The sequence below is a fragment of the Sceloporus undulatus genome, chromosome 2 (genome assembly GCF_019175285.1).
Source record: "Sceloporus undulatus isolate JIND9_A2432 ecotype Alabama chromosome 2, SceUnd_v1.1, whole genome shotgun sequence".
Taxonomy (NCBI): domain Eukaryota; kingdom Metazoa; phylum Chordata; class Lepidosauria; order Squamata; family Phrynosomatidae; genus Sceloporus; species Sceloporus undulatus.
This window is the reverse complement of record NC_056523.1, coordinates 22185023-22256038: the sequence shown is the minus strand read 5'-3', so window position 1 is coordinate 22256038 and position 71016 is coordinate 22185023. Positions and strand designations below refer to the sequence as shown.

Here is a 71016-nt window from a genome sequence, read left to right as displayed (position 1 = left end):
TACAGTTCCCAGAATTCCCTAGCATTGAGCCAAGGCAGTTAAAGCTGTCTCAGACTGGATTATTTTTGCAGTGTGATTTGGACCCTTTAATGCCTTAACAGCTACCCTTTCCTCCTTGTCCTTGTCTAGCTGGAAGTGTTTTAGCAACAGCAACATTGTGAGGATGATAAATGAATTCTGAAGAAATACAGACTTTCAATGTTGAGTTGCAGCAACGTGTCTGTAATAAACAATGCAATAAAGCCTGTGCTGGGAAAGAATGGAATTCTACTCAAGCTCATCCTACTGTAGACATTTGTGCCTGCCTACAATAAGCAAGATAACAGCAGCTACCAAGGTAACAGCGGCTTCTAGACTGAAGCTACCTTCAGAATCCCATTGAGCAAAACAGAGAGAAAATGGGAGAGCAAATAAGTCTACTGCATCAGCAACCTAGGCATGTTTTTTACATTTGTAAAATTTGTAAATTTTGCTACCAAATCTTAAGAAAGGTGGAGACTGGTGAAAGGAAAAGACTACCGTGCGTGCATTTTGTAATAAGCCTTCAAGTGGCCTCCCAAAGGATCAAAATGTTCTGGTTGTTTCATCATATTGTTACTTTTGAATAAATTGTTTGCTTAAACATGTCAAATTCCTTTTTTGTGGTGTGGGATTAGGCATAGCTCCCTACCTTTATCTCTTTAGACTGAGAGATAGAGAGTCCTTTGCCATTTGCCAGATAAGCTGGATTCTGTTTGGGGCCCCATTATCATCTTAATGTCCAACTTGTGATGGTAGTGAAAACTAGACAGGGAGAGTTAACAACAACACTTCACTTAAGCATTCTTAAGTCTAGGAATTGCAGGATAGTTATACGGGAAACAAAGCAGGCTCTTTGGTAAATTGGGCCATTTATAAATATACACACACATACAGTCCCCTTAGGGAAAAACAAACAAACATGACAATGTGTGGGCACTTTGCTTTCATCACATTAGATTGCATTGCATGTAAGGCATCATATATCCATTATATTAGAGGATATAGTAAATAAGATGTTACATTCTCATACAGACTGAATCTCTATCTCTCTGCATCTCTTTTACAGGCTTTAACACATAGAGGAACATTACCAACTCCAACAATATAGCTTAGTCATTTACCCATTAAGAATACTATCTCATCTCATGCGTCTATGAACACACAGACATCCAAGGGTCATCTGCTTGAGTACTGTTAAATCTAGCAGTATCCATTACATATCAGCAAGCATCTTAACAGGCATCCATCACATCCTTAATGGGAATTATATCTATTTTATCATAGCCTAGAATAGCAACAACCCTAGATGGAAGGATGGACTTGGGTGGCTTCCCTCTTATTAACATCTTCAAAAACTGCTTATGTTTTATCAATTAGGTGAATGTCAGAAACAGTGTGGAAAATCTGGTGAATGCCTTGCTCCAAAAAGCCCACACTGATCTGGAGAAAGTCAGATCAATATGGATATGGATTTGCCATCATATAGGTAAGTAGTTGAGGTGCCACCTTTTTCCATGTTGAAAGAATGGAAGTTGCTTTGATGCCTGACAACTACAAAACAGTCAACTGGAGCCTTCTCTTTTCATCATACCTCTATAAGGTAGGAGCTTTATTGGAGTAATAGCTGTGTGTTGAAGGCAGGGGGGCCCTGCAGAAGAGGGAAAAGACCGAAAGTATTTGTGGGCAAAATGTGGCTTCAGACTCCATGTGTCCATGTGGCTGATTTTGAAGGCCCCATCCATCCTTCCATCCAATCATTTATATCCTGCCTATCTCTCAGGCTGGCACTCTTAGCAGGTTACAAAAAGGCAGAGAATTCAATAAAATACATATAATTAAGAATTTACAAAGTATCAAACAACAACAGAATTAAAACCAATTAAAATCCTATTTTAAAACAAATTAAAACCAGTACGATTTCTGAACTATGGGTGAATCAATCTTCAGTTTTTCTTGGTAAGATTTGTTCAGATGGGGGGTTGCCTTTGCCTTTCTCTGATGCTGAGAGAGTGTGACTTGCCTGAACAAACAATACAGAGATGGAATAATGTAGTAATACTTCAGCAACTGTCTCTATCTCTGTTACCTTGTAGTGGCACATAGCCACTTCTGCAAGTGTAATTTCCTCTTCATTTCTGTCAAAAAGCAGTTGGGGTTGTGGTGTTGTGGGTTTCTATGGCTGTGGTGGGATTTGACTCCTGCTCGCCAAAGTTCAAAGCTCAAATCACTACACAATGCTGAATAGTTTCTGTTTTAATGTTGAAATGTGTATGTCTTTAACTACATTGTATGTGTGTGCATGCACACACGTGTCTTCAAGTTACCTATCGACTTATGGCAACCCATGAATTTCATAGGATCTTCTTAGGCAAGGAATATTCGGAAATAGTTTTATCAGGTCTTTCCCCTGAAATATAACTTTCAGCACCCAATATTCATTGGCAGTCTCCAATCCAAGTAGTAACTAGGAATGACCCTGCTTAGTTTCCAGAATCAGACTAGATCTGATACTTGTTTTAAATTGTAAGCTGCCATGAGTCTCAATTTTGGGAAACAGTGGGGTATAATGTGCAGGAGGAAAAGAGGAGGAGGAGGAGGAGAAGGTACATATACTGTACTTCTATTTCTATTTACATTTTGTTTTAGCTACCTTGAGTAGACGTTTTGCAGAAAGCAAGGGCATCTATTTAATAAATGAATAAACAAAAGTCTCACCCCCAATATATTGCTAAAAGGCTATCTAAGCAAGACTATCATAGCCCCATTTTTTTTTCATTCTCCATGCTTTGAAGTAGTGACATCTCAGATGTGTCTTCATCTCTCCAGAGTATGACGTAGAAGGGTTCCATAATAAAACCAAGAGGTCTTGTGCACCAGCAGAGGTCCTTCAATCAAGAAAGAGTGTTTGTGCTGGATATGCTGCGCTCTTTGAACAAATGTGCAGGTAATTTGCAAAGTCACTAATATAGCAGTCTTAGAAATGCCCATTAACATTCCAGATCATTTGCAATTAGGCTTGCCAAATTTCATCTGAAGCCTCCAGTGCTTCTTCCTGGGTCTTTGGACAAAGAGATACATTTCAGGGGCAGGAACTGTAGAGGAGAAAGATGTCTCATTTTTGGTTGTGTGATGACTTTAATGTCTGGACAGTCATTTTCACCCACTCCCAACTGGTGCCAGGGCTTTCTGGCTCAGTATGAATATAGGGGAGGGAACTGAGGAGGGGAATGGTGGGCCCATTGTACTATTTGGAGCAAGACATATAGAATGGAATATTCTGCCTTGCTCCATGACTTGTGGGCTTTCTTATTGTAAGAGCCCCAGAAGTAACAGTGCAGAGCCTGGGGAAAACTCCATCATTCTGCATTCCAGGAGCAGGAACTGAACCAGACAATCCCAGAATGCTGTGACAATCATGAATTAATGGGAATATGCAAATTAGCTGGTTTTAAAATGATATGTGGAAAATATGAAACAAAAGAGTAAAAGCCTTGAAAGGCCTTGATAGCACTTTGCTAGTCTACCATGGGAAGTTAGTTCTGTAATTACATTTTAAGATGAAAAACTATCCCTTATCCAGAATACAAAAATCCGAAATTCTCAAAAATCCAAACTTGTCCACATTAGTGGCTGAGATAGTGACAGTGACTCTATTTCTGTGACACTTTTGGTTTCTGAAGGTTCAGTCCACAAACATTGTTTCATGTACAAAATTATGTATAAAATTACCTTTAGGTGATGTGTATAAATGTGTATATGAAATATAAATGAATTTCATGTTTAGAATAGGGTCCCATCTCCAAGATACCTCATTACTTATATGCAAATATTTCAAAATCTGAAAAAAAACAACCCATAATCCAAAACACTTCTGGTCCCAAGCATTTCAGATAAGGGAGACTCGACCTGTACAAAGTCAATTGTGTGAGGGGAAAAAGTTGACAGGACATCAAGAAAATGTAGATAGGTAAGATTTCTTTCTCCTCCATTATATTTTTGCTCTTCCATAAAAATAATAAGTGAAGGATATCGACTCCAAGCTAAATAGGGTGAAAACAACCACAATGTTCTTCTCTACTATAGTGGTCCTGAACATCTTTCTTTTCCTTTCAGTATTGCAGGGATACAATGCAAAAACTTGTCAGGCTTCTCCAAAGGGTATGGGTACAGACCAGGAAAAGTACTTAAAGGGGAAAGTAATCATGCCTGGAATTCTGTTTACCTTGATGGAAGATGGCATCTTCTGGATAGCACCTGGGGAAGTGGCAGTGTGGATGACTCTTGTACCAAGTTCACTTTCAGGTATGTTACTTTCAAGCAGTAAAAAAAGGCCAGTTGCAGACACAATGAAGGCTTTTATCCCTATTTCTATTTGCAGTAAGTGCTGGTGGCTCCCTTACCAATGGGGAAGTATATCTGCTCCAGAATTTAGTATGAATTTTAAAGCCCAAGGTGCTTAATCTATTTGGGAAACAGGGATCAGGTTGGGTAAATAGTTTAAAATTTAGACTAAAACCTAGAGCAGAATTACTACCTTACTGGCTTAGAAGCCATTACAATTTACTTAGAATCATAGGCCATTATCAGACGAGTGTGGAACTGGGGGTCTTCCGCACTGGGCGGTTCGAATTCACGTTATTTCGCACAATACCATCATACCAGCATTCGAATGGCCCAATCCGCACTCACGTTAAAGCGCGAGCTGCCGAACTGAATGCGTACTGGCTCCTCTTTTTGGAGCGTGTTGGCCAGTGCGCTGATAAGGGGATTGGCGATATCCTGGATTGGGGCTCTGTTCGATCTCAGTGCGAATGGGTCTGGTGTGACTACCCAATCCTGAATTCCATCGCAAGACCCCCAGATTCCAGTTTTTACTTCCGGTGGGTCTTTCCTCTTGCCGGTTCCAGGGAAGAGGCGCGGGGGCCGCTGGAATCGCGGTTCCAGCAGCCTCCTCCTCCTCCTCCCGGCTTGAGAGGCATGCCTGGCTGCATCCCAGGCAGGGAAGAGGCGCGGGGGCCGCTGGAACTGCGATTCCTGTTGCCCCCCGCGCCTCTTCCCTGCCTGGAAGGGCAAGGCATTTCCTCCCCTCATCGGAGGGGAGGGGGAGGAGGAAAGAGCCCTGGGCAGAAGGGAGCAAGGGAAGGCATTCTTTAGGAGCCTCTTTTCCCTGCATCCCCTGCCCAAAGCCCTCTGTCGCTGGGCATTCCTTCCCTTGCAGGAGGAAAAAATCAGGTCATGAACGGAGCTCATGTCAGGCAACCCCCCCCCCCTTTCAATTTTTTTTGAGCGCAGATGCGCATGTTTAATATTCCTGAATGTATGTTTTATTTTTAACCATTTTTTTGAGCGCAGCTGCGCACGGTTTATATTCCAGAGGCAGATGGAGCCAGGCTTGCACTTGTGCAGCCGCTGAAACCCCTGTGCCTGGCTCTTTAAAAAGGGAGGACACTTCCCCCGATGCCCTGCAAACGTCACCATGACGATAGCTTGATTGGCAGCGGCCAATCTACAGAATGCATTCGATTTCTGTCAAAATGCATTCGATTTCAATTTGTAGTGGGCACTTGCTAACGGAGCGATTGACAGCCGCTGGAACTGCTCCCCCCCCCCCCCCCCAGAATACATACTCACACACTCACACACACACACACACACACACGTAGAACCGGGCATTGCTAATTTGTTGCAAGGGAAGGTCATGGTAACATTAAAACCAAGCAGGAATGTAGAGAGGAAACAGTAATGGGCGCGTTGTATCGCGATTGTTAATGTGCATGAGCTGGCTCTCCAGCTGTTTACCGGGCTGTCATGACGGGACCTCCCCTTTCACCCCGGAAGCGTTTAAGGTCGCAACCCATGCAGGGCACCACTGAGCATGTGCGAGGTGGCCGATACGAATCGGCCAATCCTCATGTTGAGCACCGGTGTGACCAAACATTCTGCACTGAATGCACTTCGCGCGAATGCGTATTGGCCAATTTGAATCCTGCCAATTCGGAGGGGCTCCAAGGTATGATGGTATTGTGCGAAATAACGTGAATTCGAACCGCCCAGTGCAGAAGACCCCCAGTTCCAGACTCATCTGATAAGGGCTATAGAGCTGGGAGAGACTCCAAGGGCCATCCAGTCCAACCCCCTGCTATGCAAGAAGACACAATTAAAGCACCCCCTGGAGTTTATCAGATAAGGGGAATTGGAAGTATAATCCGATGGCAATCTGAACGCAATCATGGGGTTTAACATTATTGCATAATAACCTACTACACACAAATTCGGGCGATGGGAAGTCAGTCCGAACGCAATCATGTGGTTTCATGTTATTGCATGATAGACTGCCACATGCAAATTCAGGCAATGGCATGCTATTTTCAGGCAATGGGGAGCCAGTTCCAATGCAATGCGTATTCACGTAATTGCGTGAAACTAGCAACTTTAAGTGAATGCATTTTGGCCCCACTTTCTTTTCATTCAAATTTAAGAGAAATTCCTCCTGTTTGATAAACTCCCCTATTGCCATCTAGCCTGTTGAAAAAGCCCCAAAGAAGACTCTACCACTCTCTGAGGCAGCCACTATCGAACAGCTTTTACTGTCAGGAAGTTCTTCCTAATGTTGAGCTGGAATCCCTTTTTCTGTAGTTTGAGTCCCTTGCTTCATGTCCCAGTTTCTGGAGCAGCAGAAAACAAGCTTGTTCCTTTGTCAGTATGACATCCCTTTAAATACTTAAAGTTATTTCATTTTTTGCTACCATTTATGCCAGAATTTGTGATCTGATGGCTGCAAAATTGGCCATTATAGGCACAGGCTGTAGAGATGAAGTCATCAGCATGGTGAGCAGGGCCACAAAAAATAAGTAAATCCCAATCATTCTCTATTTATTGTCTTTGATAAATCTTTTTAGTGGCATGTTGCCCTTAGGCCAATAGAAAGGGCTGGACCTTCCATGTGCACAGGGTTATTTATTTATTTAGCAAATGTTTATAAGGTGCTGAGATCTGAATGGGTTAACCATACTGGCAGCAAAAAGACCTTTCTCCATCCAAAATCAAGTTGCTGAAATAAAGAGGCAAATCCCTAGGCTGAGCAATTGCTCACAGGCACCTTGTTCTGATGTCCTGAACTGCTATTTTTGCATATGTGCCTGATCAGTGGACCAGCGAAGCATAGTGGTTTAACTGTTGGACTATGACTCTGGAGACCAGGGTTCAGTTCCCAGCTCAGCTATGAAAGCCACTGGGTGACCTTGAACAAGTCACATGCTCTCAGCCTCAGGGGAAGCCAATGACAAGCCTCATCTGAACATACAGTTGGACCTCCTTATCCATGGATCCTTTATTCATGGATTTGAGCATCCATGGCTTGAAAATATTCCAAAAAAAGTATAAATTCCAAATAGTAAACTTTGATTTTCCATTTTATATAAGGGACACCATTTTGCTATGCGATTGTATTTAATGGGACTTGAGCATCCATGGATTTTGTTATCCATGGGAAGTCCTGGAACCAAACCCCAGTGGATAACAAGGACTCACTGTATTTTGCCAAGAAAACCCCACGATAGGTTTGCCTTAGGATCGCCATAAGTCAGAAGTGACTTGAAGGCACACAACGCATACATTCAGAAGACTTGAAGGTTCTTATGAAAAAGGAAGTCTATTTCATAAGCCCAAAGTCATCCAAGGCCTGAACTAGACTGCACCCTGTGTATTATGAGACTGCTTTGTCACATCTACATTTGCCCTCAGAGTATTCTAGCCCTGAATTCTCCCTAAATTCTCTTGCCTTACCTGCGGAGGCTTTTTGGTGATTTAAGAGCAGCTGCCTTCCCACATGGTCCCTGTGAGCCAGCTGCCACTGCCACTGCAGGAACACATTGCTTTAAGGTCAGAACAAGGCACCCAGAGTGAATTATGCCCACAGAGCAACTTGGCAGGGATACATGGTTCTAATGGTTCTGGGTGTTCTGGAAAATCTGAAGCAGAAGGTAGGTCTTTTTAAAGTGGAGCAAGGAATAGGGACCCCAAATCAGATCCAGGCATTGTGAAAACAGCTCAGACCCAATTTGGGAGTTCGGGCGTGTGTAATGTAACCAGCACACAGTGAGGCTGGGGAGAATTCAAGGTTTATAAATAATGTAGACAGATCCTTTGTCCCTAAGACTTGTTTTGGTGAAACTCTGCAATATTTTGTTTCCTCCTTTTGCAGTTACAATGAATTTTACTTCCTTACCCATCCTGCTCTATTTATTAATGATCACTTCCCGGAAGACCATGAGTGGCAGCTTCTGAAACAGCCCCTGGCATTGCAGCAGTTTGAACATAATGCATGCTACAGCCCTAAATTTTATTCCATAGGGCTGGTTGAAACCTCTTCAAAAACAGCAATAATTGAAACAGGTAAAAGCAACAAAAAACATCCATTCTCTTCCTTTTTATTTCAGTTGATTGATGTTATTTCCCCCAAAGAACCATACTGAGGTTGCTCGTTGGTTTAGCAACTCAATACTAATGTTTCACTGCTGTGTAATGTTCAGTTACTTTTTAAACAAAATTAAAAAAACAAATCCCCCACCGTTAGTGTTTCTGAAATAAAGATCCAGCTTACTTAGTACAGAAATGTATTGGTCTCCCTCATCATATTGCCCCCACTTGTGGGACACAGAGGAGGGCATCTCTAGCAGATCTTAATCCTCAGGCAGACATATGTAGGGAGAGATGTTCCTTCAAGTATTGAGATCAAAAGCTGTTTTGGGCTTTGAATGTCATCATCAACGCCTTGAACTCACACTAGAGGATAGAGTAGATTCCTTTGGCAAATTTTATCTAAAATATGACAGGCTGAGTCTCCCTTATCTGGAATTTTGAAATCCAAAATCTTCCAAAAAACCAAAACTTTTTTCATGAGTTGCTGAGATACTGACACCTTTGCTTTCTGATGGTTCAGTGTACACAAACATTTGTTTCATACACAAAATTATTTACAGTATTGTATAAAATTACCTTCATACTACATGTATATCATGTATAGGAAACATAAATGAATTTTATATTTCAACTTGGGTCCCATCTCCAAGACATTTCATTATGTATGTATATGCAAATAGAGGTATTCCGAAATCCAAAAAAGTTCAAAATTCCAAATGCTTCTGCTTCCAAGCATTTAAGATAAGGGAGAGTCAGCCTATATATACAGAGCAGTAAGAATATCCTTTGGTTGCCTTAACCTAGCCTGTTCCTCTCTCTGATGGCAAGGGGACAGAAACATGATTTTTAAAAGCTTGTTTGTGGAAAATGTTTATAATAGCTATTAACTGCATGGAAACTTTTATTGTTGTTTCACAGAAAATGGCAAAGCAGCAGTTTTCATCGAGAGCCGTGTTCCAGCTCTCTTCCTGGTTACACTTAATGGGGATAAGGAGCACTCTTTGATGACCTTGCAAAAGAATGGGGTTTTACTGGAAGTGTATCCTCAGCAGATGGGGACTCATAGTTTGGAAATCTTTGCCAAACCTTTCAAAGATAAGGAGAAAGACTACAGCAATGTGTTAAAATACTCTTTGAAGTGTTCCTCTGTAGACAAAAGCATTTCTTTGCCCAAAGCTCTTATCCAGCCAGTGGGACCCAGCTGGCATTCAGAGGAGAAAGGCATCTTGGAGGCCTTGCCCATTAGCCCAATTATCCACAGTGATGATGGCCGCTGTGTTGTCACTTTCACCCGGAGGAAAGATCTGGATGTCTTTGCTACTCTGGATTCAGATTCCAGCACGGTGTCAGAAGATACAAGGAGGCGTCACATTTGGAAAACCTGCCAAGGAAGCCAGGTGGAGTTAAAGATTCATCTTCCCCACGCAGGGGACTTTGCTCTACACATCTGGGCAAAGAAGACATCTGATCCAGGGAGCCATCATTGTGCCCTCAGCTACCTCCTGTCTTGTCCAAACAAGAGTGTGAAGTGGCCGGTTTTTCCAAAGGCATATCAGAACTGGGAAGAAGGCTATGAGCTGGTGTCACCTCTGGCTGGTATATTGCCAGCCAACCGCCAGGTTCAGTTTAAGCTCAAGCTGCCCGGTATAGATGAGGCATCTGTTGAGTCTGGGAAGACTCACCCACTGACTCACAGGGGGGATGATTTTTGGGAAGGAGACTGTCACATTTCAGGCGGCTCCAAGGTTACAGTCATGGTATCCCTAAATGCTAATGATAACACCTTTTGGTCTCTGTTGGAGTACAAAGTGGAAAGTCACTAATGTAGATGAAAACAACCAGTGCAACCCGATCCTGGAATGGGAGCTGTTACTCAGCTCCCATGCAGTGTGCATGTTTTGATTTATTTGGTGCTCTAAATAAATACAAACAAAATAAAACAAAGCTCTCTTTTCCTCTTTTTCTAAGCTTCCAATGAGGGTATCTCTAGAAGCAAGAGTGCAATTGCTATGGCTCATTCACAGAATTTTAAAGGATTTCCAGATACTACCATCATCCAATTGTTAATCATCCTGTGCTTTTCAACTGCTTTTTCCATTTTTTTCTTGCTACAGAAAATCTGTTAAGGCAGGAGAGAGTATAATAGCAGCATTCTTTATTTGTTCATTAATTTAAATATGTATGTTCTTTCCTTTATCAAAACAAACAAACAAAAAACCTCAGTGAGGCACACAGTATAATAACATGGCTAATTTAAAACATTTTAAAATAGGAAAATATAAGTTATATAGATTAGAAACATATTAAACAATTTAGTTCATTAAAACAAGATCATTTGAAAGCCAAAACCTGTTAAATCAGTTTTAACAAAACTTAAACAATCTTATGTGTGGATTTGAATAAAATCAGTTTTAGGTAGGCGTCAGGAGGAAAATGAGTGATAGTGTGTGAAGAGTTGTTCCTAGAGAAGTGGGATGAAGTGCCAAGAAATTTCTTTCTTTCACTTTTATTTGAACTGAATTTTCATGTCCCACTTGCTGAGTCATTCCACTTAAAGTCTTTTTCTGTAAAACACACTTAGGATGCTTCTGGAAGTGGACTTCCATTGTACTCTAGACTGCTCCACTCACTGATCTCTGCCATGAATTTACATGTATTTGTCTTCAGTTTGTAGCTCTCCTGTGTTCTCTCTTTAGCTTTTTTCCCTTTCCAGAGAAAATATGTGAGAAGAAAAAGATGGAGTAACTGCCTTTTAATTGAAAGCAATAGTGAAGCCCTACTTGAATAGTGAAATGTGATGTTGGAAGAGAGTCCTGCCAAAATGACCAATATGGGTCCTACAGACCTAAATATCCAAAAGGCTCCAGATCTCAGAAGCTAAGTATGGTCAGCTTTGGTTAGTACTTGGATGGCAGACTGCCAACAAATACCAGGTGTGGTAGGCTACATTTCAGAGGAAGGAAATTGAAAAACTGAGTAGTCCTTGTTTAAGAAAGTGCTATGAAATTCATGGAGTCATAAGCTGCTGGGTGACTTGAAAGCACATACAGAGAGAAAGAGCAAGCCAAGCTTGAACCACAATGATCAAACAGGCTATGATAATTTGGCCATATCATAGAATCGTAAAATCAAAGAAGCATACTGTTAGAAGAGACCACAAGGGCCATCCAGTCCAAATCCCTGCTGTGCAGGAACTCAAAATCAAAGCAAAACGCACTGGAAAAAACTAATGGTAGGAAAGGTGGAGGGAAGCAGAAAGAGAGGACCGCTGCATGCTAGAAAATGGATGAACTCTATTAAGGAGGTCATGGATATGAATTTGCAGGACCTGAGCAGAGCAGTGGAGCATAAGGAGTCTTGGCGATGTCTCATCTACAGGGTCTCCATGGGCCGGGATTGACTCAAGGATGGATAACAACAACAACAACAAAAGTTATGCTAGCTAGGGCTGCTGGGAGTTGCACTCCTGAAATATCTGGAGGGCTGCACAATTCCCACACTTTGGCTAGAAACACTCCAAAAGCCTCTTCATCGGTCCCTGGCTTTCAGGAGTCATACCGATGGGCTTGCAGCCTGACTTTGACTCTCATTGGTCCCTGACTCTCTGGGATCAAACCGATTGGCTTGCAGCCTGACTTCAATCCTTGTCAATCCCTGACTTTCCGGAGTCATATCATTTAACTTGCAGCCTGATTTTGATCTTCATCAGTGCCTGATTCTCTGAGGTCATACCGTTTGGTTTGCAGCCCAACTCGATCCTTGTTGGTCCCTGACTCCCCATGATCAAACCGAGTGACTTGCAGCCCAACGTCAATCCTCGTTGTTCCCTGAACCTCTGGGGTCAAACCGATTGACTCACAGCCTACCTATGTCCTGACTCTCTGGGGTCGAACCTATTGCCTCACATCCCTCCTTCGATGCTCGTTGGCCCCTGACTCTCTGGGGTGTTCTAGATTGGCCCGCGGGTGGTCTTACATGGCACCTTCCCCAAGTATCGAGTGGTAGCCAGGTTGCCATCACAGTATGGCTGTATTCCGTCTTGACACTCCTTTGGGAGAACAAGTATTAAGGTTCCAACAGTACCGTTTTAAGCTGCATGAGAGGATTTGAATGCTGCTGACTTTTCAGTTTCTGAGAGCCGTTATTAGTGCCATCACACACTCCTCACCGCCACCTGGTTAATTTCATAGCTGTGACTGACTGTTCTCAAGAGCCATATGTGGCTGATGCTGGTTTGGATTTAAGGCCATAGTTGCTCCCTCTATACCGAGATCAACTACCAGTGAGCACTCTGTCAATTTGGAGCCATGATTTTCCCTTCTATATATCGAGGTGCACCATTGGCTCACGCCTCCCTGATTTGGGACCATAGTTTTCTCTGTACCAAGGGCCACTACCTGCGAGCGCTCTGCCAAATCCAGGGCCATGCTTGTCCCCTCCTTTTCAAGGCCTATTATGGCTCCTACAATTCGTCCCTTGAACCAGTACCAGTGATCACATGTTTGGCTCCAAGCCATGATCACCTGGCACATGCTCATTCTGATTCAAGGCTATGGTTATTATTTCTATGCCAAAGTCTACCATTGTACGTTTCATAACTGCCTCCCATTTCATTCGAAACCGAGACATATTTCAGGTTGCTCTCTCAATATCAAGGGATGCCATAGTCATTGGACAGATAGACAGTGTGAATATTCCCTCCATACCAAGACCCAACAACACAGCTATCCTTATATAGCTGATTCAGGGGATGTGGTGCTCCCTCCATACTGAGGAAGGACATCACCATTCACAAGTTACAATTTTATGAGGACATCCTTCCTCTCAGGCCACATGGTATTATGTACAGATATCCTTGACAGTTTAAATTGTCCTCCGTATCCGGGGACGGTAAAACATCACTTAATCCGATCATTCAATTCTGATATTCAATTCCAAGTTGTCCCCCATAATCTTGGGGGCACAACCTGGTGGCACAGTGGTTAAATGCCTGTACTGCAGCCACTTGCTCACAAACTATAAGGTTGCGAGTTCAATACCAGCAAAAGGGCTCAAAAGCGACTCAGGCTTGCAACCTTCTGAGGTCGCTAAAATGAGTATCCAGATTGTTGGGGGCAATAAGCTTACACTTTGTAAACCGCTTAGGGAGTGCTTAAGTGCACTGATAAATGGTATAGAAATGCACTTGCTATTGCTATTGCACTCTTGGTATAGATAATCCTTCACCATATGAACAGGACTGTACAATCAAACTCATCAATTGGTTTGCTACCTCTATACCTGGGGACACTACCATTATGCACTCGGTACCAGCATGATTGTGATTGTCTTATTCCCCTCACAGGGGGCTTTGATACCATTGCTCAGACACCATCATTCACGGGGGAAAGTTTTGCCACTTCTCGGTATGAGTGTCACTTAAGGCAGTTGGTGTCTCTTTACCAAGGACCACTATATATGGTGAGGAATACATGCCTTCTTCCCATGCCCATTCCCCTTCTAAGGGGTTCTTGTCAATTTTATATTCTGTTAAAGAGGACATGTAGTCCTAGACTACTTAGCATTCTAAGCTGTGTCTCTCAATGTCATACTCTTCAAATCTTGGCTTCAGGAGACTTTATCAGGTCCCTGCCCTTTTCCTACTTTCAAAATTGCTTGAATGAATGCCTACACATTTTGAGGGCTTTGTAAGCTCCTCTTTCCTGGGTACCAATGTCCTGACCTGTGCAGCCTCACATTGTTGCAAGCCTATTGCCCTTCATGTTGGCTTCCATTCACCTTTTCAGATCAGACAATGTCTGTATACCAGACCTTCTTGTTTGGTATTTTCCTATAACTGCTTAGAGTAGTGAGCTTCCTTCGGTTTCACGCCTCCTAGCTTTGGCATAATCTGCATTACCAACTACCTAGGTCAGGGTGTTCCTCTGACCTTAGTTTACACCCACCATTTATTATGGACCATCAAGGTTTAACTACAATCTTTGCAACATACGGTTAGCTGGCAAGCCTGTTTTTTCTGCCAATGGGCATGTTTCACCTGCATTGGTGACTGTTCCCACTACATCTCAGTAGAGTCGGCCCCTCTTATACACAGATTTTTATACATGGATTCAAGCATCCACGGTTTGAAAATGTTCAAAAAAAGTATAAATTTCAAATATCAAACCTTGATTTTCCATTTTTTTATAAGGGACACCATTTTGCTATGTCATTCTATTTAATGGGACTTGAGCATCCACGGATTTTGTTATCCATGGAGGATCTTGGAACCAAACGCCAGCGTATAACAAGGGTCCACTGTATTGAATTTTCTGTTCAATTCTATAGAGTTGTCATATCAGCAGGACTGTTTGTCCCAATGTTTGCATGCCCTTGGGCTTGGTTTCACAAATGATGTTTCTATTTGGGAGCAATGTGCCTTTCTTGCGTGGTATGGCACTCCCTCCTCCACTGACTGAAGATTGTCAGTCTAACCCATTTGTGTGATTCGCAGAGACCACAAAGAAGAAGGACAGGTTGCTTACCTGTAACCGTTTTTCTTTTTATTATTTATTTATTTTATGGTATTTTAACCCCGCCCTTCAGCCCTAAAAGCTATCAGAGCGGCTTGCAATTATTATTTTTAATTAGACTGTTCCCTGCCCTCAGGCTTACAATCTAAAAGACACGACACAAAAGGAGAAGGGAATGGTGGTGGGAAAGAGGATGAGGTCCAGTGGTTATTCTCTCCCTCTGAGGCCTGGACCAAGGCAGATGGACTGGAGCGAGGGCTCTCTATCTTCAGTCTAGCCCTGGTGGAACTGGGCCTGCCTGTTCACTCCCTCACAGGCCAAAGGATGACAGTTATCAAGGAGGGAGAGCTCTCTATCTTCAGGCTAGCCCTAATGGAACTGGGCCTGCCTGTTCATTCCCTCGCAGGCCGAAGGATGACAGTTCTTCGAGTGGTCATCTGTGAATTCACACAAATCCCACCCAACTGCCCCTCACAGTCATGCCCTGCCTCTCCTTCAATCCTGGGCTGCTGCTTTGGAGTCCATAGAACAGAGGGTTTAGGGGGGAAGCTGGCCAATAACGCAGTTGGGGATTGGGTGGGGCTACTGCCAAAACGCTTCTAATAGCACTAAGAAGGTTCCGATCAGCTCTGCGCATGGGCAGAGTAACCCATTTGTGTGAATTCACAGATGACCACTCAAAGAAATACAGTTACAGGTAAGCAGCCTGTCCTTCCTCAGATGCATGAACAAGGTTCAAGTCTACAAAAGTTAGTGCTACCAACTTCTCTTGAGGCCTCAACAGACCGACATAAAGAGTGGGCGTGGGGGCAGAGTAAGGGCGTGACATCACCCAAGCAACCACACGGCAGGCAGCATCACACCACATCTTTGGCACAGTGTTTATATGCACTGCGCTGAAGAAGTGGAGAAAAGCTGCCACAATGGCAGCTAGGGCACCCTTTCTACGGTGCGAAAAGGAGCTGCTGTTTGTGGCTTCTTTTTGCACCAAGGAAAGGTGGGATCAGGGCTGTGGCATGCGGTTGCTGCCGCCCAGGTTTGACAAGGAAAGGGGCACCCGCCCCACCGCCCCTTACGGGCCATATGTTAGTCTCAAAGGTGCTACAAGATCTTTGCAGACACATTTGTTGTTGTTAACTGCCTTCAAATCAACTCCAATTCATGGTGACCCTGTGGATGAGCCATCTCCAAGAGCCCCTCAACCTCTCTGCTCAGGTCCTGCAGACTCAGGCCCTTCTCCTCCCTGATTGAGTCTAACCATTTGCCGTGTGATCTTCCCTCTCTTTCTACTGCCTTCTACCTTTCCAACCATCATTGCCTTTTCTAGTGAGTCATGCCTTTTTATGATGTGGGCAATGTATGACAACCTCAGTTTAGTAATCTTGGCTTCCAGGGAGTATTCTGACCTGTTCAGTTCTAGGACCCATTTGTTTGTCTTTTTGGCTGTCCATGGTATCCTCAGCACTCTTCTCCATCTAAACTGGAGAGCTCCACATCTCAAATGAGTTTATCTTCTTTCTCTCAGCTTTCTTCACTGTCCAGCTCTCACATCCATACATGGGGATGGGGAATACAATGGCTTGCGCTATCCTCACTTTAGTGCTCAGAGTTATGTCTTTGCACTTGGCAATCTTGTCCAGTTCTTTCATAGCTGTCCTTCCCAATCCTAGTCCTCTGATTTCTTGATGGCAATCTCCTTTTTGGTCAATATTTGATCCAAGGTACACGTTCTCAGTCTCAGGGGAAAGCAATGGCAAACCACCTCTGAACAAATCTTGCTGAGAAAACCCCATGATAGGTTCGCTTTAGGGTACCATAAGTTGGAAATGACTTGAAGGCACACCACCACCACCACAACAGGAACTCTTTGACTACTGCAATTTCCCCTTATCTAGGATAAATGCTTATTAATCCACCTGTGTTGTGTGTGGGGTGACCAGATGTCCTAACCACAGAGGAGGACAAGGCACTGCAAAATGCAGGCCATTAAAAAAAAAAAGGGGGGGGGGGGAGGATATGATTAAATAAAAGCTCAAAACACTAATCCAAATGTAAATGCATCCTGGCCTCCTCCCTGCTTGCCTTTCGTCCGCAAACTAAGGCATTTTAATATATAACCATGCTAGGATAGCTTTTGTGGTGTGTGTGTTGGTTGTGCCTTTTAGGTTTTGTATATTTTTATGTGGTTTTATACGGTTTTTAGATGATTTTAAATGTTTTATGTTTTTATTGTAATGTTTCTTGAAATGCTTTTTTACCAGTGAGCTGCCTTTGGTCCCTTCTGGGGAAAAGGCGGCATAGAAACAAAATAAATCAGTCATGCTCAAAATGGAGGACATCTTGACATTCCTCCTGGACACAGAAGGTTGAAATGGAGGGCATGTCCTGGAAAAGGTGGACCTTTGGCTACAGTCTGGTAGCTTGCAGGGTTTGGGAACCCTTGGACAACTGGGATGTTTTGGACTGCAACTCCCACTGAGTATGTTGTATGGTGGGAGTTGTAGCTCTTGTAAGGAGATCTTGTACCACCTTTGAGACTCATGGAAAGAAAGAAGTTGGCAGCATGAGCTTTCCTAGACTTCAGTCTACTTCCTCAGATGCATCTGATGGAGTGGAAAGCCAGAGACAGGCAGAGGCACAACATCTGGTGGACCATCCATCCATCCATAGCTGGATCCCCAGCCTGGGATGTTCATTCCTGCAAGGAAGCAAGAGTGGAAATCCATCACCTCTGGGGATTGGGCTGAGAGAGTGAGCTTGCTTCCTTTTCTCCTGCCACAAGAGGTCTCTGCAATCCGGATCCCAGGGAAGGAAGGAGAGAGGAAGAAAGGGAAGGAGGGGCTGATGGCTGGCTGGCCTTGTCTTTTTCTTCTTCTTCTTCTTCTTCTTCTTGGGCGCAGAGGCTGGATTGGGGGCTGAGCCTTTTTTTCCCCAGTGCCGATGCTGGGGGCTCCATTGTGAGCTGGGAGGCAGCTCCTCCTCTTCCAAGTGGAGGATCATTAATTTTATATACATACACACACACATATATATATAGATCACTATTATTATTGTTGTTATTATTATCATTATTATTATTTTAAAACAGGACTAGAAGGAGGAGGAGGAGCAAGGTCTGCTTTCTTCTTTTGTCTCTCTGGCCCTGGCTGCAATGGGGAGCTGGACTGCTGCTGCTGCTGCAGAAGTGACCCAGGGAAGGAGAGGAGGAGGAAGGTCTCTTCTGGTTAGAACCAGACTCCTCTGCAGCCATTGAGGGGAGCCTGGACCCAGAGAGCCCAGGTAAAAAGGAAGAGGAGGGAGGGATTGCTTTTTGTGTGTGGGGGGGAGATCTGGGAGTGAAGCCCCCACAGCAACAAAGGAGGGGGGGAAGGTGGAGGAAGAAGGATATTTTCAATATATCAAGGGTTTTTGTTTTGTTTTTTTGTAAAGAAAGAGGCATTTTCAATATGTAAAGGGGTTTTGCAAAGGGAGAGGGGCATTTTCAATATTTTGCAAAGGGGGGCTTGCAAAGGGGAGGGAGAATTTCAATATAAAAAGGGGGGTTGAAAAGGGAGGGTCTTACAAAGAGAAGGACATTTTCAATATAAAAGGCCTTTGCTAAGGGGGGGATTTCTTGCAAAGGGGGAGGAATAGTTTCAGTATAAAAAGGGATTATTATTATTTTGCAAAGGAGGGTCTTGCAAAGAGAGAGAGGGACAACTGCAATATAAAAAGGGTGTTTATCAAAGGGGGGGGGGTCTTGCCAAACGGGAGGGACATTTTCAGTATAAAGGGCAGGGAGAGTTTCAGCCTGATAAAAAGGTGTTTGTTTCAAATTGGAGGTGGGAGGTCTTGCAAAAGGGACAGTTTCAATATAAGAAGGGAATTTGCAAAGGGAAGGGGTCTTACAAAGGGGACAGTTGCAATATGAAAAGGGATCTTGAAAAGGGAGGGGGCAGTTTCTATATTAAAAGGCGTCTTGAGAAGAGAGGGACATTTTCAGTATAAAAGGGAGAATTGCAAGGGGGATCTCGCAAAGGAGGAGAGACATTTTGAGTATAAAAAGGGGTCTTGCAAAGAAAGAGGAACAGTTTCTCCATAAAAAGGGGCCTTTCAAAGGGAGGGGGACATTTTCAATATAAAAAGGGGCCTTGCAAAGGGGGGCAGTTTTTATATTAAAACGATCAAAGACAGTTTCAATATAAAAAGGCCTTGTTAAGGGAGGGGGGCAGTTTTTATATTAAAAAGGTCTTGCAAAGAGAGGGACAGCTTTATAGAAGGGTTTTGCAAAGGTGGGGGTCTTGCAAAGAGAGAGGGATATTTTCAATATATAAAGGGATCTTGCAAAGAAGGACATTTTAATATAAAAAGGGGGGTTCTTGCAAAGGGGGAGAGAGAGTTGTCAATATAAAAAGAGGCCTTGCAAAGGAGGAAGGACAGTTTATATATAAAAAGGGGCCTTGCAAAGAGAGAGGGACATTTTCAAGATAAAAAGGGGCCTTGCAAAGAGGGAGGTGGGGACAGTCCAGCTGCAAATCCTCCTCTTGGGTCATCATTCTCTCCAGGACATGCAGCTTCTTTGCAATTAGCCATTCATTTCTTTTTAAAATGAGAAATAATGAGGGTTTACGCCCAAGGATTAGTCTGAAGAAGCAATCCAAGGGGAAAACAAATAATTCCTCCTCCCCCTCCCAGTCTTGAGCAGTCTCAGTCTTGGATGTTTCCTTTATGTGCTAGAAATGGAAAGGCTTTTGTCTTTTTTGAAATGACTTTGTTACTTTGATTGCATAGCCTCAATCTGTTTAGAGGTAGGCCTTAGACTCTCATTTGGAAAGCCTGCTGCGCCTCCCCCAAAAGCCAGATCTGTAGGGAGGAGCAATGGCTGCTCAGGGATGGGAGGGGGGGGAGAAAAATATTTTTGCACATGCTCAGAGGAAGTCTTGGAAGGTTCTACACTGAGTCCTGATAAAAATTTTAAAGCTTCATCTGGGATATAGAAGGAAGTGTGGAGGGCAATTGATCCATGGTGTCCCTGATGGTTAAATGTGTGTTGTTTACTCTGTGTTGTTTACTGATCATTTCCCATGTTTACCTTGTTATCCACTGGGGTTTGGTTCCAGGATCCCCCATGGATAACAAAATCCGTAGATGCTCAAGTCCCCTTAAATATAATGGCAGAGCAAAATGGTGTCCCTTATATAAAATGGAAAATTAAGGTTTAGACAGCAGGATGGAAAGGCAGAAAATTTAGACAGCAGGATGGAAAGGCAGTAAATATTGACATATTTTCCAAAGCTGTGGTACCAATAACTATTACAGTATCCATGGGGGTTGGTTCCAGGACCCCTTTTGGATACCAGAATCTGTGAATGCTCAAGTCTCATTAAATACAATGGCATAGTGAAATGGTATCCCTTATATAAATTGGCAAGATAAGGCTTTGCTTTTAGAAATTATGTACAGTCAGCCCTCCATACCATTGATTTTTTTATCCTCACATTCAACCGTCCACTGTTTTAAAAATATTTTTAAGATATAAATTCCAGTATGCAAACCTTGACTTGGCTATTTTATATAAGGGAAACCATTTTACTATGCCATTGTATTTAATGGGACTTGAGCATCCACGGATTTTGGTATCCACAGGGGGTTCTGGAACCAAGTCCAGTGGATACCAAGGGGCCACTGTATTTTTTGACTATTTTCAAGCTGTAGAATCTGTGGGGAAAAATCGGTGGATGCAGAAATAAATAAATAAATAAATAAAATTAAAAATTGCAAAGTAGTGGGGCAAGCTTTCAAGTTCTCCAGACTCATCATCAGGGTGGAAGTTAAGCAAAAGTGAGAGCAGTGCAAGAGGAAAAGTCAATTCACTGAAGTTGCAACCTCTGCATCGAGTCACAGAGTGTCAGGACAGAGATAATAGGATTAAGTGCTAGATTTCAGGTTGAACCTATGAGTGCTGAGACAAAGAAAGGGAAAAATTGAAAATTTTATTGAAATCATGAAACCCAAGGTCCTAAGAACTGAAGACATATGTATAGCACACTGGCATAACATCTAGTAGAGAAGAGCTGCATTCATTAATTCATGGGATTTCCTTCCCCCATTGGAAATAAGAGAAAACATTTATTCTCCACCCCCTTTTCCCTTCACAACATATCTGCAAAATAAACTGGGTTAAAGCAGTGATTCCCAAACTTTGGTTCTTCAGGTGTTTTGGACTTCAACTTCTCGAAGCCCCAGCCAACTTGGCCAACAGTCAGGAATTCTGAGAGCTGAAGTCCAAAATATCTGGAGCACCAAAGTTTGAGAACCACTGGGTTAAAGGATAGTGACTGATCCAGGGAGCTTCATGGCTGACTGGCAGGATTTGAACTTGGGTTTCCTGACTTTTTGTTGGATGCTTTAACCCAGGAGTGGGCAAAGCCTGACCTTGAGGCTCCTGGCTGCATCCAATTCACTGCTTAATGTCAAAAAACTAACATTTTTTTTAAAATCAATACAGTCGGCCCTCCATATTTGCAGCTGGTACTTTTGTGGATTTGATTATTCATGGATTTGATTAATATGATCTCCCTAGGAATCTCTAGGTCCTCCAATGAGACTCTGCCAGATTTTGACCGTAAAGTCATGCTGGGGGACTTGCATATTCCTAGAGGATCTGGGCATGATGCAGGATCCTCTAGGCATTTATAGGTCTCCTAGCATGATTTTATGGTCAACCTCTGCTGGATGTTGACCACTGAATTGTGCTGAAAAACCTAGAGATTCCTAGAGAGGTGTTTTCTCAGGTAAAAAAATACCATTTTTTATTTGCAGTTTTCTCACTTTTACAGGGGTCCTGCATCCCTATGTGAATGTGGAGGGCCCACTGTACTTTTCAGCTACTTACAGTTTTGTCCTTATCTTGTTGTTTGACATTTTGAGACATCTATGTGTTCCCTCTAGGATATCGGAGTAGAAAACACCAGTTCTTCTCTAATTCCTACATCAAAGTGGATCCCCAGTCCAGAGTGCAGACTTATACACTTAACTTCGAGTAAGTTCATCTGAACACAACAGGACCTACTTTGAATACACATACAATGGAACTTTACTGTCTTTTCTACCACACCATCCTAAAAATACAACCAAAATACAGACTGGACTACAAACCATGGTTTTTCTATCTCCCATCCTCTCCTTCTGTGGCCTGGTTAGCTTAGCATCCAGCTTAACAAAGAATTCTGGAGAACCTGAAAACTTGCTTGTAATTTTGTGACATTCCAGTTAGTTACAAAGCTTATCTCAGGGTTTGGGATTTTTTCTCCTACAGATCATCACAGCTTGCATTAGTTTTTTATTTATACATCTGTAGGATCTATTTTAGAAGAGCATGAAGATTAACGTGATAAAAACTAGGGGTTCATGGAAGAGTTGGATTTGGAAAAAGGAAATGGAGCAGGGAATGAGATGTAAAACAAGGGACATAAAATAATCCAGGGATTGTATCCACACTGAACAACAAAAAACTTGGACAGTACTTCTAACTGTCATATCTTCATCCTAAATAATCCAAGGATTTATAGCTTGCGGTGGTACTTGGAAATCTGTACTAGAGAGCTCTAGAGAACTCCCCTGAGGTACAACACTAGAGTTCCTGGTCTGAGAAGTCCAAGTACAGGTTGAGTACTTCTTATCCAGAAATCCAAATTCTGAAATACTCCAAAATCCAAAATGTTCACATGGGTGGTTGAGATAGTGACACCTTTTGTTTCTGATGGTCCAGTGTACACAAAGTTTGTTTCATGCACAAGATTATTTAAAATATGATGTATGAAATTACCTTCAGGCTGTATGTATAAGGTATATACTAAACATAAATGAATGTCATGTTTAGACTTGTGTTCCATTTCCAAGATATCTCATTACATATATGCAAATATTCCAAAGTCTGTGAAAAACCAAAATCCAAAACACTTCTGGTACTAAGCATTTGGGATAAGGGAGATCCAACCTGTACCTCTCACCAAACTATAAAGCCTAGGGTTTCATAGGATGGAATAATCAGAAGTAGAGTGGGATGAAAGTGTTATAATTGTGTACGATTATAACAATCAGGGGTGTTGTTTGACTGCTACTGCCATTACCCCTCACCACTGGCCATACTGGCTAGGGGCTGCTGGGAGTTGCAATCCAACATCTGAAGGGTCACATGTTCTCCAAAGAGATGTGGGCCTTTCAGAGGAGAAAGATGATCTGACGATCTCTCTGAGAGAACTTCTTTGCCTCAGGAGATGCAATTGTAGTTCATTCCCCAGAGGAAAAGGTGGGATGGTGTAAAGTGGATCTCGGCTTCTATCTGGTGGGGCAGAGAACCAGTCTATATAGAGAAGAGGTAGAAGTTTAATCCCCAAAAGCTTTTTCTGAAATCTTTGCTCTGTTCCTTCTCAACCACCACTCTTGCATACAGAGACTTTCCATGTGAAGACACGCTGTTTCTGACAGAAAATGGCCAAAACAGTGTCAGCTCAGGTAAATAAGTATCATCCTTCTCCACACCCTGCCCTGTGGGGTTGTGTTGAAGGGCTAGGACGGTGGTGGGAGGGTTGGCATTCCTCTATACTACTTTTAGACCTGAGGCATTTGTCAGTGAACCGGGTGGGGTTTTTTTCTTCTTTCAGATAGAGCAGGATCTCCTGGCCTCTGATCAAGGAAGCCTCTACAGGGAAGTAATGCAAGAGAGCTACAACACCATCTTTATGGGTGAGATGGCTCCCACCCATTTTGTTCTTTTCTTCCAATTTTTTAAGAGTACCTTTTTCTTCAGCATTGCAAGCTTAAACAGGCTATGACATGGAGCTCTTGCACACTACGGAATTATAGTGCTATGATGCCACTTTAAATCCCACGGCTGCATCCCGTGGAATCATGAGGTTTGTTGTTTGCTGAAGCGCTAGAGCTCTCTGGCTGGGAATTCTAAACACCGCTCCCCTAAACTGCAAACCCCAGGATTATTCTGTAGGGTGAAACATCAAAGTTAAACATGGAATATCACAGAATTAATTGTGTAGTGTGGAATGGCTCCTGGTTTCATGAAAAGTTCTCTCCAATAATAATAATAATAATAATAATAATAATAATAATAAAAAAATTTATTTATGTTTCCCCGCCTCTCCCGGTGGATCGAAGCGGGGTTACAGACTAAAAAGGCCGTAGAGGTTGCTTTTGAGAGTGGCAGAGCTAAATTAAAGATTTGCTGGGTATACCAGGGGTGGGGATTTTGCAGCCTTCCCGATGTTGTGGAACTGCATCTCCCACCAATCTTAGCAAGCACAGCCAATGGTGAGGAATGTTGGCTGTTGCAGTTTGACAACATCTGGAGGGTCACACCATTCCACCCTGGATCTATGCCAGAGATCAGGGTAAACAACCTGCTGACCTCCAGATATTTTGGGGTTCATCTTCCTTCTGCTTAAGGTGTATTGTTATCCACAATGTCTGGAGGCCATCAGATTCCTTGTCCCCTGCAGTGCAGTCCTACGTACTTGACATAAACAACATTGTGTTCCATGAGCCATATTCCTAGGCATGTGTGTATAGCAGCCTTCCTCAGCCCAACACCCTCCAGCTGGATTACAACTTCTGTCATCCCCAGCTATCCTGCCAGATTTAGCCCAACACATAGGGAGAGTGCCAGGCTGGGTTAGGATGGGGAATTGTTCTTCTCTGGGAATTGTACTTTGGTAGAGGTGTGATCATTTTCAGCACCTCATTATGTTACTGTTCCCTAAAATACCAATAGATTTTAAAGAGGCACAAGGCAATAAAGGTTGAGTATCCCTTATCTGGAATCCAAAATATTCCAGAATTCAACATTGCCCACATGGGTGGCTGAGATAGCGTCATGTTTGCTATCTAATAGTACACAAACTTTGTTTCATGCACAACATTATTAAAAATAATATGTATAAAATTACCTTCCAGCTATGTTTATAAGGTGTATGTAAATCATAAATGAATGTTAAGCTTAGACTTGAGTCTCATCTCAAAGATAACTCATTGTGTGTATGCAAACATACCAAAACCAAAACACTTCTGGATAAGGGAAACCCAACCTGTATACACCTCTTCTCTCACAGATGGAAAGGAATGTTTGGTCACTATAAATGTAATGTATCATTAGTTTCAAAGACCAGGATCCTGTTGTGCACAGTGCCAGTATAAGCCTGTTATAATGTATACTAGTAGTTGTGATTTTTGCAAGCTGGTGCAAAGAGATATGCAGTACTCTCGTTATGGGGTCTCTTTTCAGCTAGAGAACAGTGGGCCAGCTTATAGGCTAGCCAGTGCCCAAACTCAGCTCTGCCCCCTCCTGTGAGTAACTGGTTGTGGGGTATATGGGATAGCAGTGGCCCAAACTGCCCGAGGCTATTTTGGGCTAGCTGATATCATCACTATATAAGTATAGTGGTTGAGCTTTATGTTCTGCCAGCATTAAAGAGGATCATAGTGAAACTATGTAAAAAAGTTGACATAAAAAAGAATCTGCTGGCAGATCAAAGAAAAAGGTGATCCTCCTAACCAAGACCAATTGAACCACATTAAGATGTGGTAAGGGATGTTTCCATGCTTCAGAAAAAAAGCAGAAATAAAGCACCATGACTGTCCTACAGTATCCTAGAATTTGTGGTTTAGTGAGGCACCATTGCTCTGACAGACCAGGCTGAATACCTTGCAAAATACAAATATCAAGATTCCATAGAATGGAATCATGACACTTTTAAAGTGGTGTCAAACTGTTTTATTTCTGCGGTGTGGAAGACCCAGAAGGTGAGTGGACCTTTCCTCCTTAGAGTGGGTTGGGCAGATTCCTGAGATTTGGGGGTGCATTTTGACCATACATGCATCTTCTGGGGCTCTACCACACCCCCCCCCCCCAATGAGACGGTAGTGTCATGAAGTGATATGACATGCAGCTTGGAAAATGTACTTCCAGGCTTAGGGCAGGGGGAGTTCTGCTGTGTGTTCTAGAGAGGAAACTGCTGCTCCCAAAGGCAGTTGGGAGCACTGGTTCTCATTTGGGACTCCCCTGCTATGGGGAAGATGGGGAATTTGAGAGGGGTCCAAATCTGCAAAACTAACCTTGGAGCCCATCGCTGTCTTAGAGCATAAAGACTGAGGGTGCATCTACACTGTAGAAATAATTGTTTGAGACCACTTTAACTGTCATGGCTCCATCCTACAGAATCCTGGGGTTTGTAGTTCTGTATGCCACCAGAACTCTTTGGCAGAGAAAGCTAAACACCTTGTAAAACAACAAATCCCATTATTTGATAGGATGAATCTATACGTACTGTACTTAAAGTGGTGTTAATCTGCATTGTTTCTACAATGTAGCTGGATGCTGGAACTAGAAAGCAATATTTTTTATTTTTCTCTTGATAAACGGGAATATTCAACAGCTCATCTCTTTTTTTCTTTCTTCCTCTCTCTCTCAGCCTCTCCTCTTCAAACCTCTGAACTGCTGGCTCATCTGGAACGAAGGCAAGAGTCCTGGGACCCAGATCTCCAGACCTCTGATAGTGCCGCTGCTGAAGCTGTTTCTGCTTCTGAAGGGCTCGATAAACAAGTTCTGACAAAATGGCCAGAGACTGGAAACTGGTGGAATTCCTACCGAAGTCCTGTGAGCGTGCCCAGTTCAGATTCATCTAGTTCAGGTAAGAGTTGTCTCAAAAATGTTTGGCCTCTTCATAAAAAGCATCACTTGATGATCCCTACACATTCTGTTTTTAGGCATGGCCTAGGACAGTGGTCCCCAAACTTAAGGGATTTTGGACTTCAACTCCCAGAATCCCAGACTATTGGCCAATATGGCTGAGGCTTCTAGGAGCTGAAGTCCAAAATCAAAGCACACAGTTTGGGGTGTGGATATGGAGGAGGAAGCAGCAAAATCTAACCTTAGTCATATACGTAGATCTTTTAAATCAATGGAAATTAAATTAATTGTAGCTAAGTAATCCAATTCATTGCAGTGGCTTTGCTCTGTTAGGACTAATGTTGGATTTAGTCTATTAATAATTAGTGCAGGTTCAGTCTCCCTTATCCGAAATGCTTGGGACCAGAAGTATTTCGGATATCAGATTTTTTTGGATTTTGGAATATTTGTATATGCACAATGAGATACCTTCAAGATGAAACCCAAGTCTAAACATGAAATTCATTTATGTTTCATATACTCCTTATACACATAGCCTGAAGATAATTTTATACATAATATTTTAAATAATGGTGTTCATGAAACAAAGTTTGTATACCTTGGACAATCAGGAAGCAAAAGTGTCACTATCTTAGCCACCCATGAAAAACATTTTGGTTTTTGGAATGGATTTTGGAATCCTGCATAAGGGAGAGTCAACCTATATCTCTTAGAGATATAGGTTTCTAGAAAACCCCACCAAAAAACTTTGACGTTTCTTACAACATTTTAAATATACAAAGATTTTAAAATACAAACAAGAAAAAGCACCATATAACACAGTTTCTCTACAGTGTGTCCCCCTGGGTAAAAAATTGTAGGGATAATTAATAGAACTAAAACTATTTAAAAATAACCAAGTAACATCTCATCAGATGCCTAGGAATAGAGAAAGAACTTAAACTAGCACTGAAAGGATTATAATGTTGGCATGCCTCACTGGGAGAGCATTCTGTAGGTGAAGTAACTCTCCCAAGTATTTCAAGTTTTTGGGGGGTGGGGTGGTGGTGTGCACTTACATGTTGGATTTGTTGGGAATGGCTTACAGTGGTAGGAATTGTGCTGCCCTCTCAGTGTGGTTGAATTGCATCTCCCAGTATTCCTTAACACTGGCTGTGCTGGGAAGATCTGTTGGAAGTTACAGTTCAATAGCATCTGGAGAGCCATATAGTCCCACCCTGGCATAGACTAACTGTTTAGAGAGAACACCAGGGCTGTATAGATAGATGTAAAGATACTGTGTCTGTCTTCTTTAGCAGACCTTTTAGATTGTGATTCTTATACTAGACTGGTCTTCAATCTGATCCACTAAGGTTTATCTTATTCTATGTTATGCTGGATACAACAGGGAGGTTCCATAGCAGCTTTTCCTATTTGCCTGCTAGACATTAGAAGGTCCAGGTTAGCCACAATGAATAATAGCTGTTCATAGACCTGTCCTCCTCCATTTCTTTTCTATGCCCTTTTTAATTTGCCATTGTATTGGCAAAGTCCATAGGTTAACTATGTGTTTTGTAAAGCAATAGATTTTTAATCCACAGACAAACAATACTGTTGGATCACCCTGAGTGCTAGTGTTAGGTGATAGTGAGAAAACTTATATGTGGTATATCCCACTTTACCTCATTGCAGGTCAAATGTTGTCAGAGAACTTGACCCCATGCACACACACACCAGTATCATTGGGACCCTGGCCAAAATGCTAGAGCTTCTCTGCTTGTCATATCAGCAGACAATGTGGTTTTGCCTCCCTACCTTCCACAGGAAAAGAAAAGTCATAAATGCCAGCTGAGAGTGGCTAGTATAGCATGCCCCTCACTCTCTTGATTGCGTGGGAGAGCAGCATGCAGAGTAATCTCTGTTTTCTCTGAATACAGTGGGAATTTCTCACAAGGTGACTGATTCAATAAACCTTGGTTATGTTCCCCTTTCTCACTTTTTTTCTAAACCAAAAGCCACAAACATGGGAAACTTTCCTTTTAGGGAAGATGCATCAAACCTATTGGCCTCTACCTAGCTAACTCACAGAAGTATTCCCTTCTCTGCTTATTCCAACAGATGATGACTCAGTAAGTGAAAAAGAAGAGGAAGGAAGTGTTCAGCAGGAGGGTCCCAGGGCTGCAAAGCCACGAGCACCTCTCTTAGGTAAATGTGATGCTAGCTGCCAGAAGGAAGAAGCTTATAAGAGTTGGCGTGGTCAGCTTGAGGGCAGCATCTATCGAACTGACAAAAACGACAGGGACCTTCTTAGGAAGAGAAATGGTCAGCGAGGAATAGATGCAGAAGAAGGCCAGAATGTATGCTCCGAATGTGGGAAACGCTTCAGTCGGAGATCATCCCTGAGCAGACATCTCAAAATCCACAGTGGAGAGAGACCCTATAAATGCTCCATTTGTGGCAAATGTTTCCTTGATAAATCAAGGCTGTCTTTACATATAAGAAAAGTGCATAAAAGAAAGACTCAGTCAGGAAGGGAACTCTATGAATGCCCTGAGTGTGGGGAGAGCTTTGTTACAAGAGCCATTCTTACTGAACATCAGAAAACACACACCAGTGAAGCAACCTATCCATGCCCTGCCTGTGAGAAAAGCTATACAGAAGAGAGATATCGTATTAGGCACTTGATGGTAGCCCACTCAGGAGCACATCTCTTTAAATGCTCTAATTGTGGGAAAGGTTTCATAAAACAGAAAGATCTCATTAGCCACCAAACGACAGTCCACATGGAGAACAATTGCTACATGTGTCCTGACAGCGGAACAAGCGACAGGGAAAAATTATCCCTAATCAAACATCAGAGGCTGCATATGGGAGAATTTTCTTGCAAAGATCCAAAATATACAGATAATTTTGAAGACAACAGAATATTTGCTGGTCATTGTAGGATGAATGAAAAAGAGCAGCCTCAACAACACTTGAATCACCAAATGCATTTTCTGGAAGGAAGTAATCCAGAAGGCTATGTTGGGACATGCCCTGAATGTGGAAAATGTTTCAGAAATGAGAGGTGTTTTTTTAATCATCAGAGAATGCACATGCAAGAGCAATCATATAAGCAAGCAGGTGAAGGGGACCCCCTCAAGGAAGAAGAGCCACTCCCTGCAATTCAGACAAACCAGGTAAATTTGAAACGTGAGATGTGCTTTGATTGTGGAAAACCGATCTGCACCAATTTGGTGCTGGCTGAACCAAAGACTGAAATGGAACAGGATCTCCATACATGCCCTGATTGTGGGAAAACATTCCGTAATGGCCGATGTTTTGCTAACCACCAGAGAATCCATGGGAAAGAACGGTATAAAAAAGAGTCCCAGCAGGAAGCCTCTGGGGAAGAAGTGTTGCCTACTGAGGGAAGAGGTTATCAGTGCCCTACCTGCAAGAGAGCATATTCAACACATTATAATCTCAGGAGGCACCAGCAAGTCCACACAGAGTGCAAATCCAACAAAAGTTCCAGCCAGGGAAAGGGATCTTCCTGTAAATGGTCATTCAGTGAGATTCAGAATGCCCCAGGCAAAGGAGAACTCCATCAGCACAAATGCTCTTACTGTGGGAAAGCCTTCAAAGCAAAAAGTGTTCTCTACAGACACCAGCAAATCCACATAAAAGGCAAGCCTTATAAATGCAATGTCTGTGGGAAAGCCTTTGCCTACAGATATACTCTTGCTCATCATCAAGAATCCCATATCGAAGAACAGATGTACCAACATAAATGCTCTTATTGTGGGAAAGCCTTCAGAACGCAGTCATCCCTCCGTAGGCACCAGCAACTGCATATGGGGAGCAAACCCTATTCCTGTAGTGTCTGTGGGAAAGCCTTTGCCTACCGATATGCCCTAACTCATCATCAGGAAATACACGTGGAAGGACCATCCCATAAATGCTCTTTCTGTTGGAAAGCCTTCCGAACCAATTATTCTCTCAGTAGACATAAGCGCATCCACATGGACACAAGGTCCTATCAGTGCTCGGTTTGTGGGAAAGTCTTTGGAACAAAATATTCCCTCTTTCGGCACCAGGACATGCATGAAAAAAGAAGCTCTGATAACATGCCCAGTAGTGGGAAGGATCCTAGTAACAGGTTGAACACAATTAAACATGAGGCTATCACCCCAGAAAAAAATTCTCACAACTGGTCAGACAGTCCAACCTTTGCTGGACATCAGGGTGTCCAAGTGGATGGGAAAATCCCTGAGCATTCTGAGGATATTGGTGGTTCCGCCTGCACTGAAAGCCAGAACACCCACTTGGAAGAAAAACCTGCTGTAGGGTTAGCAACTGAGAGACTATCCATAGACAACTCAGTGCTTCCTAAAAACCCAATTAGCCATGCCAATGACAATGTTAATAAATGGTTTGAATATTCAATCTCATCTAGATATCAGGGGATCTTCACGAAAGAAAATGCTCCTGAATCTTCCGGGAGTGTGAACAGCTCACAGCTCACTGAACACCAAAACACCCACATTGAACAAAGTTGTATGAAAGGATTGGAAGATGAAAAAAAAATTACAGATGGCTCAGTGCTCACTCAAGAACAAGATAGTCATGGAGAAGGAAATGTCAGTAGATGGACTGATAGTTCAATATATTCAGGATATCAGGATGCCCCTACAGAAGAAAATCATCCTGAGTGCTCTCAGAATGGAGGGACCTTCATGGCTAGCTTGACTCTTACTAAACATCAAGGGAACTTGGAAGAAGATTCCTTTAATAAGTTAGATGGTAAGAAGTCCTTTAAGGGCAGCACAAGTAATCAGAGAATCACTAAGGAAAAAAAGAGACATATATGTTCCGAGTGTGGGAAATCTTGCAGAGACAAATATTCTCTCACTAGACATCAGAGAATCCATACCTCAGAGAGACCATATCATTGCCAAACCTGTAGTAAAAGCTTTTGCCACTCCAAAGACCTTGCAAGGCATCAGACAACTCATTCAGATATTAGACCATACCTATGCACCGAATGTGGGAAACGCTTCAAGACAAAATCAGCCATTGTCAAACATCAGAATGCCCACAAAGGAGTGAAACCTTACTGTTGCTCCTACTGTGGCAAAAGAGTCACAACAAGCTCAATTCTTCGTTGTCACTTGAGAATCCATACAGGAGAGCGGCCATATAAGTGTACAGTGTGTGAGAAAGGTTATATGACTAGGTCATCCCTTAAAAAACATTTGGAGACACATTTAAAAAATGAACTCCTCAAAGGTTCCCTGTGATGGAAATCAGCCTGATCCAATTTTGTAATATGTTTTCCTGTGACTGTTTGGTGATAAAATGGAACAATCCTTGATGGTATAAGAGTGGTGTTGTAGAACTCTATTTAGTATCTGTGGGACTGAAATGCATCTTATATCTGCAGAAGGCCCAGATTCTTTGTGTAGGTGATAAAACTACCTCAAAAACAGAAACTTGAAGCCTCAAAATATTTGGATGTCTTAGCGCAAGAGACAGACATCCACAAGACCTGTGATATAGAGGTTTTTCTTTGAATTACTGAACCAGACTGGAGAGACATAGGTGATGGATGGTAGAGAAGGAAAACGATAATGGAAACCATTAAGTGACTGATTGACTTTGTTGAAGGGGGGTGGCGGTGCTAGGGCAATGGCTATCCATAATTCTTCTTAAACATCACCCCTCCCCTGGTTAAAAAAAATGAAATATTGTTAAAATCAGCAATTTGAAGTGTTCTGAATTCTAATTCAGAACTCTACTTTCATACTTTGGCCACCATCTTAAGTAACTTTCTGTTGTAAATTAGATCATTGGGAACATTTGCCCTCCAGATGGTATATTCTACAACTCCCGCGGTCCTTTAACATTGGCCATACTGAGTAAGAGTGATGAAATTTGTAGGCCAAAACATCTGCAGAGCCAGATGCTTCCCACACATACTGTATGTAAAAAGTATTTTTGTTGTTCTTGTTACTCTTTCCTCTAATCTCTCTGTGTGATTAACCATTCAGTAGTATGCCAGGTAGATTGGACCTACTTAGATGGGGTTCACAAAAATATCAAAGGCGTACTTTGTTATTTATTCAGTCAAAATAAGGTCATAGCCAGCCTTCCTTGATCGATGTGGCTATCATTGTGGCTATCCTATTTCCATCTGGGGCCTCCAAGAAATAAATAGAAAATGAGTGATTTTCTCATAACTGATAGAAACTTCTAGAACCCTCTCACCAAGCCCAGATGTCTTGTGTGTATTTTAGTACCTATTAACAGTTGCTGTGAAAAACAGAAGTTGAATAAGAAGTTATTTTTAAGCGCATAATCTTTTACCTACTTATAATGAACATCTTGAAATAAACACTTTGTGCAGAAAAAAAGTCATAACAAGTTTATGCAGGCTCTGTGAAAGCCAAACAAAACTAATTTACTAACACTTTGAGCTAGGTGAGGGGAGTATTAGTGCATTCATAGACCATTCACCCTTGGGTGAACTTAAGCCATCTACCATTTCTTCACTGTATATTTGAGAGTTTCATGAAACTGAGACTGTGTCTGCACTGTAGGAATAATACAGTTTCACTCCACTTTAAGTGCTGTAGCGCCATCCTATTGAATTCTGGGGTTTGTAGAATTAGAGCCTTCTCTGCCAAAGTGTACTGGTGCCTCACAAAACTACAAATCCTAGGATTCCGTAGGATGGAGCCATAGCAGTTAAAGGAGTGTCAAATTGCATTATTTCTACAGTGTAGATACTGTATACCCTAAGAACCTACCCCTTATATTGGTAGTGGCCAAGGGTTTCATTTGGCTCCTGCTAGACTTGAGATTTTTGTATCAGGCTGGTGTTGTGTAACACTTCATGTGTGCAATTCCATTTCCTGCCCTATTAGCTGTCAAGCCCTGGGATGGGGCTGCTGAAACTTCTTCTTACTGGTAGAGAAGGGAGAAATGGGGAGGCAGTTAGAAGATAAAGATTCAGCTGGCCTGGGCTCGGAGGAGAGAGAAAATCAAGAGTGTGCTTTCAGGTGGAGTGTACTGTCATTTTCCTTCCCCTCAGAACAAAGACCAGCCATTTCTTCACCCTCTGAATTGCTTCCCTGTCCTCCACACTGGGGTGCAAGAGCCTAGACACCTGTGCTTTATCCAAAAAGAGATGTAACACATGTAATGTAAACCACTAACATGAATTTTGTTTAGGATTTTCCTCCAGCCCCTCATCCACCTTGCTAATAAAGCAGTGCCATTACTGGCACTGCGCTTGACCATGCCTTCAACTTTAGGCTGTAAGAACACCTTACAGGAAGTCCAAGAAGGACACCAAGAACACCTTGGAGCCTTGGAGCAGTAGTTCAATGCTAGTACTGCAGCCACAATGTTTTGAGTTTGATCCTTAGGGGCTTCCATCCTTTCATAGGTTATAAAAATGAGTACCCAGCTTGTTGGGGGCAATTGGCTTACATATTGTAAACCCCACAGAGACTGCTTAGTTCAGTATGAAGCGGTATAGAAATGTAAATACTATTGCTAAATGCTATTACGATATTAGACTAAAACACTATCTTGTCCACCATTTTGTTTCCCATGATGGCCTACCAGATGTCTCACTAAAGGCATTAAGCATAAGTTTAGTGCATTCGCGCCACCTTGCTTCACTGGTTCTCAATAACTGGTATTAAGAAGCACACAACCTCCAGGTGCTAGTGGTGGTTGTGTGCCTTAAGATAATTTCCGACTTGTGGCCAACCTAAGGCAAACCTATCATGGGGCTTTCTTGGGAAGATTTGAACAGAGAAGGATTTGCTTTTGCCTTCCTCTGAAGCTGAGAAAATGTAACTGACCAGGGTACTATATATTTGATTTGTCCTCACATTGATAGCCACCTCATCCACCAGTGGTCCCCCAAGCTCTGTTTCCCTAAGTGTTTTGGACTTCAGTTCCCAGAAGCTTTGGCCAGTGGACTCTGGGAGCTGGAGTCCAAAACATCTAGAGGAACAGAGTTTGGGAACCACTGCATTAGGCTGTCTTAACTGTTTTTAAAGACGGTCAAGTTGATACTGTCACTGCAACTTGCTACAAATATCAGAGTTTAACTGTGTTGTATGAAGAAGTATTTTTAACAGTGGAATCTTCCCACCATTTGGCTTCAGTAGATAATCCCAAATTATATTTTTGGTGTAGTGGTTTGAGAGTTGGAAAGTGACATGCTGTCCAGGAAAGGCAGTGGTAAACCTCTGAACAAATCTTGCCGAGAAAACCCCATGAAAGGGTCACCATAAGTCGGAAATGAAAGCAGACCACCATCAGAACAAAGTATTATGAGATAGGATGTGAAAAGCTCTCAATCTCACTTCATGCCATACACAATTACATGTACTTCTGTAATGTCTCTTCTCACTTTGTGTCTAAAGAGTTCCAAACTTTGTAAGTTTTCTTTACATGGACGTTGTTCCAGTTGATTATTTTGGTTTTCCTCTTCTGCAGTGTTCAATTGTTGTGTGCCTTCAAGTTGTTTACGACTTATGGTGATCCACAGAGTTTTCTGAGGCTGAGAGAGTGTGGCTCATCCAAGTTCACCCTATGAGTTTCCATGGCTGAGTAGTGAATCAGACACTCATCTCTAGAGTCATAGTTGTATGCTCAAACCACTGCGCTGCACTAGCCTTACTGTTCTAGCTCTACAACATGCTTTCAGGGATGTGACATCCAAAACTAAACAATTCGAAGTGCATTCACGGATTTGGGAGAGATAGACTGATGCTTTGATTCAATGAAGTAGAGCCTATGTGACGGGTTGAGTGTTGGACTACAATTCTGGAGAACAGGGTTCGATTCCCAACTCTGCTATGAAACCCATCTTGGTCAAGTTACATGCTCTCAGTCTCAAAGGATGGCAATGACAAACTTACTCTGAACAAACCTTGCCAAGAAACCCCATGAAAGAGTCGCCTCAAGGTTGCCAAGTCGGAAATGACTTGAAGGCACACAACAAGTTCCTGCATTACACTGTGTTTGTTCATAGAATCAGAAAGGGCCCTCATGGAGATTCAAGTCCAATCTTCTGTCCAGTGCAGGATTAAAGCATCCCCAGCAGGTTGCTGTTCAGCCTCTTTTTGAAGATTGTTGGTACACATGTACAAATGCTTTAAGGTATCTCTGTACCTGTGTGGCCAATGTGGTGTAGTGATTTGGGTATTAGACTATGACTCTGAAGACCAAGGTTCAATTCCCAACTCAACCATGAAACACTGGGTGACCTTAGCAAGTCTCAGTCTCCGCAGTGGCAAACCTCTGAACAAAATCTTGCCAAGAAAACCCCATGATAGATTTGCCTTAGGGTCACTATAAGTTGGGAAGGATCTGAAAGCATACAACCACCACTTATTTTCATTCTTGATGTTTACAAATACAAGAATCTTCTAAAATCCAGACCACAGATCAAGGTTATAGCTGTATTTGGGCTGAATGAACTCATGTATCTTTGAATAGAAAGATTGTAAGGCAGGTTTGTTTGTGTTACTGTTAAAACAACAGGTGGAGAGATCAGATTAAAGTAATAAGCAAAATTATGTCATCTTTCATCATATCAATTTCCTGGGCTTTACTGAACACTAAATTTGCCATCTGAAGCACCACATCACCCTGTCCTAGAGTGTCACGCTTCTAGTAGAAAGAGTTCTGCAATATTGGATAATGTACCTTTGTACAATATGGAGAGGTAGTGCAATGCAATGTTAAGGGTGCTGGACTGGTGTGTGCCTTCCAAGTCATTTCTCAGTTATGGCAACCCTAAGGTGAACCTGTCACAGGATTTGCTTGGCAAGTTTCTTCAGAGGAGGTTTGCCTTTCCTTTGCCATCCTTTAAGGCTAAGAGAGAGCGATTTGTCCAAAGTCACTGAATGGGTTTCTGTGCCCAAGCTGGGATTCAAACCCTGGCCTCTATAGAGTTGTAGTCCAACACTCAAACCATTACACAACACTGGCTCACACTGGTTTAGGAACAGGGAGATTTGGCTTCCAACCAAACTAAAATCAACTGGGTAACTCACTGACCAGTCACCTCATCAGTCTTACCTAATTTGGTTGTTAGGGGGGATAAAATGGGGAAAAGAAGAACCTTGTACATTACTTTGAGTTGGTTAATAAAAATATATATATTAAAAAACCTTAGGGTTGCCATAACAAAAATGATTTGGAAGGCACACATTCTGTGAAATCAAAAGGGGAGGATAGAATCTCGGGCAAGGAAGTGTACTCTGCAAACATTACAAGCCAATAGTACACAAGCTAGATAGAATCAGTATTTGCTAATCCTGTATTTAAAAGGGGCACAAATCTTTTCTTGTTCCCTCTGTTCTCTTGCTGAATGGTTATCTCTTACTGAATGGTCTAGCTCTCACCAACAGGAATACCACTGATGGGTGCAATGTGCTTCTATTAATGCATGAAAAACAGAAAAAAGTATTTAACATCCTAAGGATTTATGCAGTGTATAACACACACACACACACACATTTTTTATCAATAGCAGTGGTAGATTAATTTCCTCAGCTCAGTCCTTTGTTTATAAGAAAAAATGCTTCAATTGTATGAAAAGTGATTTTGCAGCACCTTTGGGACTAACTGAAACATGCAAATTGGTAACATGAGCTTTCCTAGACTACTTCCTTAGATGCATGTAAGGAATTAGGCTCAAGTCTATGGAAGCTCATGCTAACAATTATCTTTCAAACAGCTAACCCTGCAAACTATCAGTTAGTCTCAAAGGTGCTGCAACATCCCTTTGCATATTAATTTTCCAAACTAACATGGCTATGTCCTTGAATTGTCTGCGTAGTAAGACAACATTAAGTTTATCCTAAAACTAGCTTTTAATTACTTTTGTATCAATAGTTGATTGTAAAAAATAGTTGTAACTACCTTTTGGCAGTCTTGCAATGCAAAAAATAGCTGTGTTAAGTTTGGAAAATCAGTGTGCAAGTAATTTTTACAGCTCTGATTAAGACAGAGAAGGTAAACATAGTGCTCCAGATGATCTTGGACTGCAATTTCCATTATCCTTAACTAATGATTAGGTCCAGGAACATGTGAAAGGACATGTCCCTACTCTTCTATTTCTGTTGACTGTTTTATTGCTGATTTCAATTTTATTCTGCCAGCGTTGATTTCATAGGCTGTGTTACTGCTATGATTGTCATTGGTTTGTTTTAAATACCTTTACCCTGCATAGGAACTTTAGAAGCCTCAGCTGAATGGCAGCTCTGAATTGTTAAACCAAAATAACTCACATGTTTAATCAGAGGTAAGGTCCACTCAGTACCATGGGATCCTTTTGCCCTGCACAATTATTGCACTATTTACCTTCAGTGGAATCCTGGATTTGTCATTTGGTGAGGTACTGCAGTACTCTGGCAGAGAATTTGAAATACTCCTCCCTAAACTGCAAATTTCTGGATTTCATAGGATGGAGCCTAGGCATTAAATAGAACAGGGTGACCAGCTATCATAACCACAAAGGAAGACAAGGCACCACCAAATGTAGAACATTCAGAGAAAATGTAGGACACAAAAAATAAAAGCTAAAAACACAACTTTAAATATAAATTCATGCTTCTTAATCATACTCAAAATGGGGGATATTTTGGAATTCCTCCTGGATAGAAGGTTGAAATATAGGACATGTCCTGGAAAAAGAGGATAGCAATAGCAAGGACATTTCTATACCGCTTATCAGTGCACCTAAGCGGTTTACAAAGTGTAAGCTAATTGCCCCCAACAAGCACTTGTGTGTGTGCTTTTATCTTGACTGTACCAGCACCCTAAAAGCAGCTATAAAGGCATTGGGTTTTCATACCATGATCTGCTGCAGGTTTAACCATGATGGAAAAATTCAGAGTTACCAGTTTTGTACCAGCATACTGTTTCTCCTTTAATTGATACTGAATATTCTTGGCCACTTCTTTCTCAACAAATTCTCAGGGAAGATATTGCAAAATCTAGCTTGGCACTCTTGGATGGTGGCAAGTCCTTCCAGCAATCACCGAAATCAGAGCGCTTACAAAATGGAGTCATTAAAGCAATGTTTTAAAATGGCTGCCTCTTGAGGGAACAAACATACTCTGGAAAGGCCAAATGTTTGCAGACTGTTTCCCCCCCTTCCTTTAGCTCTTGAGTTGAAGCAGGGAGGGTTGATCTTGATGGAAGAGTCCTTACTTGCTTGTAAGTAGCCAATTTTATTTTCTTCTGCGGTATGTTGGTACAAAATTACTTCAGAATGAAAAATGGCAACTCCACAGAAAAGGACACATAAATTATATATACATATATACATTCTCATATATATGTGTCTTTGTGTGTCTGTCTCTCTGTGTGTATATTCATACACATACGCACGCATACATATATACATACACACAAACACACACTTAGCTGCAGCTTCTGGCAGAAAAGTGAGGTGGAGATTACATTCATGTCTATGTATACACACACACGAAAGCCAGTGAGGTGTAGTGGCTTGAGCGTTGGACTAGGGCTCTGGAGACCAGAGTTCAAATCCCAGCTGGGCCAAGGAAACTTTGGTTGATCATGGGCAAGTCATACTCTCTCAGCCTCAGAGGATGGCAATGGCAAAACTCCTCTCAAGAAAGCTGCCAAGAAAACCCAGTGATAGCTTTGCCTGCGGGTCATCATAAATCAAAAACAACTTGAAGGCACACAACACACACACACATGCATACTTACTTACTTAGCTGGAGCTTCTACTTTTCTTCCAGGAGTTCCAGCTAAATTATGTATAGTGCTCCTCTATTCATTATGTCCTCTCAACATCCTTGTGCAGTAGGTTAGGTTGGGCAACACAGTGAATGGCTCACATTCAACCATTATGCTTCCTTCGAAAACAGTCAACATAATAAAATCTTTTGGGACTGCCAAAGGTTACCATATTTCTGCTTTCCAGCTTTGCATTCTCTTCTGAAATTTTTGCATTTGCCAAAACAGGTTGCAAGTTCTATATGCAAGAAAAAACAACAGCAGTCTGCAAATGCCTAGACTAGAGGCATTTGTTGTTAAGCACTCTTAAGACAATTTCAACTCATGGCAACCCTGTGGAGGAGATGTCTTCAGGACCCCCTGTCCTCAACCTCTGGTCTTCTGGGCCCAGGGCCGTGGTCTCTTGGATTTTGGCATCCCCCAGCAGGGGGCAGAAGAGACTCACATTATGTGAGGTGTTGGGTTTTAATTCTTAACATTTGGTTAAAAGGGTGTGTTGTGCATTCATTAATGCAATGGCTGCCTCTATAGACTCCTAGAGATGTGAAGGCCCTGGCAGGGGAGCAGAGATTAAAAATTAAGGGTGAAAACCTCACACTTTTTAAGAGAGGGATGTTTTTTCCAGGAAAAATGGGGGGGGGGGGGTTTCCCTGTTTCCCCCCCCCCCCTTGTTCCCACTGGATGCCATCATGTCAGGTATGCTGCATGTATGAGAGAAATGTTTTCCTTGCAGCTGGACATTTGTTGTGTGCCTTCAAGTCATTTCCTTAGGTTTGCCACCTTTTATACCTGCAGGGTTCCTATACTTTCAGGAGGTGGGTGAGAGCCAATGTGGGATTATGTTGGACTACCACTCTGGAGACCAGGGTTGGATTCCAAGGTTGGCCACAAAACCCACTGGGTGACCTTGGGCAAGTCACACTCTCTCAGCCTCAGGGGATGGCAAGGAAAAACTTACTCTGAGAAAACTTGCCATAGAAACCCTCATTAAGGTTGCCACAAGTTGAAAACAACTTGAAGGCACATCACAACAAAAGCAAAACTATCATGGGGTTTTCTTGGCAAGTTTCATCACAGGGGGTTTGCATTGCCATCCTCTGAGGCTGAGAGAGTGTGATGGGCCCAAAGTCACCCAGTGGGTTTACATGCCCAAACCAGGATTGCAAACTAGTGTCTCCAGCATCCTAATTCAATGCCCAAATGACTACACCACACTGGCTCTCACACTTCCTGAAAACGTATCCAGGGCCATATAGCAAAGTACAGCATCATCCAAAATCCACAAGGCAAGAATACTTTTATGGGGCCAACCAAAATGCAAGTATTTTTCTCTTCTCCTGTATCATTTTTAACCCCTTGGAGCTTGGAAAGCCTGCAACATGTAGAAATGGGCATTTTGCTACAACTTGTTTTACACTTTTAAGGTGCTACAAGATCCCTGTGCCTACTTAGAAAAAGTAGTGTTTGGACAACATCCAGAATCCCTCAGCCAGCAAGGCCAGTTTTTTTCTAAGTTAAAAAAAAAACCCAAAAGGAATTCTCCTCTCTACAAAAACTTGGTTAAAACAGTGTTTCCCCACCCAATACTACTACTACTTTGTTGGTGTTAAATGCTCTCACGCCCATAATTTCCCTAACTGTGTCTAATCATCTTGTGTGCACTTCTCCTCTTTCTACTGCCCTCCACCTTTCCTAGCATTATTGTCTTTTCTAATGAGTCTTACCAAAGTACAACAGCCTCAGTTTTGTCAACTTGGCTTCCAGGGAGATTTTTGGATTGATCTGCTCCAGGACCCATTTGTTTGTCTTTTTAGCTGTCTATGGGATCCTCAGCACTCTGCTCCAGCACCACATCTCAAAGGAATGGATTTTTCCCCCTGTCTTCTTTCTTAACTTTCTATCTCTCACATCCATACATGGTAATAGGGAATACAATGGCTTGTATGAGTCTAACTTTTGTGCTCAGTTGTGTATCTTTGCATTTTAGAATCTTTTCTAGTTCTTTCATAGCTGCTCTTCCTGTTCTTAATCTTCTTCTGATTTCCTGGCCGCAGGCTCCATTCCTATCAACGTTTGATCCCAGGTATGAGAACTCTTTTACTATTTCTTCATTGTCTAGCTTGAATTTGTGTGTAGATTCTCCGTTGCCATTATTTTTGTTTTCTATATGTTCAACAGTAGGTCTGCCTTTGCACTTCCTTGATCTTCTTAGTAGTTGTAGTTCCTTAGTAGTACAGTGGACCCTTGTTATACGCTGGGGTTTGGTTCCAAGATCCCCCGTGGATAACAAAATCCATGTATGCTCAAGTCCCATTAAATATAATGACAGCAAATTGGTGTCCCTTATAAAAAATGGAAAATCAAAGTAAATTTATACTTTTTTGGAACATTTTTAAACCGTGTATACTTGAATCTGTGTATAAAAAATCCGTATATAAGAAGGGCCGACTGTACAGTGGTCCCTCCACATTTGCTGGGGTTAGGAGTGAAGGACTCTGTGAATGTGGAAAACTGCAAATAAAAAACCCACTATTCTTTTTGCCCAAATATATCTGAGAAGCAGACTTAAGTCTACGAAATCTTATGCTGCCAACTTCTTTCTTTAGCTAGTCTCAAAGGTGGTACAAGATCTCACTACATACTGATTATACAGACTAACATGCCTATATCTTTCAATTCTACCGCTATTCTTTTTACTCTCTAGGTACCTCCAGGTCCTCCAGTGCAACACTATGGTCAACATCTGCCAGAAGTTGATCATATGGGATTATCCCATAGAGGGTGGGTAAAATGTTGTGCTTCTAAAATGTAACTGAGGCTTCTGGCTTTCCTTCTGTCAACGTAGCATTCGCGGAGAAGCCAGAAGAAGCCATTTTTTGAATAATGGGATCTTCCATTATTCAAAAACATGGCTTCTCCGTGAATCATGCTGGAGGACCTACAAATGTCGAGAAGTGTTTTCCTCTAGGAACTTCTGTGTTCTCCAGCATAATTCTATGGTCAACTTCTGCAGAGCCACTCTGAAGGGCCTGGAGATTCCTAGAGAGGACATATTAATCAAAACTGCAAATGATCAAATTTGCAAAAGTCAAAGCCGCAAATGTGGAGGGCCAACTGTACTTAGTAGTTCCTTAGTAGTAGTAGTATAATAATAAACAACCAAACATGCCCTTGAGGATTTTGAGACCCCACGAATGCCTAGTTTAAGAGAGCTAGGGAAGGAATACAGACACACAGAACCCAGACAAGGGTCTTCCAATTCCCTCCCAGGCCCCAAATAGCAGGCACAGGAGCCCTGTCGGTATAAAAGGTGGCCATTTAAAGTAGCCACTAGGGGGCTGAGGCAGTTCCCTTGCTGGCCTGGGGGCTGGGGGGCGTTTGGTCGCCTGCTGCAGGGTCAGCTGGTGGCCCTTGGAAGCCCAGCTCCTCACGAAGCAGGCAGAGAGAGAGAGAAGCCAGCAGGGCAGCTCCTTCAGGGGGACATGATGCCTTTCTTGCAGCCCCTTACACCTTCGCTGCTGGGGAAGAAGAGTGGCACCCCAAACCCTGTTTGCTCAGGTAAGGGGGCAGAAAGGACTCCGGAGAGGGCGGCCAGGCAAAAAGCTCTCTCCCTCCCAAAGCCAGCCATTCCACTTTTGGGAGGCTATTATTGGGGCCTTGTGTGGATTGTGGGCTCCCCCTCTATCTCTCACTTGTGGGGTCTCCAAAGCCTCAAGGGGATCTTTGGTTGATGAATGTTGTGAATGTGGGAGGAAGGATGGTTTTTTTTTTTTTTTTGAACGAAGGTCCAAAACACACTGCAGAAATAATTCCGTTTGAGACCATTTTAACTGCCCTGGATCAATGCTAGGGAATTCTGGGAATTGTAATTTCGTGAGACGTTTAGCCTCCTCTATCAGGAAGCTCTGGTGCTACAATAAGCTGCAATTCCCAGGATCCCCTAGCACTGAGCCAGAGCAGTTAAAGCAGTCTCAAACTGGATTATTTCTACAGTGTGTTTTGGACCTTAGGGGGGAAAAAGTGGATGTGCTGGCTCTGAGGGTTTCTGGCTGTTGTCTAAACGCTGTTTTTCTAAGGGATCTTGTAACACCTTTGAGACTAACTGTGAAAGAAGTTGTAGCATAAGCTTTGGTAGAAACCTACTGGGTGACCTTGGGCAAGTCACACTCTCTCATCCTCAGAGGATAGCAGTGGCAAACCACTTCTGAAGAAACTTGCCAAGAAAACCTTATGATAGGTGTACCTTAGTTTTCCTATAAGTCAAAAATGACTGGGAGGCATGCAGCAGCGGCAATAAGCAATAAAGACCCTCCTCAGATACATGGAGTGAACTGATGAAAATTACCAGTAGGCCAGATTTTTTGGAAAGCTTATGCTACAACTTCTTTTGCACTGTTAGTGTCAATGGTGCTACAAGATCCCGTTGCATAGTGATATGCCAGACAAACATGGCTGTATCTCTCAGTCCTACTTTGGAAAGCTGCATAACTTTACAGAGCTGAGCATCACAACATAATGTAAACCAATGTGAAGTCAAAGGCTTTCATGGCCAGCATCCATAGTTTGTTGTGGTTTTTTTGGGCTATGTGGCCATGTTCTAGAAGAGTTTATTCCTGACATTTCACTAGCCACAGATGCTGGCAAAATGTCAGGAATAAACTCTTCTAGAACATGGTCACATAGCCCAAAAAACCCACCAAAAAACTATAATGTGAACTGTCCTCAAGGCTGGTGATGGTGGTGGTTTGTGTGTGATGTGTAGGTGTGACGGACAGATAAACTTGATTTCCTGCTTGGAATAACAACTGAAGCCTTTTTTTCTGAAATGTTACCCTTCTTGCTCCTCAACAGGCCACACAGACCGTACCCTCCGTCTCTTGTTTGACTCAGGATCATCCTAAACCCCTGGAGGAAGGGAGAGATGGCTGTTGTAGATATGGCTCAAGTAAGGGGCAAGGAGAGAGGTGTGGGAAGTGGTTGCACTGGTGATGGAGAAAAAGAGAACAGGTGCAGAGTTTGGAAATGTTCTTTTTTGAATGAGAAGTCCCAAAATTACCATGTGGCAGGGGGATTCTGGGAGTTGTAGTCCAACAAAATAACACCTGGAGGATTCCGGGGGTGTCATAAAAAAAAGTAACCTTTCTGAACTGTTTCACCTACTAAGAGGAAAGCAGAGGGAAAGTTATCCCATGGTCTCCTTGCTTCAAAATGCAGCATGTGGAGGACTTCTGGCAAAAGTCATGCATTCCCTGATGTGAAAAAGTTAATTGTCCAAATAAGTGAAAATAGTTTGTTCGTCATTGTTGGCCATAAAACAAAAATAGTATTATACAATGCATTTCAAGTAATTTCTTACATTGCAATGTTTTCAAAGCATCCGTGCACCCTTGACTTGTCCATGGCTGTTTACATTTTAATCCAGTAGCAGGAATCATGTGGTACTTTATATGTTACTGGACTGCATGTCCCAGTGGCCTTTAGTCAACCTAATGACTGTGGTGAGGAATGTTGAGGGTTGCAATCAAAAGATAGCTAGTGGACGATATGATTTCTGGGCTACTTCCTAAGAAGCAATCCTTTTTCCCTCCCAGCCATTTTGTTTTCACAACACACCTGTGAAGTAGGGTCAGCTGAGAAAGAGGGTTACCAGCTGTGATCACCCAGTTTAGGCTTTGTGGACCTACCATTGGTGGGTTACAGGCCGCCAGAAAGTACGCGCAGAGCGTGTACTAGGGTTAGGAAGGGGCGGTGCTTCTGCACCCCCCTAACCCTAGTATGCGCTCTGTGCATAGAAAATGGCGTTCCACTACGTCACAACCGCGCCGCCTCCAAACGAGGTGGCGCAGTTGTGACGTATTGGGGCTGCACCAGGGCGCCTAGGGCGCCCTTTCCACAACCCTGGAAGGAGCTCCGTTTGTGTCACTGGGCGCAGCTTTCAGACGGCTGCGCCAGTGACGCAGAGGAGAAAGGGGCCAAGCAGCCCCTTTCTCCTTCTCCCCGCTGTTGCTGGGTGTCCTTGGGGCTTGAAGCCCCAAGGACACCCCTTTCCAGGCCGCGGGGAAGCGGCCTTTTGCAGCTTCCCCGCAGCCTGGAAAGCGGTGGATCGGGGCCTCGGAGGCTGCCGCTCCGGGAGCTGAGGTCACGATACAGTGGGGAAAGGGGCGGGTGCACGCCACCCCAAACGGGCGGTCTGCAACCCGCCAATGTTCCATGGCTATTTGAACTGGGGATTTTCTATCTCTTGTTCTTAAGGTATATTCATAACATGTATGTTCCCATCAATGGATTCCTGTCTACTTGGGAGCACTTTATGTATTGGATTGTGCCTGCTCCTCACCCAACTTCATCTGTGTGTTTGGCCAGAGGAATACCCTGCAAATGTGTAGATTTCACATTAACAGGCCTTCTCTGGGCTGCTATGGACCTGCCATATTTCAGGGGCTGCAAATCATCTGGGTCGGGGTTTTTTTTCATCAGGGAGGAAGAGAGTTGTCCAAACTTACTTTGTATTTATGGGATGAGGATAGGATGTAATTAATGCAACAAATGAAATAATATGTGGTTGTTCCCCCTTCTGGAGTCATATTGTAGCAGATAGTCTCATGCACTGCACTGGCCTAGGGTTGGTTCTTGGTCTACCTAGAGCAGTGGTTCCCAATCTGTGGTCGGGACCCCTTTGGGGTCGAATGACCCTTCATTGGGTCGCCTAAGACCACTGGAAAACACCTATTTAATTACAGTTATGAAGTAGCAATGAAAATAATTTCATGGGTTTGGGTCCCCACAACAGGGAACTGTATAAAGGGTGCAGCATTAGAAATTCTTTCAGTTGAGTTTTACAGGTTTCTGTAAAACAGAGTTTGTTTATGTGCCCCACACTTAGGTTTTATCAGAAGTTCAACTATGACTTTAAGAACCATTCTAGAGAATGTAGCCCCCCCCCCCCCCCCAAGTTTATAAAACCTGGCTGTCTGGGGCAAAACAGTGATCAGCTAGAAGTATGTAGCAGTGGGTCTGTAGGTGATTGCAATCCATTAGGGATTTCCCAGATTTCCAGCTAGCAGAGGAGAATATGCAGCCCCCCAGATATCATCAGGCTGCAGTTCTCAACATTATTTCTCACAGTTGCTGGTTTTGGCTTTTGGGACTTGCAATTGAACAACATCTGGAAGCCTACATCATTGCCACCTCTGAATTACAGCAACAGCAGACTGACCCCTGCCTCACCCCACATTAGTTGTACTACTGAAATGAAGAAAAACTTACAGGTGATGGGTTAATAGAAGTGCATTTTTTGTTTTGTGAAAAAGCTGTGACCTCTGTTTCATTTTGGCACTTAAAACAAAAGCTTTAATGCTACATGTGTGTCTTTTGTATTAGACTCTGATGGGTGGATCTCAAGGTTCTAGTGGAAAAAAGGAGGAAGTAGATCCTACAAGCCTCAAGTTTGTTGAGAGTTTAGAAAAGTTACTTCAGGGGACCACACCTCCCAGACTCCAGCCAGTATGGCTTGTGTTGGCTGAAGGATTCTGTGAGTTGTATATTTAAAAGTAACTTTTTGGTCCTCTCCCTTGCAAAGAATTTCCGTCTTCTGAATAGCTCTAACAGCAGCTTAATCTGAAGTAATTAGCATGAATATAAATGTAAATGATGAGAAGTTTTATCTGATGGATTCTGAAGATCAAATTTCAGTTGATGTTTAATAGCTAAAAGGCTCTAATCAGGCTAATATCTCTTCCCCTTCCTGTTAACTAGCAACCTAGAAATGGCCTTGTAAAGTGTAGGTTATCACACAATTTGTTATTCAAAACCCTCAGATTTTTCAAGGGAAAGGACTAAGGAGAACAAAAATGAACAGAAAAAATACTTGAAAAAAACAAGCTCTCTCATTTGAGTTATTACTTCTTTCTTTATTATATACATGCGTGCACACAACCCACACAGTATAAAGCTTATTTTCTACTGCTCCAGAGACTAGGACAAAAAGCAATGGATTCAAACTACAGGACAAAAGACAAAAGCTTCCACCTAAAACACCAAGTTCTTCCTGATAGTAAGAGCTATTCAGCAGTGAAATACACTGTTTCAGAGTATGGTGGGTGTCTCCTCCTTTGGAGGTCTTTAAACAGAGTCTGGATGGCCATCTGTACACTTGCATGGCAGGTGGTTGAACTGGATGGCCTTTGTGGTTTCTTCTATCTCTATGATTCTATGTTTAAAGAACTGGAACTATTACTTAGATATTAAGTATAAGATAACACTTTTGCAAAGTACTTTGAAGCCACCTTGAATCCTTTTGAAATTAAGCATAGAGGTTGTATATAAATATTTTTCTTATATCCATTTTAATATCGTTGTTGGTTTCTGGCTTTATGGCAACCCTAAGGTGAACCTACCATGGGATTTTCTTGGCAAAATTTGTTCAGAGGAATTCGCTTTTGCCTTCCTCTGTGTCTAAGAGAGTGTGACTTGCCCAAGGTCACCCAATTGGTTTGCATGGCTAAGAGATGTTTCGAACCCTGGTCACCAAGTCATAGTCCAATGCTCAGATCACTGCACCATGCTGGTTGCCTTCTATTTTAATATACAGTCTTGAGAAATAAGTCATAGCTAGTCCTGTTCTGTACATATAGAATTTGAGCTGATGCATAAATTTAGTGTCAGATGCTAAATATAATTACAGTCTCTTTGAATCAACTGACATATAAGTTCTATTGATTTAGAAGGTCTGATCTCCTGGGACTTGCAGTTGCATTTTGATCATAATGTCCTACGAAAAGCATTCAGAGACAATCAGCCTAAAGGCACCATATCCCTTCTGATCTTGGAGGCTAAGCATGGTCTGCTCTGGTTAGAACTTGGGACATGAGACTGTCAATGACTACCTATTTCAGAGGAAGGAAGTGGCAAAACCACCTCTTGAGTGTTTCTTGTCTAAGAAAACCCTATCAAATTCATGGGGTCATCATTGGTTAACAGGTGACTTGAAGACCACATACACCTTTTGCTAGTTGATCTGCACAACTTTTGAACAGGTAACAATTAAATAAAATTCTCAGCACTGAGAGATTGAAGGTGGGAAACACTTTAGATGCAACAATTAGTGTGCAGCAATTGCACACTATGCAATATTTGCTTTTAGCACCAAAGTCTATCCATCATAGCTGTTGCTACTGTAAACATCCCCCACGTAGAGCTTTTAAATTAAAACTTTGTAGATCTGTTTTAATATAAGATCACATTTGGGCTCTTCAGCCTACACAACATAAAGACTAGTTTATCTGAAGGAAGGAGGAAAACCATTCTTTTAAAGCATGGTTACTCATCAAACCTCACTTAATTTCAGTGTATGGTCTACTTTGTAAGAGTGCATAGATTTGAGTCCTTTGTGACATATTGGTGCTTCTCTGTTCTTTGTCTATAATTTAATAAAATATATCTATAAAGATATCATATGCTCTGTTATAATAGTGAACACTTTGTTTTATAACTTACTGCTAAATACTGAACTGATAACTACTTTGACTGTATGTGTTGCAAACCAAAAAGGCAGATAATTGTGTACACACTTTGTCCATTTTTTTACATTACTAAATTGGCGATTCCTACCTCTGATACTAAGATATGTATATGTGATCAGAAATGTACAGTTTCCAGAAATTTTGATAACAGTTTCACCCAAGTGTTTGGGTGGAAGTAGGTGGAGGAATTGATAGTCTGGAGAAGAACAAGAAATATATGCAGTATGAACTTCCTTATGAAACTTACAGTTATCATACCTCTTGAACATTGCTTAAATGCTTCACTTAAACAATAGCTTGAAATTTTACTATCTGGGATATTTGTGATCTCTGTGGAACAAAGCTTGGCATGTTTCCTCAGATATAAAACCCATTCTGCTTAATGGAGCTTACTTCTAGGTATTTAGCCTCAAGGATTCTGCATTAAACAAAAATTATGATTAGAAAGCAGATAGTCAAAACCATATCTTAGGTAATAAGAACAATTAAAATATTAGTTGGCAGCAGTCAAAATATTATAGACTAGCAGCATATTTGCATTTCCAGTTCAAAGTTATAGCAACATTGAATAAAGCTTCGAAGAGTTATTTTTTGGCACATAGCTCTCAGCACCATCCGCTGGCATGGTCAGGGTGCCAGGAATTGCAGTCCAAAAAGTATTTTTTTCCTAAAACAATGTACTGAATTCTTAGATAAGCAGTAATTGATAAGAAAGAAAATGTCAAACACAAAGAGGGATCAGGACAAAAGGAGAGGAGATGCAACTTTTAATTACTAAAAGAAAAAATGCAAGAATGTCAATAGTGACCATGAAACAACATCCACACTCCATATTGGTCATACCTTTTATAAAGCTGTCCAGAGAGTGCAAAAAACTTCTGCTAGCTTTAAAAGCTGACTGGCTTCTTCATCAGACAGAAAGTCATGCAGAGGCAACAAAAGTGACACTGTAGAAGTCACAAAAGCCTCCAGGTCTGCTTCTTTGTGGCTTTGGCTGTTACAATGAAAGTATTCATTCAGGCAGAAAGCTGAAGTAACCAGATAAGAGTGGTTACTAGTATCCCTAAACTAGATTCAAAATCATAAGCCGCAGACTCTAATAAGGATGGTAGTCGAGATTGAGTCTCCCTTACGTGGAATTCCAAGATCCAGAACTGTTCACATGGATGGCTGAGATAGTTACACTTTTGCTTTCTGATCATTCAATATTCACAAACTGTTTCATGCTCAAAATTATTTAAAATAATTTGTATAAAATTACCTTCAGGCTGTGTATATAAAGTATATACAAAACATAAACAAATGTCATGTTTAGACTTGGGTCTCATCTCTGTCTCATTATGTATATGCAAAACTGAAATACTACAAAATCTAAAACACTTCTGATCCCAAGCATTTCAGATAATGGAGACTCAACCTGTGGTAGCTGTTATGTTCTCTCAAGCCAGCATTGATTTGTGGTGGCCCTATGAATCCCAGGACATCAACTGCCCTGCTCAGGTCTTGGAAACTCAGAACTGTAGGTTCCTTGATTGAACCAATCCACTTGTAATGTGGACTTCTCTTTTCCTACTGCCTTCCACCTTACCAAGCATTATTGTCTTTTCTGTAAGTCACGTCATCTCATGCTGTGCCTGAATTAGAACAGTATCACTTTGGTCTGTAGAACTCTTCTCTAGCACCACATTTCAGATTAATTGATTTTCTTCCTGTCACCCTTCTTCACTGTCCAGCTTTTACATCCGTACGTAGAAATTGCAATATTTTGATGAATCTGACTTTGTTATTACATAATGAAAATTTTTTTATGAAGATCTTATAAAGTTTCCTTGTGGGCTGCCTTTCCAAATCTGAATTCTTTACTAACATCCATTTTGGGTTTTGGTTACTGACTGAGCAAAGCTACAGGAAATTTTTAAACATTTCACTGCCTTTGTTACCCACCTTAAAGTTATTTAAATTATCTCTGGACGTTAATTTTGTCTTCTTAATGTTCAGCGGTAACTCTGCTTTTGCACTTCCTTTCTTAACTTCCATTGGTACCCGTGTTTGTTCCAAGTCTTTGCTATCTAAATGTAGAAATATACTTTGAGAGTTGCATATATGTTTGCATATATCCTTGAAAACTGTTGCTTTCTAATGCTACATATTTCAAAAGATGATAACAGGAACAGTATCAATATCACTGGGGTGTGACATTTGAAAGGCGCTGGTGTTTCAAAGACTTTGGGGGGGGGGCTTCTATGTGGTTTGTTATATTTTTTTCAAGTTTCTAACTTATGGTGACCTTAAGGTGACTATCAGGAGTTTTCTGGACAAGATTTGTTTAAAAGGGGGTTGTCTTTGCTTTGAGGCTGAGAGATTGTGACCTGCCCATGATCACCCAATGAGTTTCCATGGCTCAACAAGGATTTGAACCCTTGTCTCCAGAGTCATATTCGATCACTCATACCTATGCACCATGCTGGTTTTTCTCCTCCATATGTGGTGGACTCAAATTAGGATTTCAGCTTCAAATATAAATACTGGAAAGGTTCATGAGAGATGACTTTCTCTCTCAGTGATGTTTACCAAGCCTTAACACTTGGGTTTCACCAAAACCTTATTTTAGGAAGACTTCAGATGGTGGAGAAGGAGTTCTCTGCCTTATGATTATGTCAGATCTCTTACTTTATCTGTGCCTTCACTTTATTTTGGGAGCAGATAATATGAAGTTTGTTTTTGAAGTTTTTGGTTCTTATGATGTTGGTATTCTTTTAGTGGTGGCCTTATTATTTTGTATTGTATGTTTAGTTTATTGTTGCAAATCACTTTTGAGGTTCTTTGAACAAAAAAGGCAGAATGCACATTTTTAGAATTAATTAATTATGATGGTCCTTAATTCTTGGCAAATATGTGATTGCTATTTTGGAAAACTGAAAGCCAAATAACTAGTAGGCAGAATGTGCAAATAAATCAGAGATACAGTACTTAACGTATTCTCCCGCCCTGCCAAGAAAACACATAAATAAGATTGCCTTGAGGAAAATCTGGGACTTAAAACAATGTAATATACATTCAGAATGAAGTGAAAAGAAAATAAGAATGCATGATCATTCAATTAAGTAAGTTTTCAAATAAGTATTTTAATATATATTGTAATGAAGGGTTATTTTTTAAAATTAAAAAACAGTATAAAAAGATTTATAATAACAAAATAAAATCTCAGCTGTGATAAAAGCAGTATGCACAATTCTCCCTCAACCTTTCAGTCTTCCCAGCAACTCTTGTCAGGTTGGTTAGGTGGCAAGAAAATGAGTGGTTCAAGGCTGCCAGTAAGCTTTACAGATAGATGGCTGACATTTTGAAATCACTTTTCTCTGTTCCTATTCCAACACTTTACACTGTGTTGCCTCTTATCTGCTATTTAGTGGCTAGCTCTGCAGATTCCAAATAATAGGACTTTTTCTATCTACATCTATCTATCTATCTATCTATCTATCTATCTATCTATCTATCTGCTTTTCTAGGTTCCAGAAGCCTTTGTGGAGGTGACAGTATGCTCAAATGAAGTGCAGTATTCAATGATTGGCCGTCGTCAGAGGATATTATACAAGAATGCCTTGCAAGAGAAATACAGGGCCATGACTTTGTTTGGTAAGGATTTTTTTTAACAAAATATGCTGCTGCTCCATCTCTCAAAGGAGATTTAGATTAGCCTCTTCAACCTTTTGTCTTTCCAGCAACTGGCAAAGACCATTGAATACAGATGGGTGTCTCACTGCTGTGGGTTGGGCAGTTTATACTTTAAAAATGGCTTTTAATTCTCTTGTGTTTAATATTATAATTTATTTAACTGCATTTTCAAATGATTAAAACATTGTTTTTATTTGTATTTTTTTAAAGCTTATTGTGATTTGACACTTAGTCCCAGTTTTGAGAGAATACTGGAATAGTAACAAATAATAATGATTAATTTGTGAAGTTGAAGGCTTTCATGGCTGGCATCCATAGTAAGCTCAAGCAGCGAACAGAAAGGAGACAAGCTCTACATGCTCTAAGATGATAAACTGTTATTCAGTGTTTTATTCAGTGTTTAAAAAGCTTAAAATATAGTATACTAAATATTATACTATATTTTAAGTGTATTTATATTTGTTTTCATCCACTGAGGAAGGCCTGGTATGGCTGAAATGTGTTGGGCTTTTTAAACACTGAATAAACACTGAATAATAGTTAACCATCTTAGAGCATGTCGCCTTTTTGTTTGCTGTTTGGCTACATGCTTTCAGTTCCTTATTTTTTACTATAGTAAGCTCAACTAAGCTAGATGGACTATAGGTCTGGCTTAGAATAATTTAGCCTCCTATGTTCACTCCTAAATGCATATTGATGCAAGGGAAGACAAGCACACAGAGATACAGAAATGCATGGTATGAACACTTTCTTGTTACAGTGAGTGAAAGAGAGATTTGCCTAAGAAGGTAGCTAAGTGAATTCATGGCAGAGACATGATTCAAACTAGGGACATCCTGATTCATAGCTCAGCCTCTGATTCCTATGCCATACCAAGTTTCTCTAATATCTGCTCAGTAACTTTCTCTTCCTCTGCACTTCAGGAGGGTTCCCTATTCTTACTTCTGACCTGCTAAGCCGTCTAGATCGAGGGGAAGAGGCCTGGGTCCCTGATCTCCAGAGCTCTGATGAGAGTGAAGATGAAAGACCTGTTAAGCCAACACTGAAACGATGGCCCAAGGGAAGAACGTGGTGGGATAGGTATAGAAGTCCTGCAAAATACCCCAGTTCAGACTCTACAAATTCAGGTTAGAATTGTCCTCAAAAAGGCTTGCATTAAGCCAGTGTTGAGTGGGTGACTTGTTACAGGGTCATTGCCCCAATACACTGGGGACGGGGCTTCAACCTTCTGCCATGGTGATGGTGCAGCAGCAACTTTTCTATTCCAATTTCTTTTTAACAATTTGGGTACAGACCACACACTTTGTTTTTCAGCTGACTTGCACTTCTGGTAAGCTCCCGTAAATGCAATTTGGTTTGAAAACAAGGTGCTTACTCTGTTTGCATTTAGTTTTAATTGGAAATCGCTATATACATACACTTAAAAACCTTGAAATCCAGCACCACAGTGCATTAAGAGCCCAACCTCAACTGTTAGTGAAGGTGTGGTGGCACCAAAATATTTTAACTTGCCACTGGAGGGAGAGCAAGGATGCGGCCATTCTGGCCTCTCTGGGGAGGAAGCAACCACCAAGAATGTCCTCTCCTTTGTTTCCACCAAATGAGCCCAAGAAGGTGATGGGACAGAGAAGAGGGCCTTTTCAGATGGTCTTAATAGCAATAGCAAGTACATTTCTATACCGTTTATCAGTGCACTTAAGCACTCCCTAAGTGGTTTACAAAGTGTAAGCTAATTGCCCCAAACAATCTGAGTACTCATTTTAGCAACCTCAGAAGGATGCAAGCCTGAGTTGAGCTTGAGCCCTTTTGCTAGTATTGAACTTGCAACCTTATGGTTTGCTGCAGTACAGGTATTTAACCACTGCGCCACTAGGACTCTTAAAACCTGAATGGATTCATACAAGGAGATACAGTCCTTCAAATACCCTGAACCCAAGCTATATAAGGTTTTATAGGTCAAACCCAGCACTTTGAATTATGTCTGGAAACAGACCGGCAGCCAGTGGAGCTGGCCCAGTTAATAACCTGGCTGCAGATCTTTGGGGCAGCTATAGGTATCAAGTATGGTAGGATCCAAGGAAGGGTTTTTTTTCCAAAAGAGGTCTCAGCACAGCCTCCTTCAGGCAAGTTGGAACCTTGCCTTGTTGTAAAGAGGCATTAATCATTTCCTTTACTCACTTAGCCAGTCCTCCTCTGGACTGTTTAATAAGCCAGGAAGGGCAAGGGTCTATTACCATGATGGCGAACCTATGGCATGAGTGCCACGTGGTGCCATTACGGCCGGCATGAGTCGGAGGAGAAGGAACAGGCACTCCTGCACCCTTTGCTCGACAGCTGGGGGTCAGGAAAGCTCAGGGAGGAGGAGGTACGTGCCTATTCTTCCTCCTCCTCAGGGACCTTTCCCAGCCCCCAGCTATCTCCAGAGGGACAGCTGGAGGTGGGGAGAAGGGCTGGGGGGAGAGGAGCAACTGGTGTGTGCCCATCACCCCCTTCCTCTCAGAGACAGCTAGAGGCCAGGGAAAGGGCGGGGGGGGAGTAGCACTCTGGAGGGTGGAGGTCCTGCTCCCGGCATGGGGTGCTACCCAGTCCCAGAAAAAAAATATTAATTTGGCACGTGGCCCCGAAAAGGTTTGTCATCACTGGTCTAGTATATATGTGGTGTGGTGGCTCTCACCTCTCCAAGGATCCTATCCACATCCTCAGGCTGCACAAATTGAAAAGTATCCATCAAAACTGGATAATTGGAGGGATGTGCTCACTTACCTCTGTCTACACACCATGGTAACAAAAGATAATTAACACCAACAGTAGTTGGCTGTGACATACAATGCACTTATTCAGTGTGTCTTTGGCCTGTTTCAGAATGCATTGTCAACTTGGTAAGGAACTACAGATTTTAATGCAGAAGTGGGCAGTTGTAACCCTCCAAATGTTTTTTGCCAATAACTCACATCCCCTTTAGCCAATATAGCCAATAGGAGGGATGATCTGAGTTGTCAAACAGAAATAGCTCCTACACAGTAGTCCACATGCTAATAATTTCCCATTTACATGACTGTAATATGCTTTGTAAAGCTGGTCTATGGCCATAATAAATGATTGAACTGAACTGAATAAGTTTGTGTGGGGCTGCCCTTAAAGATACCTAAGAAGCTAGATCTAGTACAAAATGCAGCGGGGAGATTGATGGTCAGTGTGCCATATAAAAGGGGTGCACTGGCTAGCAATTCACTTCTGGTCTGTTCAACGTGCCAGCCTAGACATTCTAGGCTGTAAATGGCTTGGGACCATTTGGGATACTTGAAGGTACACCTTTCCTTATAGATGCCAACCCAGGGACTGAAATCTGCTGGAAGAGCCCACTAGCAGTCCATTGCAGGAGGACATCAGAGAGGGCCTCTTCTGCTGTGGCATCACATTTAACAAAAGGCCCTTCATGCCCCAACTATGCTGACACTGATATCTTTCTAGCATTAAGACAAAATTCAAAAAGAATGTTGATAAACTGGAGTGTGCCCAGAGGAGGTCAACCAAAAGGGAGAAGGGTCTGGAAACAATGCCCTATGACAGTGATGGCAAACTTTTTCGGGGCTGAGTGCCCCAACTAAAAGTTTTTCTGGCACCGGGTGTTATCCGGTGCTAGGGGCAGGACTTCTACCCTCCAAGGATGGGACTTCTCCCCCCGCGCCTTTCCCGGCCTTCAGCTGCCTCTGGAGAATCAGCTGTAGGCCAGGAAAGGTCTGGGAGAAGAAGGAACAGGTGCGTATGCCTGTTCCACCTTCTCTCTGCCTGGTGCCGGGCCAAATGGTGTCACATGCTGTCTCTGGCACGCGTGCCATAGGTTCATCATCACGGCCCTATGAAGAGCTGGGAATATTTAGCTTGGGAAGAGAGGGTTAAGAGGTGACATAGTAGCCATGTTTAAATATTTGAAAGGATATCAGAAAGCTTGTTTTCTGGTGGTCTAGAGATTAGGGCATGGAGCAGTGTATTCAAGCTATGGGAAAAGAGATTCCACTTCAACATTAGGAAGAGCTTCCTGCCAGTAAAAGCTGTTTTAGACTGGAACAAACTCCCTCAGAAAGTGGTGGAGTCTCCTTTGGAGGTCTTTTAAACAGAAGCTGGATGGCCATCTCTCAGGGGTTTGTGTTTGAATGAGGTTGGACTGCTAGGCCCTTGTAGTCTCTTCCAACTCTATGATTCCATGTTTTCAAATTCCAACCCTATGATTCTATTATTCTAAAAGTAAATTGCTGTAACTATTTTTACCTTTTAAGCTGGTTTATTTTTTCCTGTTTGAATTATTTTTATTGTTTTAAATCTGGATTTGTTTTTATTGTCTTATTTATATGCAGCCCTAAAGCCCCACAATAAAGTGTTGGGGGGTGGTGATGTTATGAATTTAAGAAACTAATGAAAAATATTTGGAGATTCACCACTTTGATACCTAAACACTGTGGATAAATTGTTTTTTTGGACCAAATTAAATCCTTATGCTCAGCCTAACAGAAGATTTGTAAGCTTGCCTATAGTTTCACTCTGTTCTGTATTTAATTTTGAATGAAGCCATGCATTTATACAAATCCGTATGACATGGTCATATTTAGAATGATGAGAAGTTTCCTTATAAGTGGCAAGGTATATAGAAGTATGTAAAAATAAATATAAAAGGAAGAGGACAGAGAGACAATTTTTTTCTCTCTCTCCTGGTATTAAGATTTGGTATCATCATGGGAAACTACCAACAGGGTCAGGACAGATGAAAGGAACTACCTTTTCACAGAAGGTGTGATAAATTTATGGACTTTTCTGTCACGAGATGTGACAGAAAGCCACAAGCTTAGATGCTTTTAAAATACAGTTATGCAGGAAAGAATTATGGAAAAAGAAATAAATGAACTCTGGGATTTATATCCCATCTTTGCTCCATTAATCTCAAGACAGCATGCATGATTCTATTCCTCGCTATTTCATCCTCAAAACAACCCTAAGGTCAGTTAAAATGAAAGTGACTGGTCCAAGGTCACCCAGTAAGTTTCATGATGGAGTCAGGATTTGAACCCAGATCTCCTAAGATCCACTGCAGCAATCACTGTATTCCACTATACCATAATTTCCAATTTAATATATTTGGTTAAGGAATATTTTCTGCTTTTTCTCCTTTATATGTGTACACCTATCCAGTGGAGAGGAGAGGTAGTGGGAAAATCTCACTGTTGTCTCTGAAGAGTTATCAGAGATAACACAGGATGTATCCTCCCCCTACCTTCATATACTACAAGTTGAGTCTCCCTTATCAAGAAATCCAAAATACTCCAAAATCCAAAATTATCCACATGAGTGGCTAAGATAGCGACACCTTTGTTTTCTGATGGTTCAGTGTACACAAACTTTATTTCATGCACAAAATTATTTTAAATATTATGTATAAAATTACCTGCAGGCTATGTTTATAAGGTGTATACAAAACATAAATGAATCTTATGCTTAGATTTGGGTCACATCTCCAAGATATCTCATTACATATATGTAAATATTCAAAAATCTGGGAGGGGGGGAATCCAAAATACTTTTGGCCCCAGCATTTCGGATAAGATAGACTCAAACTACTCTTGATTTCTGGTTGCTTTTAATTACTTCCCTCTCTTCTCTTTCCTATAGGCGATGATCAGGAGAGTGAGGTTGAAGATGGGAAACCTCAGCGTGGAAATCACAGGCTGACAATCCTTCACAGAAATTTATTGGATATTTCTAAGGTAAATGGATCAAATGGTCTCAAGCAAAGAGAGGCCTTTCGGAATGGGTCCCAATTGAAGAAACCTCCACGAAGCCAACTAGGAAAGTTAAACTCAGCAGAGACTAATGATGTTGGTAGGAACATAACCAAGGAGAAGGCTGTGGGAGAGGAGCAAAAGAACCACTGTTTCATCTGTAACCGGACCTTCAAGTCAATAGTATCACTTTCCAATCATCAGAGAATACATCCTGTTGCAAAGACCTATGAATGCTCTTCCTGTGGAAAAACATTCACAGTAAAAAAGAAATTTGTTGCACATTTGAGAAAACATGAAAAAGGAAAGGGTTATAAAGGCCCAAGCAGCACTACAATGCAACGAACTGTCCCCTCAGGAAAAATGCCTTATAAATGCCTGGAGTGCAAGAAGTTCTTTATGCGGAAGGACCTCCTTATTGTGCATCAAAGGAGGCATGCAGCAAAACGGCCCTATATGTGTCCTGAATGTGGGAAAAGTTACATTCGGAAGGAACATTTTGCCAGACATCAGAAAACCCACAAAAGTCTAGAAATGGATAAACCTCCTGAGAATGACAAAGAAGCAAAGGTTAAAAGTTCTGAAGCTTCTGAGAAGAAATCCTCAACAGCCCCTGTCTGTAAAGCAACAATCTCTCCAGAGAGCCCCCTTAGACATCAGGAAAATCAAACATATCTCCATATATGTACGTTTTGTAAAAAAAGTCTGAGATCCAAAAGTTTGCTGGTTGATCATGAGAGATCCCATAGGGAAGGGAGACCTCATAAGTGTTCTCAGTGCAAGAAAAGCTTTCATTATAAACACCTTTTGCTGAAGCACAAGACAATCCACACAAAATCAGCACTGAAGCTCCCCAAGAAGAAGAAAACAACAAATTCTCTCTCTGGTTCTAAAGTGCAACCCAAAACAGAAAGTCCCTCAAAAAGCTCCACTGGCAAGAAGGTAGGCTCTCACAGCATTCACCGGACCTGGCACTCAAGGAAAAAAGTGAAGAGATTTCACTATCCATGCCAATATTGTGGTAAATCCTTGAGCAGAAGTCTCACGCTTGCTGATCACGAGAAACTCCATACAGGAGAGAGACCTTATAAGTGCCATGAGTGTGAAGAAAGTTTCATTCGAAAGCATCACCTTATTCGACACCAAGAGAACCACACCAGACAGGCACCCTTTAAGCATATGAAGCATGTCAGAAAACTGAGGACAAAGAGTCGCTTTGCTGTACTTGAAAGAATCAATACAGACCGTGGACGTGGCATCACTCACAACTTGTGCCTTACTAGGCACCCAAAAATCCTTCCAGAGGCTAAGGGCTTTAAGTGTCAATATTGTGGGAAATGCCTGAAAACAAAGAGCGCACTTATAAATCATAAGAAAATCCATAGGGGAAAGAAGCCATATCAGTGTTTGGAGTGTAGGAAGAACTTCTCTCAGAAAAACCATCTTTTGTCCCACCAGAAAAGCCACATGAGAAAAAAGCTGTTTGTAAGCTCAGATTCTAACCAAAAAACAGTGGGGGAAAAAATCCCTTCCTCCCTCAAACATGGGAACCCACAGAAAAAAAAAACTGGCATACTTGTGCCCTTACTGTGGAGCAAGCTTTGATAATAAATATGCCTTCAAGAAGCATCAAAATGTCCACTTAGGGCACAAACCCGTCAAATGTATTGTGTGTGGGAAAGGTTTTAGTAAGACATGGAATCTGAAGAGACACGAGAGCACCCACCTGCAGAAAAAGATCTGTACACAGCCTATTGTGGCTGAGCTAAACTGCCAAAGGAAGATCCATTTGGTGTCAAAGCCTTTCAAATGTGCTGAAAGTGAAAAGGATTTTGTTCAGACAGGGCATCTGAAGATACATGCAAGACCCAATCTGAGAGAAAATTGCAGGCAGCAGCCCATTGATGCTGAAGTAAATCATGTGTTTTCTAATCCTGGAGATGGGGTAGTTTCTGAGGAGAAGGATTGGGGGGATCCACTTGTAAAGGATAAACCAAAGACCTCATCTAGAACAGAAGAAAACAGTGTTTTACAGGATACTGAAGAGGAAAAAATAGATCCTCTGCTAGTAATAGGAGAAAGATCCAAGATGGGGGCTATGGCGGAGTCTGAGCAGACGAAAACACATGTTCAGGTGCAAGCAAAATTATCCAAAATACCAAAAGGAAATGTTCTCCACAACCACAAGGAAGCAGAGGTTCTTTTCGGTCAAGCTGTGGAACCAGAGACAGAGCTAAAAAGAAAAAATAGTGCTACTCTACATTACAATCAGGATAAACACTACATCCATCAGCAGCTTCAGCCAAGCAAGAAGGAAAACCTCCATGTTGATTTGCAGTTGAGATCAGAGACCATGCCAAGAAGAACATCTAAGAGAGGGATGCAGCTGCCTGGCAGGGGGTGCAGATCTTGCATCTGTCAGGAGGAGAGATTGGAAATGGCAAACAGAAAGAAATCCCTAAATGCCAAAATCTACAAGAAGGTAAAAACTTCCAACAATCCACAAAGAGACTCAAATGCAACTGTTTCCTCCAGGTTGCTGAAAAATACTCCCAAAAGCTGCAAGCCAGAAAGACCCTGCCTCAGTATGCCATCCCACAGCACAGTCTCTGGAGAATCCAAAATGGAGACTACTGAAAGTATTGGCCAAGGGCATTCAGTCTGTACTGAACAGAAAAGGAGCCTGCAGGAAGTGCTGGGAAGTAAACAGGAAGACTCTCAGAGCTGTGGGCCAGATATATGTGAGTCCCTGGATGTCAGTTTGCAGGCAGAGTCCCAGGCTTTACAGTTGCTCCCTCAAAGCAATGTTTCTCAGAACTGTGAAAGAATTCAACCTACAAAAGCTCTCCAAAATACAGCTTTTCAAAACCAGGGGGAGTTATCCATCAGGCAGCAATCACAAGCACAGCTAACACCATCGGGAGCAGCTGGAAAACACAGTCCACAAAGTCACATGGAAGGAAAAGGTTGCTCAGAGTCAGAACCACTAAAAACTACATTGTGCGATGTGCAAGGTGGAGCTCTCAAAAGAGAAATTGTTACTCAGCATGAACCCAAAGAAATACAGTGTTTGAAATCCTTCAGGAGCCAAGAAAACCTTCTCATTCATGAGAAAAGCCACAAAGGAGACAACAGGCCTTTCCTGTGTACTCAATGTGACGAAGGTTTCTATGCTGTGCACAGTCTAAATGTTCACATGCGCATCCACTCAAGAGAAAAGCCATTCAAATGCTCAAAGTGTGACTTTTGTTGCAACATGCTTTCTAATCTCAGCAGGCACAAGAAAACCCATGTCCGAGAGAGACCCTTCCCTTGCCAACAGTGTGGGGAAAGTTTCTGGTTCAGCCACAGCCTTTTTGTCCATTTGAGAATCCATAGTGTGAAGGAGCCCTACAAATGCCCTGACTGCAAGCGAATGTTCTCAAGGAAGAACTTGCTCAGGTTGCATAGGAAACATAATCACAATGCAGGAGCTGCTGTATCAGCCTGTTCAAGTACAGAATAGTGCCTCCTTTCATCTGGTTGGCTGAACATGTGCAAACACTCCTTGGTCATGTGCTTGGTACAACAGAGAGGCATTATAGCCCACCCCACTATGCTTAAGCTGAGACTGGTAATGGTGTATTTATGTACTCTCTCCCTTGACTTTCTTCCACACTAGTGGAGCATCATAGGGCAGGGGGAGACCTACTTAACACTGTGCAATAGCTTATCCCCATGCTTTGCTCTCAAGTAGACTCTTGCTGCATCGACATACTGTGTTAGAGTTGTGCCTGTTGCTTTTCTGCCAACTGCATGAGGAAGCCCTTTGGAAAGTGAAAGAACCAAAGTGCCAAACAAATGGAAGCTAAGTTTCACAGAATATCATGTTTTGTGTTTGGGTAGTGTTGAAGATAATATTTGGAACACTCTCTGGATCCTATTCTGGGAAAAGGTTTCCTTTATTGTTGTTGTTTTACTGCTCTCCTTCCTGTTCCACCATTTTCTCTTTAAAAACCTGTGTCTTTTGGGGTTGAGCAACAGCTTTGACAAAAATACTACATGGACCAACTCAATGTTAGCCATTGTAATTGATCTAAGGCTCCTTGGGCTGCAGCCTTGCATTAGAACCTTTTTTGTTCAGCACACTTCCAGACCCATGTCGACTTGTTTTATTATAGAGATTTTTCTGCCTTTTACTAAATAGTTTATAGGATTCTTCCTTCCCAATTAAATAATATTTTTATATATGCTGTCATCCATTTTAGGTAATAAAAATTCAATTACACTCAATTCACTGTCTTAATCCAAATTTCTGTCTTGCTTCTATCATGCATAACTATTGTTATTTGTTCATAGCATTGGTTGATTTTGGCATTCCCTCTACTAATAATGAGCAGTCAACTTCCTTAGAAGTGTTCACTGCCATTACAAAGAACCCCTGTTCTTCCCTCATAGCAGTTTTTAACGGTCAAAGGTATGCAGACTATGCTAATCAGTCTGTAGGTTAAAACTTTTGTTTTTATCTAGCATCATATCCTCCAACATTTTACAGATGAAACAACAGATGCCACTAGAATTTGGAAACATGACTTTTGGGACTACAACTCCAGACCACAGTCCCCAGCCAATATTTTACTGGGGAATTCTGGAGCTGTAGCCCTAAAAGTGACTTTTCCAAGCTGTGAATGCCATTCAGCTGATTATATCTCACTTTTCTTCATCATCATTAAGTTATTAATTTTATGTATATCTCATCTTTTTGCTCAAAGCAGCTTACAAATTAAAGGAAATATAGTATTATATAGTATTTAACAATTAATCTGATGGATCTCCTGCTGTGACATTTTATTGTCACACAAACTTGCAAGGACTGAGGGGGAATGACTGACCTAAGAAGCTCACCAGTTCTCTCTTGTCCTAAATAGAGCCCTGTTGCATCAGACCCAAAACCTAGATTTAATCCATTCTATTTTCCTCCACAATGACCAGCCAGTTGACCAATACAAGAAGGACATGAGTGCAACATTTCAAAGATGAAAATTGGGATACATGTGGCCAACAAACATCAGAGTCTAGTCAAAATGGCAAAAGCTATTAAAAAGGAAAACACACAAGCTAAGAGAGACTGCAGCAGTTTGCTTTTGCCTGAGGTTACAGGGAAGGGAAGATGCTGCTATCTCCTCCCCCTTGCTGAGTTAATTGAGCGCAAAATACCTTTCCACTTTGAACTCAGTTTGCTCCAACTTGAAGTAAGATGAACATGGAGGAGAAAGGTGGGAGGAGAAGAGAAAAACGGGGACATTTTAAAAGACATTAAAAATATGGGACAACAGAGAACTGTCCCTGCCAAATAGTGACAGGTGGAGGTTATATAACCATCTAATTTTTCACTGGCAGAAATTTGCTAAAAGATTTTGATTTTAAAGACTCATGCATACCAAATGCTGATTTTAAAAAAAACTGAATTTGAGTTTTTATGTTTCTGAGTACAAAACTTACACTATCTCTGAAGAAACTTGCCAGTAAAACCCCGTGATAAGTTTGCCTTGTATATGTGTGTTGTGTGCCTTACTGTCATTTTCTTTAGGGTTGCCATAAGTTAGAAGGGACTTGAAAGCACACAACAAAAACAATCTAACCTTCCTAGAGAGAGAGAGTTCTGCAGTCAGGGTACTGTTACAGAAAAGGCATGAATCGTAACTACCTACCAAATTAGCACCTCTAAGTGGTTCATGCTCAAGTTGTCCATGTTCAAATTCCATGGAACCATTCAGTTCTAACTGGGGGCTGGTTATTCCCAGTCCATATTCTGTGTCCACTAAGCATTTGCAGCCCTTTTGTTGTGTTGTGTTGTCACTATGAATGAGAGATCTCCAAGATTTGTTGCTGTATGCCTTCAAGTCATTTCTGACCTATGGCAATGTTGAGATAAACCTATCAGAGGGTTGTTGGTTTTTGGCAAGGATTGTTCAGATAGGACCAAGGTCACCCAGTGAGTTTCTATGGCCAAATGGGAACTCTCCTGGAGTCTTAGTCCAACACTCAAACAAATACACCATGCAAATCTCCCACCTCTAAGAGACCCTCCTATTAACAGCCCTCGGGTCAGATCTTGCAAGGCAGTGCCTTCTTTGTTTGAGTCTATCCACCTGTAATGTCTTTATCATTATTGTCTTTTCCAGTGAGTTATGTTGCTCATGTTCCAAGTACAAATAGCTTCTGTTCAGTCTTTTTGGTGTCATCTAATGAGAGTTCAGGCTTCAGTTGCTCTTCAAGTTGCCTGTGGACTTATGGTGATCCCATGAATTTCACAGGATTTTCTTAGGTAAGGAACTCAAGAGATGGTTTGGCCAGTTTCTTCCTCTGAAATTTAGCCAACAGCACTTGTACTAACCAGAGCTGACCCTGCTTAGCTTACAGATCAGACAGGATCTGGTGCTGTTGGGGTATTTAGGCCCTTTCATTTACCCCTGCACCTATTTATTTGTGTTTTCACAGTCTATGGTATTCAGACAACCCTCCTCCATAACATTTCAAATGACAGTTGTTTTTTTCCTTGTTGCCAGCTTTAACTATCCAGCTTTCAACTAGTCTAATTTTCTAATTTTGAGGGAAGCTTTTAGTTCTCTGTTAAAATTATACAAAACAGTTAAACTTTAAATGTAGACATATTCTGCTTATTATAGGAAATTGCCTTAATTCAGATTGTCCGTTGAGCTCATTATTATCTACGCTGACTGGCAGGAGCTCTATGACTGGCTTGGATGGGGTTTTCTGCTACCCCAGCCTTCTCTGTAAAAGCATGGGCTCTGGTGCTGAGCTACCGTCCTCCACCTAGTAATGTATTGATCCAAAAACATTATTTGAAATTTTGTCTCCTTCCTTCTTTCATGCATGTTCCTTAAGAAGGAGTGGGCAACTTCCAGAGATCTGGGACCATAGCTAGTTCATCCCAGAATGTGGAGATTGTATGCATCCCTATATTTTTATTTTTTAAATTAAAATTTCATAATGCTTTGGGGTGGGGGTGGAATGGCCTACTTAAAGCTCAGGAAAAGCCTTTTCTTAAAACAGAAATTGACCAGAAGTCTCTTCTGTTTTTGTTTATAAGTCCTCTGTGACTTGAAGATGCTCCAGGGCCACATGTTGCATTATAGAATAGTCTGATAGATATTCCTGGCATATGTTAGCAATAAAATGGCTGCATTTTTAAGTTCCTGATAAAATCTAAAGAAAATTCAAGTTGAATTTCCTGACTAGTATTGGCAGTTAGGCATACTGATTATCTGAATTATTAGTTATTAGTCTGATTTGTTAGTAATTCAGTTGAAACTGCATCTACAGCATAAGCATTGCAGAAAATGATCATCTAATTTTAGTTCCATAGTAGACTTTGTGAAAAGTGCATGGGATGTGTTATAATATACACACATATGTTCTACACAGTAACATCCAAAATTCACAAAATGGTGGTACTTTTACTAGGCCAACCAAAATGCACAATGTACATGGTGCAAGCTTTCAGAGGCAAAAGTATTACATTACATTTTGTCAAGATGCTATTCTCAGTTTGCTGTACCCAGTAATTCTGAGAGACAAAAAGCCTTGAAGTCCAGGACATAAAAGTTAACTCCATTGTTGTTATGTGCCTTCAAGTCTTCAGACTTATGGCGAACCTATCATGGGGTTTTCTCGGCAAGATTTGTTCAGAGGAGCTTTGCCATTGCCTTCTTCTGAGGCTTAGTGCATGTAACTTGCCCAAGGTCACCCATTGGGTTTATGGCTGAGCTGGGAATTGAACCTTGTTCTCCAGAGTGGTAGTCCCACAATCAAATCACTACACTACACTGATTTTGTGTTGCTAAAGTTTTTGTGTTGTTAAACTCCATTAGCAACACAGATGCTTCCTTTGCCTGATGAAGAAGCCAGTGGAGCTTCAAAAGTCTGCATCATGTATTGTGTGCATTTTGGTTGGCCTGTAAAGGTATTGCTGTTTTGTGGATTTTGTGTGTTACTGTAGTCTGCAGTATGACCAGCACAGCTACCCCTAGATATATGTTCTATAATATAACATCAATATGAACCTCAGTACTGTTATCGTGCATAACATTAACAATATGCTGACACAGTGTGCAGCTTCTTTGGGAAGGGGCTGAAGCCTCCAGAAACAAATCTGAACAAAATTTTGAATGCATCCCACAAATGCAAAACAGAGGCATGTATTTGCCACTATTGGGGCAAGAACCAACCATGTAGGCAGACATTTATACTTGCCTCCAAACCCTGCATACTTCCTGTGGATACCAAAACCAATCCTGGAGCTTTCACAGGATAATGAACTAGTTGCAAAATAATGTGTTTTCAAATGTTCTTAAGAATTAGCATTCTTTTAGCATGAGAGCAGAGTAGGAGGGAGAAATATAATTGTGTTCCTTTTGGCCTTCCTGGCTGTAATTGTATTGCTGAGCTGCTTTTCAAGTCACTCTTTTGTTATTTAAGTAATCCCTATAGCCTGGATAGTTAGTTCATAATGACTTTCCTTGGGTCTCCAATGGTTGGACGGTCTGGGATCTTCACTGCCCCCAATTCATAGCCTTTCTTATATGAGTGCATAACCCAGGTGGCAGATAAATTCAGAATGGACCTTGCTTCCAACAAAGCATTAAATGGTGAAACAATAAAAGCTCCTAAATACATGGAGCCAAAACCCTGCAGGGAGGCAGGAATCTGGTACAGAAACATTTATTTCTACACAAATTAGTTATCTTACAATAGGGATTACCTGTATGGATGGAGAAATGGAGGCCAAGCTATCACATTTCAGAGGCAGACAGAGGATGCACAGAAAGTTGTACATTTAAGTATGTCTTGCAGTCCAGGATAATCTTTCATAGGACCAAGGAGGGGAATGTGAAAGAATATATACATGCTGACGTTAAAGGTTTTCAGTTTTTTTGTGGGTTTTTCAGGCTGTGTGGCCATGTTCTGGAATAATTTATTCCTGACATTGCGCCTGCATCTGTTGCTGGCATCTTCAGAGTTTGGTGGCATGGAAGTCTACAGATGCAGGTGAAACATCAGGAATAAATTCTTCCAGAACATGGCCATATAGCCCGAAAACCCACAAAAAACTAATATACATGTTGCATAAACGAGTTTACATAAGGAGGCCTTGGCTGGATCATAAGAGCTGGAAGAGACCTCAAGGGCCATCCAGTCTAATTCCCTGCTATGCAGAAACCACTCTTACCATCAAGAAACTCTTCCTAAAGTTTAAGTGGAATCTCTCTTTAGTTTGAATCCATTGTGTCCTGGTCTCTGTAGAAAACAAGCTTGCTCTGTCCTCAATATGACATCCCTTCAAATATTTAAACATGGCTAGCCTATCACCTCTTAACCTTCTCTTCTCCAGGCTAAACATACCAAGCTCCCTAAGCCACTCCTCATACGACCTGTTTTCTAGACCTTTCACCATTTTGGTCACCCTTATCTTGAGATGCCTCTGAGATGTCTGGAAATAGGACATGGTGGCAATAGCACCCTCCTGACTCTCTGTTCCCTAGTTCCTGATGTTCAGAGGCATGCTGCTTCTAATAGTAAAGAGGGTATTTAGCTATTGGAACTAGAAGCCATGGATAGCTTTATCCTCCATGAAATTGACTACTCAACAATGGAAGGGGGAAAACCATATCAGAAGTAAGTGTATGATAACAATAAAAGGGATAATAATAAGGATGCCCTACATTGCAGGAGAGATGGACTAAATTAATTTTGATGTCCCTCCAAAATCTCCAAAATCTGATTGTAAGCCTTGGAATCCAAGCCAAGCAAATAAGGCATTTAAGGTTCACATGTCAGAAATGTACCTCCCACCACAGTCACTGCTTTCTCTTAATCCATTTCCACTTGTAAATCTTTAGCACACTGCAAACACAGTCATGATCCAGCAAATAAATGACTGCAGGAGCAATAAAATGCTGATGTGGTAGAAACTGCTTTTAATGTACATGCGAGAGGACTGCCCAGCTTTGAAATAAAAATGAACAAAACCTCCCTGCATACAGAAAACAAGCATATCATCTGAGTCCAGCATATATTTCCCCTCTATAAGGAGATGCAGCATGATCTAGGCTTGGAACAATGTATTGATCATGGGTGTATGTATAGAAATAATGCAGCTTGACACCATTTTAAGTGCTGTAGCAACATCCTATGGAGTCTTGGTTTTTTTTAGTATTACCAAGTCCTTAGCTTCTCTGCCAAAGAGTGCTGGTGCCTCACAAAACTACAAATCCCAGGATTTTGCAGGATGGATAGTTAAAGTGGTGTTAAACTACATTATTTTTGTGATCTCCTCCTCCAACTCTATGATTCTGTGATTTCTACGGTGTAGATGGACTTATAACTAGCTTTTATTTATTTATTTTTATTTATTAGCCCTGTTTTTGGCATTAAAAATATCCTTGTTATCACTGCTGGTTTGTTTATAAAATATTTCTAGCAACATGGTCCATTGAAGTTTTAAAAGCCCATCAACACAATATTATCTCTATTATGACTGACCCCCAAAATGGCCAAAAAGCTGCAGGACTCTTCTTCAGGCTGGATATGATGTTTCTAATCCATCCCTTGTTCCATAGCTGAAGTTTTATTTTGTTTTATTGATTTCTCAGGGCAACTGGCAAAAGAGAGACACCTCACTGGGCCAAACAAAAATGCATAAAGGACATGTTGCAAGCTTTCAAAGCTCCATTTTGCCCTTCTGTCCAGAAGGAATTCTAAAAGGTCCTCCAGAAGCATGAATTTCCATTTCTAGGAGTGGCTTGAGCATTTATTGGGTAGTATCCTCCATTTTTGTAATGCCTTGTCCTCCTTTGCAGTGAGGACCTCTGGTCACCCTGAGCATGAGTTACTCCACTGTGCCTCCTCACAAGATAAACCTGAAGAACATACTTTGCAACATGGCTAGCCCTGGATATGTTTTCTGATTTTTGTTTGTTTGTTGTGTGCCTTCAAGTCATTTTGGACTTATGGTGACTCTAGGGATTTCTTGGCAAGATTTGTTCACAGGAGGCTTGCCATGGCCATCCTCTGAGGCTGAGAGAGTGTAACTTGCCCAAGGTCACCCAGTGGGTTTAATGGCCAAGTAGGGAGTTGAAGCTTTGGTCTCCAGAGTCATATGCCTTCTCTGTCAGATAATCTACAATTCCCAGGATTTCCAAGTACTGAGCCAGGGCTGGATTATTTCTGCAGTGTGCTTTGGACTGTAGTCTAATATTCAGACCACTACACCCCACTGGCTCTTGAAACTTACGTTAGTTTCATTGAAAAAGATAAGATTTCTGCTACTGCAGAAGTAAGCCATCAACACTGAAAACCTTGGAGACAATCTGGAGTCCAGACAAAGTGAAGCAATTGTCACTACGAAAACAACATTCTGAGACGGTTTCTGATAAGGTGCTGAAAGACCTGAGCAGCTCGGGAGGTGCTTGGCTGGGGGTGATGGGAGTTGCAGTCCTTTACATGGTTTTTTTTCAGATTTGCCTCTCCCTCTCTTTGGCTTGCTTCCAGGTTAGGGAAGGCAATGCCTGGTGGGAGTGATGGGAGTTGCAGTCCGTTACATGGAGGGAGGGCCTCACTAGGTTGGGGAAGGTAGTGACACCTTTCAGCCTGCACCTGGGATAGGAAACCTCTCAGGACGTGCTTGGCCGAGGATGATGGGAGTTGCAGTCCATTACACGGCGGGAGGGGGAGAGGCATTCCAGGTTAGGGAAGGCAGTGCCATATGCCCTTTCCATCGCTTCAAGCGCTTGGAGGAAGTGGGTGGGCTGAGGATGATGGGAGTTGCAGTCCATCAGATGGAGGGGGAGGGCTCACTAAGTTGGGGTAGAACTCTGCCTGCGCCTGAGATGGGAGGATGACACACCACAGCCCAGGAAGTGCTTGGCTGGGGATGATGGGAGTTGTAGTCGCTGTGCTTGAAGGCGTGTCCTCCGGAAGCCCCTCCCCTGGCTGCCTTTGTGCTGCTGCTGCTGCTGCTGCCGCTGCCGCTACTGCTGCCGCTGCCTGGCCATGGCGGCGGGGCCTTGCTTGCCGCCGGGGGAGTGGCTGTGCTGCCCGCTCTGCCGGGGGCTGCTGCGGGACCCAGTGATGCTCCCGGGCTGCGGGCACAACGTCTGCCGGGGCTGTGCCTCCCAGCGCTGGGCGCCTCTGGAGCGGAGCCTCCGCTGCCCGCGCTGCCTCCAGCCCCTGCCCCTCCAGCGCCTCCTCCTCCGGCCCAACCCGGCCCTCGCCGCCCTCGCCCTCGGCCTCCGCGGGGCAGAGGAAGAGCCCCCCTCTGTGAGCAGCAGGATGGGAGCTGCAGTCCTTTGGGAGGGAGAGGGGGGAGGGAGCCCCTGGTTGGGGGGGAAAGGGTGGCATTACAAGTAGACAGCCCCCCCTTAATCCTTCAGCCTGTGAGCAGAGAGAGGCTGGGGAGGATGGGAGCTGCAGTCCTTGGGGAGGGAGAGGGGGGAGGGAGCCCCTGGTTGGGGGGGAAAGGGTGGCATTACAAGTAGACAGCCCCCCCTCTCTTAATCCTTCAGCCTGTGAGCAGAGAGAGGCTGGGGAGGATGGGAGCTGCAGTCCTTGGGGAGGGAGCCCTTGGTTGGGGGAAGGGGCTGCCATTA

At 42.2% G+C, this 71016-nt stretch overlaps 4 protein-coding genes across 7 annotated transcripts in view; all 4 read left to right on the top strand.

Moving 5' to 3' along the window:
• Positions 1 to 10355, top strand: part of LOC121920934 (kyphoscoliosis peptidase-like) — a 24844-nt gene extending 14489 nt beyond the window's left edge. The window contains exons 10-14 of the mRNA XM_042448243.1: positions 1399 to 1507; positions 2848 to 2965; positions 4135 to 4323; positions 8225 to 8415; positions 9361 to 10355. Coding sequence (XP_042304177.1) covers positions 1399 to 1507; positions 2848 to 2965; positions 4135 to 4323; positions 8225 to 8415; positions 9361 to 10265 — 1512 coding nt within the window. The 3' untranslated portion in view covers positions 10266 to 10355. The remainder of the gene's footprint in view (positions 1 to 1398; positions 1508 to 2847; positions 2966 to 4134; positions 4324 to 8224; positions 8416 to 9360) is intronic.
• Positions 10356 to 17793: 7438 nt separating this feature from the next.
• LOC121920932 (zinc finger protein 615-like) lies at positions 17794 to 33273 on the top strand. 3 transcript variants are annotated; one of them, XM_042448240.1, is made up of 6 exons: positions 17794 to 18233; positions 21885 to 21975; positions 23389 to 23450; positions 23600 to 23681; positions 26417 to 26635; positions 28732 to 33273. In XM_042448240.1, the coding sequence occupies exons 3-6, from the start codon at positions 23427 to 23429 to the stop codon at positions 31893 to 31895; spliced, it is 3489 nt and encodes a 1162-aa protein (XP_042304174.1). In that variant the 5' UTR covers positions 17794 to 18233; positions 21885 to 21975; positions 23389 to 23426; the 3' UTR covers positions 31896 to 33273. The 3 variants fall into 3 exon arrangements, with proteins under 3 accessions (XP_042304174.1, XP_042304173.1, XP_042304175.1); XM_042448239.1 differs by lacking the exon at positions 21885 to 21975; XM_042448241.1 differs by lacking the exons at positions 17794 to 18233; positions 21885 to 21975 and adding an exon at positions 19156 to 19959.
• An 8756-nt stretch (positions 33274 to 42029) lies between these two features.
• Positions 42030 to 60109, top strand: LOC121920933 (zinc finger protein 260-like). Its single transcript, XM_042448242.1, has 5 exons — positions 42030 to 42180; positions 44251 to 44344; positions 52430 to 52556; positions 53519 to 53722; positions 58257 to 60109. Exons 2-5 carry the CDS (start codon positions 44321 to 44323, stop codon positions 59969 to 59971), a joined length of 2070 nt encoding a protein of 689 aa, XP_042304176.1. The 5' UTR covers positions 42030 to 42180; positions 44251 to 44320; the 3' UTR covers positions 59972 to 60109.
• Positions 60110 to 70410: 10301 nt separating this feature from the next.
• Positions 70411 to 71016, top strand: part of ZNF8 (zinc finger protein 8) — a 16124-nt gene continuing 15518 nt past the window's right edge. The window contains exon 1 of one of the 2 annotated variants that reach the window (XM_042448244.1): positions 70411 to 70687. In XM_042448244.1, coding sequence (XP_042304178.1) covers positions 70421 to 70687 — 267 coding nt within the window. In that variant the 5' untranslated portion in view covers positions 70411 to 70420. Of the gene's footprint in view, positions 70688 to 70768 lie in introns of those variants that run through there. The other variant, XM_042448245.1, reaches the window with a different exon arrangement.

Bases quoted from the DNA above. Each gene is read 5' to 3' on its own strand.
- LOC121920932 (XM_042448239.1), top strand. From the start codon at position 23,427: ATGGCCAAAACAGTGTCAGCTCAG. The intron at 23,451-23,599 runs GTAAATAAGTAT...TTCTTCTTTCAG, and splicing joins CCAAAACAGTGTCAGCTCAG to ATAGAGCAGGATCTCCTGGC. The intron at 23,682-26,416 runs GTGAGATGGCTC...TCTCTCTCTCAG, and splicing joins CTACAACACCATCTTTATGG to CCTCTCCTCTTCAAACCTCT.
- LOC121920933 (XM_042448242.1), top strand. From the start codon at position 44,321: ATGGCTGTTGTAGATATGGCTCAA. The intron at 44,345-52,429 runs GTAAGGGGCAAG...CTGCTTTTCTAG, and splicing joins CTGTTGTAGATATGGCTCAA to GTTCCAGAAGCCTTTGTGGA. The intron at 53,723-58,256 runs GTTAGAATTGTC...TCTTTCCTATAG, and splicing joins TTCAGACTCTACAAATTCAG to GCGATGATCAGGAGAGTGAG.